This window comes from Arvicola amphibius, chromosome 5 (genome assembly GCF_903992535.2).
Source record: "Arvicola amphibius chromosome 5, mArvAmp1.2, whole genome shotgun sequence".
NCBI classification, from domain to species: Eukaryota; Metazoa; Chordata; class Mammalia; order Rodentia; family Cricetidae; genus Arvicola; species Arvicola amphibius.
Window position 1 is genome coordinate 45,639,119 of NC_052051.1, and position 72,089 is coordinate 45,711,207.

At 44.8% G+C, this 72,089-nt stretch overlaps 1 protein-coding gene across 1 annotated transcript; it reads right to left on the reverse strand.

The window, feature by feature from the left end:
• Positions 1 to 6,392: 6,392 nt before the first annotated feature.
• Positions 6,393 to 35,724, reverse strand: Tgm6 (transglutaminase 6). The gene is made up of 14 exons (XM_042055136.1): positions 35,546 to 35,724; positions 30,957 to 31,177; positions 22,731 to 22,904; positions 21,958 to 22,200; positions 21,111 to 21,229; positions 19,615 to 19,743; positions 17,089 to 17,266; positions 16,520 to 16,658; positions 14,964 to 15,067; positions 14,654 to 14,896; positions 12,999 to 13,340; positions 8,091 to 8,245; positions 7,711 to 7,844; positions 6,393 to 6,546 (listed from the first exon to the last, which is right to left on the reverse strand). Exons 1-14 carry the CDS (start codon positions 35,722 to 35,724, stop codon positions 6,393 to 6,395), a joined length of 2,514 nt encoding a protein of 837 aa, XP_041911070.1.
• Positions 35,725 to 72,089: the final 36,365 nt, after the last annotated feature.

Genomic DNA, 72,089 nt, shown 5'->3' on the forward strand with positions numbered 1-72,089 from the left:
TGTAAAACAGAAGCAGGAGGACGGCCTGTCTACTTGACATATGATAAGTATGAAGTGTTGTTGTTACACTGTTGAACTCCTAATCCCCTAGGCTTCTGCTGCTTTAAACCAACTTTCCAAAGCCCAAGAGTCTGTTTAGGAAAAACACCCCTTCTACAGGTCCATGCATCAGACAGTTGCTGTGGGATGATCCTTCTCTGCACTGTGAATACGTATTCCTCTCATCGGCTAATAAGAAAGCTGAACTGGACAGAGTTGGGGAAGATGTGAGCCAGTCGCCAGAGGAACAAGATGCGCTAGAGAACAGGTAAAGCCACAAAGTCATGGGACAAAATGTAGCTGAATAAAAATGGGTTAATTTAAGTTGTAAGAGCTAGTTAGTAATAAGCCTGAGTCATAGGCTAAACATTCTGTAATTAATATAAGCTTTTGTGTGTTTAGTTGGGACTGGGTGGTAGGGACAAAAAAAAAGCTGTGGCTCTGTTGACAGCCAGTCAACTCAGCACTGTGATCAACTTGACTCAGGGTCAACTTGACTAGGTCTTGGAGTGCTAGAAATTTGACCAAACATTCTGGATGCTTCCGGCTGAGATTTGAGTCAGTAGGCTAAATAAAATAGATAGCACTCCTCATGTGGGTGGGTTTTATGTAATCAGTTAAAGGCATGGGTAGGATACAAGGAATGAATGAATAAGAGGGTATCTTCTTGAAAGAGTGCCTTTGGGCAGACAGATGCCATGTGGTGAGGAAGCCCAGGACAGGTAGAGGGATTGTGGGTGTGTGTTCAGCCCAGGTGTTCAATCTGGGGAGTCTGACCTGCTCCTGGTTGCTGAGAGCAGCTCCCCCCTCCAAACTCCATCCAGACTGCAGACGTGTGAGCAATTTGTCATCATCTTAAGCTTTAAATTCTGGGCTGGCTTGTTACACAGCAGTTGGTACCTGAACACAGCAAATGGTCGTGGTAGAAGTCAACTAGCCAGGTCATTACTGAGGGTTCTGCCATCACCAGAAACACCTTTACACATTTCCTCCGTCCTAATCTCTACAGGGAAAGTTCCAGGACATGGCTGTCTGGGGCAGGGTACTCAGCTTGGCCTGTGCTGGGGGATACTACAGAAGGTTTAGTGTTTCCAAGAGGAAGAGGCTGTTGAGCTGGAAGCCAAGAGTCACTTTGGGAAAGATGTCCTTGCTATCCAGGGAACCCTGCTATACTTTAGATAGGTATCCCATGGGCCCGTGTGGTCCCTGCTGTGGTACCCTCAGTGGGTACTGGAGCTTTTAAGAGGCCTTGCTGGAAATCTGGTCACATAAGGGCAGATATTTGAAGTGGGTAAAACCCTGGTCTCTCCTCTTAGCTCTTTTCATTTCTTGGTTTCCATGGATAAGGAATTTTGCTCCACCATGGGCTCCTTCCCATGATGCACTGCCATGGTGCTTCCCATGATGCTACATGGACCCAAAAGTAGCAAGGCCAAATAACCACAAAATGAATCTCCAAAACCACAAGCCAAGGTGTACATTTCCTTTCCTTATTTTTATTTATTTTCTTTATGTGTATGGGGGTCTTGACTGCACATATGCCTGTTTACCATGTGTGTGCATCTTCCCTGTGGAGGCCAGAAGAGGGCACTGATCCTCTGGAACTGGAGTTACAGATATTTGTGAGCCACTGTGTGGATGCTGGGAATTGAACCTAGCCAGTGCTTAACCACTGGGCTATCTATCCAGCTCCTAAACATTTCCATATTCATATATTGATTATCTCTGGTATTTTGTTACGGTTTCCTAGACCTTTGTACAGCTGGCTTTTCACATGAAACAAACTTCAGATACCACAGACCACCACTTAGGGGTGTTAAGAGTCTGGGATTGCTCAGAGATTCACCAGTCTGACAATTAAGATTTTTTTCCTCAGGTTTTATTAAATACTGGCTAGGACTATGAAAACTAGCTGGGTCTATACCTGAGACTCAAGCTCATGCTCTGAATATGGTGCCAAATGACATTAAGTCAGGGACTTATAAAGGCAAAACCACAAGGCTACGTCCTTCCTGCCTTTGTGCAATCAGAGACAAGCACACATCCTGACTATGTATGATCAAGCACACATCCTGTGCCTTTGGGGCAACCAGACTTGTTTACAGATGCAAAAATACTGGCTTGTTATCTCACATGAACAACAGCCCCCAGCATTCCAGTTCTCTGTCCTTGGGCAAGTGGGGCTCACAGGTTAGAGGCATTTTTGTTTTATAGCTCTCTTAAGCACAGTTATTTAAACTTAAAACATAATGTAAGCCATCACAGGTGCTGTGTGATTGTGTGCAAGTGACCCTGTGTTTCTTTCTCAGTTGCAGTGTGGGGACATGAGAGAGCCTTCTTGTGGAGTTGCTGTGAAGGAAAGATGAACATTTGTAAGGGTTCTGAAGTAGCTCCCAACATGCACACTAGTTTGAGCACTATTTTTATTGTAATTAAAACCCCAGCCTTCTTCTCAGAGAGTGTTTCTCTCTAAAAATAGGGCCATCACTTTTAGGGAGGGGTTGTCACTTCTGTTTTCTTTTTGGCACTCAACTCTGAATTCAATTAGTTGATGTATTCAATAATCCACTTGTGTTTACTTTTGCTTCTCCCTCTGTGTGTCATGCTAGAAAATGTCCCAATGGACACCTGTCTTCACTGACTAGAGAGTGTATGAGGGACATTTGGCACAGTCTTGTCTCGGACATACATAGCATTCAGTGTGGGGACCGGACACAGCCCTTCGGTGGTGGTAACTGCTCACTGGTAGAGGCATTGCCAGTAGATGCTATTGTCCATCCAGCGACGTCCCAGCTGTAGAACCCTCTCCTAACCAGCATCGTGTTCCTAGGCAAATCAGCAATGGCTTCCATCAGAGAAACACAGCCCAGCCCATCATCCTGGACACTCTGACAGGCCATTCAAGCTCTGGAGCTACCTGAGGTGAGCAGAGAGGGACACATTGCCCAAGGCTGTCCCTGGGCCTCCACCATGGCTCAACTCCTCCCTCTGCTCACACCAGCTCTCTGAAGCTTGACCATGGGTGCTGGACCCCAGGTTCTACTCAGTCAATAGCTTGTACTCTGAATGCCACCTTCAAGGGGCTTCCCGGGGAGCCCAGCCCTGAACTTGGGGATGATGTGTTGGAGGATCTAGGAGTCCCTTTCCACTACTCTGCAATGACTCCTGCTGTGGAGAGGAGTGTCCCTTTCAGTAGCAACAGCAGGTGACTTTCTGTCCTGAGCTGGTATTGTCAATCTCTCTCTTTGGGGGACAAGCATCAGAAGAGGGGACCTGATCAGATGTTCTGTGAGCTGGTTGGATTTTTGTCAACTTGATACAAACCCAAACAAACCTGGGAAGAGAGGTGTTTTTTTTTTTTCCTTTTTCTTTTTGATTTTTCAAGACAGGGCTTCTCTGTGTAACAGCTCTCACTGTCCTGGAACTCTCTATGTAGACCAGGCTGGCCTCGAACTCACAGGATTTGTAGACCAGGCTGCCTCTGCCTCTAGAGTGCTGAAATTAAAGTCATGCACCATTGCCTGGAAGGGAGACTCTTGAGGAGTTGCCTCCATCAGATTGTTCTGTGAGAAGTCTGTGGGGGCATTTTCATGATAATGACAGATGTGGAAGATCCCAGCTCACTGTGGACAGTTCCACTTTTAGGTCAGTGGTCTTGGGCTAAGCAAGCCATGGAGAACAGCCCTCCATATTCTCCTTCAGTTTCGGCCTTGACTTCCCTCAGCGACGGACTATGATGTAGAATTGTAAGCTGAAATAAATCCTTTCTTCACCATGATGCTTTGGTCATGGTGTTTATTACAGCAGTGGAAATCCTGACTAAGACACTGTGGGGACCACACTGGATATGGCTTCTTTCAGTGAGGGCTGGGGCGGGTGGGGTGGGGGCACGCCACACATCAGTATTTCTGCCCCATATCCTTGAAGAGAATGAAGGGTGATGTTTAGAGACCTGGCCCAGGCAGACAGTCATTTGCGCTCAGTGACTGGGACAGCAGATTTGGGTCCCATTTTGGAAGCCCAGCCTTGGAGAGAACAGCTGAAGCCAAGGCCTAGAGCCAGGTCTCACCGAGGCCAGGGGTCGGTCTAGGGTCAGGAGTCAACAAAGAGGTTAGAGTCAGATCCTTGTGTCAGGTGGGAACCACAGTCTGGCATCAGAGTTGCTGTGGAGTTGGTCCAGGGGCAGTGCTAGTATGGATTCTGTTTGGTACTAGCCAGGTCTTGATTTGAGGACAAGGATTCGGATCTGGTTTAGTGTCGGAGTTAACGATTCAGCCCCGATCTGAATCACAACTCCGTCTAGAATCGCTGTCCCAAGCTGAGAGTCTGTCTCGTTTCACTCCGGAGATCCTCAGAGCTTGCCTTAGCCCTGGTTTGAGCGGGATGCTAGCATTTGAGTTAGCCTGCTGTTCTGTGGAAAGGTTGGACAACTCCAACCCAGGGTGGGCTTGGCCCGCAGCCTGTTCTAAATAATGTTTACTATGCCACATATTCGGTTGTGCGCCATCTGTGCTAACTTCAGTGCTGTAGAATCAAAGTTGAGCAGTTACAACAAAGGTCTCCTGGTTTGCAAAGCCTGAAAAACTTATGCTGGGCCTTAACTGCCTTACAAACCCTTGGGAAGGGAGGGACTTGACTGTAGAAGACCAAATCCCTCACCTCTCAGTGTTCAGAACTTTCTAGAAAGAGGTGGTCTTTCCTGAAAGCTGGAGCAGCTTACAGGAAACAGAAAATCCGAGTCTCACATAAAGCCTCAGTGTTGCCAGTCAGGGCGAGAACATCGCGTGAGGTCAGTTTGGTTCTATTAAAGTCTTGTCTTAGGTCAGCCGGGATGCACCATGGGAAACAGCTGCCTGGCAGGCTATCCTTGTCCCCCAAACACAAACACTGTCCCCCTGAGTTTAGTTGCAGAACTGTGCAAGTCCCCACCCTCCTAGCTGTCACGGGGCCTTCAGCAGGGAGAGGCTGCTCCCCCTGTTTACTTCTGCTCCCTTGACCTCTACCAGTGCTGATCCTAGGTTCCTTGTTGTCAATATACTGTGGCTCAGGCTCGCCTGAACTCACTATGTAGCCCAGGTTGGCCTTGAACTCATGGCAATCCTCCTGCTTCACATCTACTTATCTGGCCACCACATCTCACATTTTGTAGACTTGTCAGTACTTGTGTGGGGGCGCCTCAGGAATCATCTAGCAAATACTGTATATTTGCCTGGCTTTCACACAAATTATTCTCATCTGTATTTTAAAAAGGGTTTTATTTTATTGTAGTTGCAGGTGTTTGGGAGGAGGGTGTATGTACATATAAGTGCAGTTGCCCACAGAGACCAGAAGTATTCGACCCCTGGAGCCGGAGCTACAGGAGGTTGTGAGCTGTCTGACATGGCACCTGGGAACCACACTCAGACCCTCTAGAAGAGCAGAAAGTGCTCTTAACCACTGAGCCATCTCTTGAGCTCCCTCATCTTCATCTGTATCCAGGAGGCACCACATTGCTGATGCACCTGCTGTGTTCTTTAAAGTTCTTAAACTGTAGCTTGATTTTAATTTCCTGGGCTGTCCAGGAAATTTCAGTGCTAAATTTCATATCCAGTGTCATATTCTTCATGGCCCCGTGGTGACTCTGGTTCTTACCCCGGGTATCCAGGTCCCGCATCGATTCCAAGTGTAGGGTCTGCACAGTTGGCAGCCATCCTGGTTCCAAGAAAGGGTGACTAACTGATCCAGGGTGATTCTGTGAACTCCAGGACTGCCAAATCCAGAGCATATCCGTGCTGCCAAGTTTAGGGGAGAGCACCTTTATCTTCTTCAAATGCTCCCAGGCAGCTTTAGCCCCTCAAATCCAGAGCCGGTGTCTCCACTGAGGGGAAAACCTGTTGCTGAAGGTCCAATGCTTTTTCTTAAGACCATGAGTTTGGGGTAACAGTTGGGTGAATGGCATGGTTCTCAGTCCTGCTTCTACTTTGCTTTATGCCTTCAGGAGGATTCCTCTATCACGGCAGTGTTTTGGCCTGGAGAATTCTTGGGCCCAAATGTGTCCAGGACATTTGAAAAAATGAAAGAAAAGCAAGGAGCAGTGAGTTGCCTGGGCTGAGCTGGCAGAAGTAACGAGGCCAGGGCTCTCAGGAGGCTGGGACATGCCATTCTCCCAGCAGAAAGGTCACGAGTGTTGGAGGATCCCTCAGCGCTTACATCACCCACTTGTCCTGAAGGAGTCCAGCACCTCAATGCACTGGGGAGGACCTTGCCTAAACTTGTGAAGTAGAGCAAAGACAGAAGCTAACCCAGGACTCCTGGATCGTATATGGGAGAAACAGGCAAAGGGACAGAGTCCTCCCAAAGTCACTCATGCTCCCTCACTTGGCTGTAGCCACGTGGATGACCACAAAGCCCTTGATGTCTGGGAACTGTGGGCTGACAAGGTCCACCTGCAGCTGCCTTGGGCCACTCTTGGAGGGGGTGATGTTGAACTGGATCAAGGCCCTCTCTTGAGGCTGCAAGCTGGGCACCCTGGGGGCAAGAGCAGGGAAAAGGCAGATAGTTAATCCTCTCTCCTTGAGTCTAGCTCGCCTGGCTTGTCTCGACCCTCGGAGTCAACAGCTTTACCCTCATCTATGGCTCACATTTCTCCGCTTTGGCCATGTTAGTCCCCTCCCTTGCCGGTTCTGACCGTGAACATGCCTTGTGCTTCCCACCTTGGCTCTGGATCTAGAATTCCTTCCACCTTACTGCCCCCTTTTTCCCCTAACACACCAGGAACCCAGAACCAGAGTCTCTCCCTAAAGAGACCTTCCTTTTGCATCAGAGCCTCTGCCTGGGAACCCTGTCTTCCTTCTCTATGCTGGAAAAGTGCCTCATGTCATCGTTATCATTTAGGGACCAGCCCAGATGCCAGTGGGACCAACGCTTCTCCCTAACCCCACCCCACCTTCTCTCAAGGACTGCCTCTGGTCCCCTAGAGTGTGAGGATTCATCTCTCATGCTTTTCTCATGGCAAGAGCCATTTTAATATCCCTAATAACATCCATGTGGCTCAGAGCACAGATTAGTATGGCCAAGGACTGAATGAGCAGAGAGTAAATGAATGCATGAATGAAGGTGGGCAAATGAGAGAGCAAATCAAACAACGGAGGGCTAGGTGTGTGAACCGGTCCAAACTGAGCTGAGCGGTTGAATAACCGAGGCGCGAACTATGAGTTAAACAGTGGATAATGAATGAATTAAAGACAGACAATGAGGCTGGGGAGGTGGCTCATAGGTGAAGAGCACTGGCTGCTCTCTAGAGGACCTGGGTTTGATTCCCAGCACCCTCATGGTGGCTCATAGCCAAGTGTAACTCCACATCCATGGGATCCTAATGTCTTCCTGTGGACTCAGCGGGGACCAGGGTCACACATGGCACACAGGCATGCGGGTAGCACAACACGCTTACATATAAATATGAAAAATTCGATGGCAAGTGCATGTTAAGTAAGTGGGGAATTGAATGAAAATGAGTGATATGTGTGAACTGTCCCGAAGGCTCTGCTAGGCGAATGAAGTAATTGTGATTAAATGGATAAAGGCTGATGTCATGGGCAGTAGGTGTGTCCCCGAAGCACAGAGTCTCTCCTGCTGCCTTCTCAGTACCTTCTTCTTGGCCCTGTCCCTGTCAATCAACAGTTTGTCACTTACTCAATACTGAGCTGCCCTTGGAGAAGGCCACTGCCCTCTACCATCAGCGTACAGTCCTTTACGCTCTCCGAGAGGGGGTTGATCACCGTCACTTCCACAGCGACCGCCACTCCTACCACCGCTGGGCCCAGCACCTGGAGAGGCAGCATCCATGAGTCACCCAGCATCCTCTGCATCCCCATTTTCCTGAAGCCCATGGTTCTGACTGGGCCAAAGAATGTGGTACTAGTCATCCACCTCTGCCTCCACATACCCTGTTAGAATAGCACAGGCTTCCCTACTCTTGAGAGATGGACTGGTGCCCGAGGCTCAGACCCCAGTTTTGGATCCCCTGCATCAGCCCTGACAGAGACAGGGTGGTAGATGTGGACAGGAGTCACCTTGATGGTGATGAAGTCCTCCAGAGTAATGTCCTTCTCCACCAGGAGCTTCTCCCCTTTAATGACAAGACACATGGCAGCCAACAGGATCTTCTTGTCCTCCGTCAGATCTTCTTTGTACTGAGAGTAAGATATTGTGACTGGGATCTTCTTCTCTGAAAGGCGGAGCACACAAGAAGCTAAACCCAAGGCTCAGGGAGGGCATTTTCCTACCCAAAGTCACCCAGCAAGTACACTGAAGAATCCACGTACATCTGGGTTCAAATCTAGACCAGTGAGTACCAGGGTACCAGGCTGTTTCTCCAAGGATGCCCAGACATCTGCACAAACTCCTCATAATTATGCAAGATGGAAATGTTTGCTAGACCATCTGTCCATACCACCTGAAATTTGTTTACTGCTTACTGAGTGCTTATTATATTTCAGGTCCAGAAGAGCGAGAACAAACAATGGCCTTCAACTTCCAAGCTCATGGGGGCAACTTCCTTGTAATCCCTCCAAATATCGCTTGGCCATGAAGGGTTGGCTTTAGTCAGCTCCACCAACTGTGGGCAGGCTTTACTGCTATTCCTTGCCTACACTCTTCTACTCAAATTCCCATGCTCCAGATCTTCTGTGTCTCTCTCTCACCAGCTACACACACGTCACCTAGGCTACACACACATCACCTAGGCAACACACACGTCACCTAGGCTACACCCACATCACCTAGTCTACACACACGTCACCTAGGCTACACACATTACCTAGGCTACACTCACGTCACCTAGGCTACACTCACGTCACCTAGGCTACACCCACATCACCTAGGCTACACACACATCACCTAGGCTACACACGTTACCTAGGCTACACACAGGACACCTAGGCTACACACAGGACACCTAGGCTACACATACAGTCACCTGGTACACCCACTTCATCTAGACTACACCCACATCACCTAGGCTACACACACATCACCTAGGCAACACACACGTCACCTAGGCTACACCCACGTCACCTAGGCTACACATGACACCTAGGCACTCTCTTCTTATGTAGCTCCCTACAAGCCATAGCTAGATCTTGGTTCTGTTTGGATACATCTTATGTGTATAACCACACACATATGCAAGGAGTCCTCTTTTGCCTGGCCCAGGCTCTATCATAATTCTATTGTTCTGCCATTTTATTTCCCTTTATTTCTGACCCCAGAAGCATTTGGGTTTTTACTTAGGGAAGATCCTTAAATGTCCCCATTGGCTTAGAGCTTTGCACATAGCATGCTGTTCCTATACACCAGGAGGTTGGTCTCTGGGCTAGACGCTATAAGGCACATCACTGGCAAAGTGTTGTGTGTTGTTCAGCTCACTGGAAGCTGACTCTAGAAATGTGGTTGTCCCCGTCCCCATTTCAGACACAAACAGGTTTGTTTCAAAGTGTCCTCCAAGGTCTGGGTATAGACTGTCCTACCCCAATCTGTGACAGGGAGGGGAGAGAACAGCAAAATATCCGCAGAGTAAGACACTCTGTCCTCGAGAAGAGCTGGAAGGCAAAGAAACCGTTTTCAGCAGACATTACCAGTGTTCATCACACATTCTGAAGGAGCCTGGAGTGGGAAGAGGCTCCACAAGCTCAGCCACAGTGCACTCAACCGCGGAAAGAAAACTCAACTGGGAGTTCCAGCTGTCAGCCTCAACTTCCCCTTTAGTTTCTGTTGGATGTTGTGAACACCAGAATTGGCAATGGTATCGCTCTAGCTGTTGCTATGTGTTAGAAACCTCACCAGAGGGAACATCACTCTGTCCTGACTCTCTTGATCGGGAATTCCAGCTGGCTGCCTTAAAGGGGCTTCCCTCTAGTGCTGGGATTAAAGGCATGACTCCCTTGTACTGGAGTTAAAGGAGAAGGCCACCACCACTTGTGGATTTGTTTCTGCATTGTTCTTGTGTAGCTCAGGGTAGCCTTGAACTCACAGAGATCCATCTGACTCTGTCTCCCAAATCCTGGGATTAAGGGTGTGTGTCACTATTACCCGACCTCTAGTAGCTTTAGCTTTGCCTGGTCTTCAGGCAAGATTTATTTATTAAAATACAAATAATATACCACTATAGTATATTCATTAGATGTTAGGCATTATGCCAAATACTTTATATTTATCCTTTACTTCCTTCATGGTCATAGGCCATGGTTCTCCAAGAGTGGCCCTGGGAAACTCACTGGAATGCAAATTCCCGAGTTCCATCTTGGAGAACCAGAGTATGCTACCAGTGATACGCTTGGGCAGAGCGTTGGCACCAGTTCAGAGCCCTGAGAAAGGTGGCCCCTCATAAAGTGCAGATCCTGAGTCATGGATCTCGTTCTCCATTAAGAACTCCGAGCCCCTTCCCCCCAGGCAGTGATTCTCCACAGCACCTCAGTCAGATGGGAGAGTTAGACAATGACTGACTATCCATCCAACACAGCAGACACACTTTCTTCTCAAGCTCACATGGAACATTCACCAAGACATTATTTCTGTGCCACAAATAACATATTAATAACTGTAAAATATAGACCTAACGCAGTGTGTGCCCTCAGACCACGGGGAATCGAACAGAAAACAGTAACAAAGAAAACTGGAAAATCCAAAATGCTGGCGATGAAAGGGTATAATGCTTTAAATAAAAAGATAGACCTGCTACTTAACTCAGGCTGGCCTTGAACTCTGGCTCTGCCCTCTTAATCCTCCTGACCACTAGGATTAGATGTTCTACTGTGCCTAGCTCAATACACGTGTAAAAGCCTACGAGCCAAAGCAGAAATGTCAAGATAAAATTTTAAATAATTTGAACAAAATGAAAATAAAAATACTTTGTGAGGAATGTCATAAATAGGGCTTAGAAGTAAATTTTATTATATATACATAAATAAATAATTATATATAAATAATTATATATATAATGGCAGGTTTAAAATTATTAATCTAGGTGTCCACAGGAAATAGAAAAAATTAAAGCCACCATATACCAGAGAAGAGAAATAATAAGAGCTGGGCCTGGTAGCATATAATCATAGCTACTTGGGAGACTGAAGTAGAAGGATCACAAATTCAAAGCCTGCTGAGTCTACAGGGTGAGTCAAGGCTAGCCTGGGCAAACTGGAGAGATTGTCTCAAAATAAAAGAAAACATGGAGGGGCAGGGATGGCACTGTATAGGGAAGAGTCTTCAGACATAAAGCTCCACACTCGTTCTACAGCATAACAGCAACCACCAACCAGAAAAAGAAAAGAAGGAAGGACTCATACAAAAGGCACAACACAAAAGAAAGACAAAGGGAATAGCACTAATTAGAATGGAAATCAATAAAAGCTAAAGCAAAAAAGGAAAAAAAAATCAGTATTGAGGATCCACCAAATCTAAAGTTGGTCTTTGGGGAAAAAAATTACCTTGAATTTATTTAAAAATTTAAACCAAGTAAAAGGATACCTAAGAAGAGCTTTTAAAATGATCTGTAATATGCTATGTATGATGGGTGCGCAGCGTGGCAATATTTAATTAGGGCTCTGCTTTTCAAAAGGCAAACAGGCAGCGCACATTGAGAGGGAAAACCTGTCAACAGTTTGTAGGTAGGTGGTGAGATAAGAGGCGAGTTTTCTCTTTTGCTTTTTGAGTTCTTTAATGAATATGCATTATTTTGAACATGAAAAAAATGCTGCGAGCCGGGAGATGTTAATTTATTCTATTACAAAGTGTCACTCTGTGATTTAGAGTCTGTGACAGGAAAATGACAAAGAGCTAAAATTGCGCGGTGCCTCCTTCGTGCGTTTCTCTGCCTAAGTCCTCAAGGAACTGTGCAAGGAACTGGTCCAAAGGGATGACGGTGGTTAAGCTTCGTCCAGCTGTATCCTTAGAATTCAGACAGCGTGGGAGAAGTGACAGAGACAGACAGATGCCACACACAGACGTACACGACGCACACATGTGTTTAGAGCATTAGGGAAAGACAGAAACGGGAGACAGACAGAGACGGAGAGAACAGGGACACGCAGCTAGGGAGACAGGAAGAGGGACGATACGTGTGAAGAGTGAGGTAGAGATAGAACCAGAGGGAGAGAGACAGATTAGGAAAAGGAAGGAAGAACAAACAAATAGGGTCCGTCTGGGAATTCACACATGAAGTGTGACGTGTTCAAGGCTCATGAAAAACATCCCTGACTGATTAAAAGAAAACCAACAAGGGCAGTTAAAATTATTAAAAAAAATTTCTACAGGGTATTTCACAGTGAAGTGCCAAGGATGGATTTTGGGCACATGCCCCACATGGGATGAGCATCCACTGTGCAGCCTGGAGATGAACGACTGAGTGCCGAGGTGCTGGGCGCTGGCAGTGTTCTGGGTGTGGAGCCCTAGCCCCTCTCCACCCCGGGTAAGCAGTTCCTCTAAGCCTGGCTGCCTGGGTTTGGGTCCTGCCTCCACATGCACCAGGTGTGAATCTGAACTCTGGGCATGGGTCTCCTTCCCTGAAGGATGGAGCCATTGCTGGCATCTAGGATGTCTGTGGACTTTCGGAGAGTGACACAGAGCGTGTCCTGTGTCTGGTGACATGCTCCCAGCAAGTGCTCATTTGGTCTGTAAATAATGACATAGTTTGTGATGGCTGGATGCTAAGTCACCTCACCCTCAAGGCCAGTTTACAACCAGATGAGTGTGGACTTGAATTGCCATTCTAGTAAAGTGAACCACAGGGTCATGATTTCCTCCCCTGACCTTCAATTTTCTTATCTGTAGAGTGGGGACAAGAGGCGGGGCACTGACATCAGAGCTTAGAGCTATCCTTTCTGGGGGTGAATGTCAATCTGGGAATCTCCCTCCCTGCTGCTCATCCCCAGTCAACCTGGAAAAGGAGGCTATTGGCCAGATCCCACGAGGCCACCTGATCTTACCTTCTTGTGGCCCCAGCTTCACTGTATGAGATTCACGCAGGATCTCTGCCACTGGCTTGCGGGTATAGAGGATGGTGGCGCCACTCAGATTGACTCGGACCCGCTGTGCCCTGGTGGTGAGGCTGGTCAAGCACAGAGCTAGCTTCAGATCCTGGCCAAGCACTGGTGGTTCCAGCACTTTGAACTTGCCAGTGATACTGGGTTTGGTGGCTGGTTCCAGGAGGTCATCGCGCCAGACAGCACGCACACCGGCCCTGCGGATCCGCCTCCTCCTCCCCCAGGGTTCGATGCTGAGCAGTTTCTTTATAGCTTTGCTGTACACCTGCCTCTCCTTCCGGGACCCTGCAGGGCATCCTTACATCAGACACAAGCAGTATGAGTTCCCTCAACCCAGGTCCAGACTCTGCTGCTCTGGGCAAACCAACCGCTTGTTGCCCGAGAATCATAGGGAGCCCTTTGCCAAATGCCGGTGTTCGCTTCTCTCTTTTAATATCCTCTACAACAGTTGATAACACATTAGGTCAGGAAATTTCACATAAAAATGCAGGTTTTCAGCATCTCTGACAACTGGGGGAAAAGAAACTCATTATTGCCATCATTTTTGGCTGACTTCTTCTCGGGCCAAAAAACATCCCAAGACTCCACATTCTGAATTCCAGAAGTCTCTGCAAATGGCAGATCAGCTCTTCCCCACCCCCAACCCAACAGCCTACCCTGATGCATCAAGAAGTGGACAAAGGGCTGGTGATCCCCAGCAGAGAGGGGAACCAAGGCAATGCTGGTGCCTCTGAGGTATGGATGCTTGAGAGAGTTGAGGTGAGATTTGGGGTGTGAACATGGAACACCCTACCACAAGAGGGCAGTCTCACCAGTTTTATGGAGCCTGAGATTATCTGGGCAATACCTGAAAGACGCGCTGTGGTGAGCACACCAGTCCTGGCAGGGACTTCCAGAACAGACTCAGAGGCAACTCCTGTACCGGCTAGCTTCCCTGGTTTGTGTTCAGGGAGCAGCAGGGATAAAGTGTGATTCCAGTTTGAACCAGATCTTAATCACTTGGTAGCATTTCTTAACAAGCATAAATGGCTGGCCTTATGGGGTAAATTGCCACCCACCCCATCCAGGGATCAACTTCCCTATGGGAAAAGGAGACCTTTAGAGTAGAGTGTTGGAGGTGGCAATGAGAATAACATCCACCTGTCTTGTTTTTGTACCCCGACAAGTGCAGGTTCTTTCATAAACCAGGGACTGGGGCTGTGGCAGAGGTCTGGGAGGTGACAGACTCCAGTGACTGCTACTGCTGCTTTGCACTGTGCCCAATCCACGTTTCCTGCTTGCGCTATTGCTACCACCTGCTACTGCTCCCGTGATCACTTCCCGTACAATTACTATCCCATTTGCATAGCTCCGCAGTCCTTGGCATATGGCTAATGCGTGAGGAAACAGCACCATCATTACTGTATATGGGAAAGCTAGCCCAGGAGAGGTGGGAGCAAGCAGAGAAGGCAGATGCCGGCAGCACAGCCAACGCAGAACTGCGGTTACGGTTGCCATGCTCACATTTGGAGAGGCTCTGGCTGCAGATTTTCCGTGGGCCTTCTGCAGCCCACAGACCATCGTGAGGAGGCGGATAAAGTCTACTCCGTGGCCCTCACCTTCTGGATACTTGTAGAGGCCCGTGATGTCCACACGAGAGTCACTGCCCACTGCCTTGGTACTGATGCACCTGCCAATCTTCTTCGTGTCTGAGTACACGCGCTCCCGCCTCTGGTCCTCATGCCATAGCCACGTGATGTAGTCTGCATTGACCTCAGCAAAGACGAAGGGGCCATCGTGGGCTAGGTGGACATCACCCTCGCGGATGGCGGTGACTGAGGCAGGGCCGCACTGGAACATGCCTGGGCAGGAGGAGGAGCATGAGCAGCGTGCTACCAAGGGGGTCTGGGTCCACCCAACCATCCCTACCTTCACTCTCCTCTTGGGGTGTGGCATCCAAAACCTGCCAGCCATCATAGGATGGGCCCAGGTCCTGTCGTGCAAACCAGCTTTCATTCCAGACATGGAAATTCCTGCCAGAGACACGAGCGTAAGGCAGCTGTGTGGATGCAGAGGCCCAGAGGAGGGAAGTCCCTACTGCAGACCAGCCAGGGCTTTAGCTCATAGACCACTCATCTGCTCCGATGGACACATATCACATTTGTGTATGCATGATTGTGTATGCATGCTTGTGTGCACACATACCACAACCTGCTTCCAAGATACCAGAACTCTAACTGTAGGTAAGACCAAAGACCTTGCCCTCACGCAGCTCATGCTGTCTCTGGTTAGTGTAGTCAGGCTGGTCTGTAATTCCCTACATACACCAGGCTGAACTCAGACTCCAGATCTTCCTTCCTGAGACCCCTGAGCGCTAGAATGACAAACATGTGTTGCCGTGCCAGGTAAAAAGTCAGGGCATCATAGTAGCAATTGGTGTGTGTGTGTCTTTATGTATATGTATGTGTGAGTGTCGTTTATGTGTACATGTGTGTAGTTGTGTGTATGTATAAAGTGTGTGTTTATATGTGTGTATGTGTGTGTTTCTGTGTTCCTATATCTGCATGCTTGCACATTTGTGTGTGTTTATGCCCTTGTGTGTATGAGGGCTTGTATGTTGGTGTATATTTGTATGTATATCTGTGTGCTTCCATGTTTGTGGGGTTTTTTGGGGGTGTGCTTATGTATCTTCTTACTCGTATGTTGGTGTATGTTTCTGTGTGATTGCATGATGTATGTATATGTGTGTCTGAGTGTATTTATGTGCATGTGTGTCTCCGTGTGCAAATGTATGTAAGATGTGCATATGTGTGTATATCCTTGCGTACATATGTATGTGTTTTATGTTGATGAAGGGGACAGAGAGGAAGACAGGGAGCCTGAAATACTATAATAAATAGTGTGTAGAAAATGAGGGGCTTGCACCAGAGAATGGCTGCTAGAAATCTACTCTAGCTAGGTAAATGACATCTAGGATGAGGCCTATGTTCTAATGAATTAACCAGAGAAAGACCGAAGGGAATAGTATTCTGGATAGGAGGAACAGTATATACAAAGGTCAGGAGGCAGGAAATTGTGCTCAGGAAATGTGTAAGTGTGTTGGGTATGAGGAACAGGAGGGTAGGTAGGTTGCAGGCTGTGCAGACACTGTGCAGGCCCTGGCGAGGAAGTCTTGACTATTTTCAACTTCCTGTGCTCACAGTGAGAATACGAGATTAGGAACCGTGGTGTTACTTGCGCAAGGCTACATAGGAAGTAAGCAGCGGAGGGAAACCAGATTCCTGCTTTAACTGAGCTGGTGTAAGGGGGCAGTAAAATCCTTTGGGGAGGTCACTCTCATTGAAAGATGCACCAATAAACACCTGGGGCTGGAGGGAGGTGACCGCATCAGGAAGAAAGGTTTGTATGAGGAGAGGAGAGAAGGATCCAGTATTCAGGACTGGACCGGGCAGCTCCTGACCCCGATCTAGTGGCCCAGGACCTACCACATACTGTCTTCTGTCAGGTCCTCCAAGGTCCGGCCAAAGGTGTCCACATATTTGTCCACACTCAGATTGCCATCAGTGTCATGGGCTGAGTTGAAGTTGGACACCACCCTGGTGGCGATCCCCAGGCACCTGAGGACTGTGGAGCAGAAGGTCAGAGGGAGGTGCCCAGCTTGCTGCAGGCTGCTCTGCCTCTCTTGCCTCGGCCCCTAGTCTCTCCGCCGTGGCTCCCCTGTCTCAGAACCACCAAGCCCTCTGGGGTCTCTCAGAGGACTTTTCTGGAGATACTCCTGTCACCCTCATCTGGGTTGGCAGGCTCGGATCCACGCAGCAATGCCATGTACCTTTCTGAGAGGATTCCAGGACCACAGCACTGACCCATGACACCCCATGAGATGGAGGCAGAAGGAGGAGTTATACCAAATAAACGAACTGTTAGTTTTCTCTCTTCTTTAACCAGGTTTCCATGTCTTCTTCATTAATGAGAACCGATTGAGGCATATGTAAATCTATGCAAACACATGAAGATCAAGGGGCATATGTGCTGATGAGCGCTTTCCTCTCCATACCTGTGCACATGACTCCAGCAAAGACCCAGCACTGGCCGTATTTGACTGGCTTGTATCTGCTCTTGAACCACTTCTGCAGGATGGCCACACTGCCACGCCAGTTCAGTGGGCTGGTGCCACCGCCATATTTGCCCTGCCACTGGCCTTGTACCACACCTCGGTCATTGTTGCTGTTCACCTGAGCAGAGAAGGCATGAGTCAATCACTGGGCGGCCATGCCCACTTTCACTGTAAAATTATTTTCAAATGTTGGGATCCCAAGTCAATGAGTCACTCTTTGCCTTTAAGTTGACTGAAAATGAGGATACTCTCTCTGCTTTCTTAAAATACCTTTGTGTGTGTGTGTGTGGTGTGTGTGTGTGTGTGTGTGTGTGTGTGTGTGTGTGTCTAGAATGTAGAGCACATGATTAGCATGCAAGAGGCCCGGGATTTGATCTCAAACACCTCCCCAAACTAAATAAATCCCATTTTTGTACTACTTATAACTTCCAATTATCTTCAATTTGGACAGTCTGTTGTCAAAAGTCATCTACGATTTGGGAGCATTTCTTGCTTTAAATAGCCATTTGTTAGTTAAATTTGGGACTATCAGTGATACTGTAATCACAGTGGCAGTCTGGAGCCTGTTGAACGCTACTGTGTGTCAGGCGCTGTCCCAAGGAGTTTACGTCTAGAGGGCTAACTTGTTTTAAGTCTACAGCGTAAAGTCTTTTATCCTCCTGCCTCCTCCACCAGAGAAAAGTGAAATGCCAAGGGATTAGGGGACCTGCCCAGCTCGATTAGCAAAGGGGTGATCCACGAATTCGGGACTTGGACTTGCAGCCAGAGTGGCTGTCACTGGACTGCAGTGTGCCAGGTCTGGGATCCTCTACTGGTGTTGACTCTCTGACCTCCATCATCGCTCTGAGGTCTTGGGGGGGGGAACTGAGGGCATCGGAGAAATACACCTTTACTTTTAGAATCTCATGACATTGACACCTGCACAGGGTCGAGGCTGCCATTAATAACAGACCAGAGGACCAGGAAAGCTGCGGTGAGATTGTGTCTACTAGAAAGGACAGGGAAGCTACACCCATGATACCGCAATAGTATGGTGGCCTAAACAGGACCCGAACTAGTATAACCCCCATAGATATGCTAACATAGAAGGGGGAAATCTCACGGGGCCCCACCTTTAGACAAAGAACTCTAGACAACTAGGGAATGATGAGACTGGGAGAAATGGTTTCCCCAGGGAGGAGCGCCCTAATCTGTTATACAGTACCAAGTGGTCAGTCCTAAAATCACACACACAAGACACACTAAACAGACTAAGCAGGTTGAGTAGTGATATCTAATAAAGATTGCCTGAAGATCAGAGTGCAGAGCTAAGTCACTGGTTATCCATAGAGGCCAGGGAATGGTGGTGCACACCTTTAATCCCAGCGCTTGGGAGACGGAGGCAGACTGATCTCTATGAATTCAAGGCCACCCTGGGCTACACAAGATTGAATCTGTCTAAAAAAGAAACAGAGCTCACACAAAGGTGATCCCAGTACTTGGGATTTCATGCCTGGGCAGAGAGAGGAATATAAGGCCGGAGGAGACAGGAGCTCAGAGCAGTGTGAGGTTTCATAGACGGAGCTTTCAGTCTGAGGTTTTGTGGAGACAGGATCGCTCCCTTTCGGTCTAATGATTCGGTAGAGGTGAAAGGTCTCTCTAGTGCCTGGCTCCTTTATTTCTCTGATCTTCAGCATTTACCCTGATATCTGACTCCAGGTTTTTTTTTTATTAATAAGACCAATTAGAATTCATGCAACAAGGTTGTCTTTTGTATATTTAAATATTATACATTTTAGCTTTACATACACACAAACACACACACTAACAGTGGAAGAAAAAGAGGTCATGCTTTTGAGGGACAGAAAGGGTAATGTTACATCGGATGGATTGGAGGGCAGAAAGGGAAGGGGTATAATAATATAATTGTATTTTAATTAAAGAAGTGAAAAATAGTAGGCTCTCTTCCAGCCTTCTGAGGCATGTGGTTTCTCGCTTATGACCAGTTAAAGTAGGCACTCCTTCCCTAGAGCAGTGGGGTTTGGGCCTGTACCTTTTGCCTGAAATGTCCTGAGACTGCTTTGATCACAGAAGTGAGACCACTGGCCAGACCCACCAGCCTGGAGGCCTGACTGGGAAGTTCAGGAGCATGGCATGGGCAGGAAACAGAGAGCTACCAGCTACCAGAGCTAAAGGCCCGAGATAGATGACTCTAGCCAACAGCCTTGGGGATCCACAGCCATTCAAGAATCCCCAGCAGAAGCATCCAGGAGCTGGGCAAGCCAGTCTCAGGGTGTCCTGCCAAATCCTTGACCTACAGAATTGAATGTAACACAGGGTTTGATAGTGTGGACTTTGGGTGCGGTTCATCATGCAGCAATACGGAAACCTAGAAGTGACTTGGTGAGATTCTTAAGGTTCGGTGCTGGGGCTAGTTTGGGGTATCCTTGAAGGAAAGCTATATAAGGATGGTAGTGGCCTCCTTACCATAGCACTGATGATCCTGGTGACATAGACTGGGTCATGGCGGCGGGAAACATCGGTGGCCGGGTCATCCTGGTGGCTAGGACTTCGGTCCAGGATGGAGAGGCAGATGTTCAGGATGTCCTCTTCAAACTACTCCCAGAGAAGCTACACTCAGAGGCCAGAGTCTTATCCACCCTCCAGACCCTCCCACAGCCCCACCTGATCTGCTGCTGGTGTTTGCGTCAGTTGGCATCAGCTGCCGCTGGGGACATTAAAATCCTTCTGCAAAGGGTCATCTGGGTACCAGGAGTTCACTTTCCCATGATTCCCCGTGATGGTCCTTGAGCCACATACCTACCTGACACACTCCTTTACCTCACATGTTTCATGTATGTTTGGATCAGCTGATAACATTTAAGAGCTAGGACTTTTTATTCAAATTTTCCCTGACAGTCTGAAAGTTTTAACAATGCTGGGCTCCCGTGCAGGAAGAGGCTGTGGCTAAGGGCAGTAACTCTCTAGATGGACCCTAAACTGGGTGTCATAAGTGACCAGTCCCTGAGCCCAGCTTTTGACCCCCAGCCTGTCCTTAGTCAGGCAGTCAAGTCCCATGTGGCACCTGGAGCCTACACAGGAAGAGTCCTTTAGTAGACTCTACACTCCCTTGATTTCTACCCCTAGTTGCTTGGGATGCTCCCCGCCCTGCCCATCTGGGTCTTGCCTACCTATGAGGACCCTAACCTAACCCGTATGTGGTTCCTTTTACCTTCTGAGCTGCCCCCATTTCCTTCCCCCATTGTCACTGGCCTTGTAGCTATAGTCAGCCCTGTGTGGGTAGGTTCTGTATCCTTGTATCTGAATCGGATATATGTATGTTTTTTTCCCCTTGCCATTCCTTGAACAACGCAGCATAACTATTTAGCATTTCCACTGGTTTGGCATTAGGAGTGACTTAGAGAGAGACAGAACACACACAGCTCAGGCCCCACACAAATCTGTCTCTTAGAGAAGGGACTTGAGCATCTGTGGGTTGTGGTGTCTGCAGTGGGTACCAGCACCCGTTCTCTAAGGACGTGGACGGGCTCTCAGAGCACAGACCCACACCAACAGTGGCAGCATGACTTGGGAACTTGTTTAAAATGCAGATTCCTAGTCCTGGCCCTACAGCTGCTGAAGTCAGATTCTCCAGGAACCCAGCTACTGCGGTTTTAGGAGCTCTCCTATGACGCTGATACACGGTCTTGCTTGAGAACCACTGATTTAAGCTACTTGTCTCTCCACACAGAGCTGGCTTCTAATTCTAAACTGTATCCAAAGCAACTTCCACCTTTCCAAGGGTCCAGGACAGGCCTTGGCACAGGGGCGGTATCTGAGTGAACGAATGAATGAATGGATTCACCTGCTGTAAGAGTCAGCTGGGCTTGCCCTTCCTAAGGAAGAGGTGGGGAGACAGAAGTCTCCCAGGCTGCCTTACCACCCAGCCCTGGTCCACCCCCTCTGGTTGTGCCCCTGAAGACCTGCCCGTAGTTCCAGCCCTGGGCCCGGATGTGCTTCTCCACGCCTCGGAAGATGATGCCACTGTCGTTAAGCACGTACTCCTGCCTCTCCTCCTCTGAGTCCAGAAACACGTGGTCCTCTGAAAAGCAATCAGCAGGCCCCAGGTGGGTGGAGCTTCGTCCCTATTGGCCCGGGAAGGGCTTAGCAAGATAGGAGAGCCTGGAGGCGGACTAGTCAGGGAAAGTTGCTCGCTGGCTCCATTCATCTCTCTGATAAGACATCTTTTCTGAGTGTTCCCGCCCCTCCTGCCCTTCCCCCTCCCCCCAAAGCAGGACCTAATCCCTTGAATCCTGATACGGTAGATATCCCACCTTGATGCCAACGGCAGCCTTATATTTTCTAAAAATTAATAAGGTCCTGATCCTAGCTACCCCTGCCGAGGCCTTGTCTTGTGACTATATGTTGCAGGACTAGCCGGATGAATTCCCAGCACATCTACAGGAGTCAAGCACTGTTATTATTCCCACCGTGCAGGTATGGAACCGGCCTCATGGAGGGATGCAGCTTAGAATTGCGCCTTCCCCTCACCCCCCGCACATGCATGTTCTTACCCACTTTTGAGCGTCTCCTACTTTTCTCAGGCCTCCTTTGACCTCCTGGCCTCTCACATGAGAAGCCTCTGTCTTCCGGCCCTTCCTACAGGTTCTGTTGTCACGCCTGATAGTGTGTGTCTACTACCTGGTCCCAGCTCTTGGTTTTTGTCTTCCTATCCCTTATCTTGCTTCCAAGGCTCCCGACCCCACAGATAGACCTGCCTCTGAGGATGGCTTCCAGGGGACCCTTGGTCTCAGTTACAGCAGTTCCTACCTGGACACCAGGGATTGAACAGGAGAATAAACTGGCCCAGCTTGCGGTCACTGTGTTTCCGGCGGGAAGAGGCTCTGGCACTCAGCGTGTATCGGCCAATGACTGCATTGGAAGGGCTCGCGAGGGTGACGGTGACAGTATTCTCCGTCTGTTCCTCTTTTGCAGCTGTCCAGGTGTCACCCATTTCTATCTCTGCAGTCTGGAATATGGCTTTGGTGTGGAGAGCCTCAGACGCTTGGGGTCCTGGCAGGGAGGAGAAGGGATCTAGAGACCCAGCCTCTTAAAAATGTTGCTTTAGAGAAACAGAACGCGATCGGCCTAGAAGCCCAGAGTTTATACCCCAAATGCTGGAATGCTTTAAAGGGAAGGACGGGGCAAGTCCCCCGCTACGGGAGAGAGGGCAGGGGGACAGTGGACCGCTCTCAGCTTCCCTCACTCCCAACTATCCCGTGGGCAAAGAGAAAGTGACAGCTGACCTCTTATCTGCTTGGAAAAAGGAAGAAGAATTTGGGCTCTGAAAGTCACTGAGTATTTTCCACGTCCTTTACATATAGAGAACTCTGGAAAGGTCACCTCTCCCAGCTGGCTGCTGTGTGTCTGTGGTGTTTTTCACCTTTCCCTTGGGAACTGCGGTTAGAAGCCCTTGGGACTCAGCCCACTTCCCAGGCTTTTGTTTCCTTCCAAACCCCGGGCGACTCACTGAAGAATCTCAGATGACTGGTCATAAAATCAGTAGTCTGTGAACCACTAGGGGTACCAGCAAGACCAGTTACCTGTCTCCACAGTGAAGATGAGGGCCTCCTCGCTGTCCAGGGCTCTGCTTAGACCCAGGGTGAGGCAGAATAGCTGGCCTCTTCGAACCACCAGCTCTGGGCAAGGGTAATCTTGGGTGTGGTGGGCAGCACCATTTTCTGAATGCTGCCAGTCCACCTTGGTGACTCGGACCCCTGAGCAGGGAGAGGAGAGAAGTGAGGCCAAGCTTCTGAGGCTACTTCATCCATCCCCGGTTCTGTCTCCCATCAGTGCTGGTCCATTTATTTATGACATACCATTGGTTCTTGTTATCAACATGATTTAAATTCTGTAAAGTTCTTAGGCCTCGAGTCCCAGTAGAGGCAGGCAGATCTCTACGAGTTTGAACCAGCCAGAGCTGTATGATGAGGCCTTGCCTCAAAAAACAACAAAAACAAAAAAACCAGAAAACAAAAAACAAAACCCCTAGCCCCAAATGAACTAAAAACAAACAAAAAACTCATATAAACAAAATGCAAAACTATGAAAGTTGAAACTAGAAAGCAGTTTCTTGTTCAGATTCACCTGAGAATATGGATGTACTACCTCAGCCTTTTTCCCCCTATTTTCTGGAGGTTTGTGAATAGCTAAGAAAGTGCCAAGAAAATTGATTATAGAGTTAAAATGAATTTGAGCAAGTAGGCTAATTCCTATCTACAGAGTAGACCAATGCCGAGGATTGGTGACATATTCTTTGCATCAGCTTGGTGTCTGGGTGCCGAAATAGATTGGTGAACAAGAAAGACATGGTGTGGTCTTTGGTGATGGCATGGTGAAGCTCAATGCTCACTCATGGGCAGGGCCTCTGAGTCAGCTACAATGGCCAGAGCTTGACTTGACTATCTATTGGATGAGCTACTTTCTTTTCGAACTGTCTATATCTTAGATTCCAGTAGAATGGGAAAAATGATGCCATCGGGGAGGTTGTGAGGACACCTTCTTGTCATTTAAGTCACTCAAAACACGAGAAATAAATATTCATCATTATGTTCCAAATGAGCAGGTGCATCACCTGAAGAGCTGAGTCCACACTGGGCTAATTACTGTTTAGATACCCTCTGTCAGGAGCACAAGGGCTGAAAGGACAATGGCAGAAGGACCTGGTGAAGTCTACAGAGTGACAAACAAGATCTCCTTGGGAAGGGTGGCACTAGGGCTAAGTCTTCAATTGGTGGGCCTGTCCAGGGGAGAGAAGAAGGATGAATCTGACCTTAATCCCAGAATCCTCACGCTTTGTCTATTTGAGGTCCTGTAGTTTCGGTGTTGCCTGTCATACTGGGTACTGGGGACCCTACAGTCTACAGTGCTTCTGACATTTAAGGAAGCTGCTGTGAGGGTAGATTGTCACCAGCAACAGGCCACCGAAACTTGGAGGGAGACAAGGAATGGACTGTGGTACTCAGAAATCCACGGGTGCTGTTGTACTAGTACATTGCTTCTTGTATCTCCCGACCTTCTTCTTGCCTACCACAAGGGGAACAGTCCTCTTCTGCCAAACATACTTGTCACCAAGTTGTTATGGTCAGGCACAGGTAGGGCCAAACTGAATCTTCTGAAACACGCACTAAAAATAAACCCTCCCTCCTTTAGGTCAGATATTTGGTTAATAATACACACATTGTTGGAGCTTTCCAAAATGTTCTGCTATGGATAAGTGACATTGCTTGAGTTGAATTCGGCCTCCACCACACCCCACAGGAGTAAGTCCACATTTGTAGCTAATAACTCCATGGTACTTTACATGTTGCCTGACCAGAATGCCTTGTATTCTGATAAAGCTGTGATAAGCATTCATATAATGAACTATGTTGAACTAAAATCTGCTGCGGAATGATCCTTTTGTACACTGTGAAGATGTGTTGCTCTCATTGTTAATAAAAAAAAAAACCTGGCCAATGGCTAGGCAGGATTTTCAGGGAAGAGAGAATGCTGGGAAGAAGGGCGGAGTCTTAGGAGTTATGAGGAGATGCCACGAAACACAGAGCGAGCAGGATGGGGAGTATGTACATGGAGTTCCTTATGGGCGTGATCACACATCAGCTGGGCTGTACTTGTCTGAAAACCTGTTTGGGGCTGGAGGACCCGCTTCCAGGGGTGCTTGACTCACAAGGTTGGAGAAGTGGATCTAAGTCGAGAACTTCAGTTCTCCACGTGGGACTCTCCCTGTGCCTACCTGTCCCAAGACTGGGGACACCTGGTTTCCCTCCAGGAAAGTGATCTAAGAGACCAAGGAGGAAGCTGCAAAACCTTTTATGTTGTGACCTAAGAGGCCTCACTCTGCTGTCACCACATGTTCTATTAGTTATGGCAGTTACAAAGGTCTGCCCAGATTCAAAGAGAGGAAACATTCTCCCTCTTGAAGAAAATGTGTCACTCATATTTTTGAAAAGACCATAGAAAGTAAGAAAGGCAATGATATATGAAACTCAAATAATATTGTTATGGGTTAGATATAAAATGCCCACTCCCAAATGTGCTGGGGCTTTGTCCCCAGGTGCTGGTGCTATTTTGGAAGATCCTTGAAGCCTTAGGAAGTGAGTTTTAGGTAGAGGACATAGGCCACTCACTGGGTGAGGTGTGAGTCCTTGAGAAATATTGTCCTTCTTGTGTCTGTTTCCTGTCTTCATGGGGATAAAATCCTCCTCTGCCACATGCTTGGCACCATGATTTTTTTGCCCAAATGAATGTAGCTAAGTGACCATGCCCTAAAACTGCTAAAGCTGTCAATCCAGATGAATCTTTATCCCTTTACGTTACTCTCCCTAGCATTTTGTCATGGCAACAAGAAATGTACTGATACGAATATCTTTAAATAGTTATTTTCTGCCTAAAGGTACCTGGGATCTCACCTCTATTTTATTTGGTGTATACATCAGACACAGTAATTGTGGGCGGAGACACAGAATAGGTTTTATTTAGAAAGACTTCCTATAAAAAAGTAGTTTTCTAAGTCCTTTATAAATGTTGTCTTCTTTGATCTCCATTAACCATTTGAGGGATGTTTGTCTCAACTTTACGAATGGAAACAGGAAGAAAGTCACAGAACTTTGCAAGCAGTGGAGCTTGGGCACTTGCACTTGAGTCTGTACTTGCATGGAGCCCCTAAACTCTGCTACCTTTACTTCCACCGGCCCAGAAGTCCCAGACTCTAAAATACAAGAGGAATCTGCATCATGGTCATTATAGCAGGTTTGGCAAGGGTCATGATTGGAAGAAGACAGGAGTGGTGATTTGGGCGAGAAATGCCCCTCATGGTTTCATTTAAGCTCTTGGTGGCCAGTTGGTGGCACTGCTTAGGAAGTATTAGGTAGTCCAGTTGTGCTGGAATAATATGTCACTGGGGACAGACTTTGAGATTAAAAGCCTTGATCCACTTCGTGATCACTGTCTCTGATTCAGGCTTGTGTTTGAAGACGTGAGCTCTCGGCTTCCTGCTCTGGCTGCCATGCTTGCTGCTTGCTGCCGTGCTCCCCTGGCATGACAGACTTAGTTCCTTCTGGAACTAAGAGTCACATAAACTCGTCTATAAGGTGTTTTTGGCAATGGTGTCTTTTATCACAGCCACAGGAAAGTAACGAACACAAAGTAACTAAAGCAGAAGTCGGCACCAGAGAGTGGGCTGCCGCTGTGAAGAGAGTGTGGAAGTCTTTGGAACTTTAGGCTAGAAAAGCAGCAGAATGTGGCAAGCAGAGCTTCCTCTGTTCTAGCAGGAGCCCTGAAGACAGTGGACTGTGGAGGCTTAGCTCAGGAGCTTTCAGAAGAAAGTGAAGGTTTTTAGCAGTAGTTGGGCTAGAGGCCGTTCTTGGGATAGAGTCTGGCTGCCTTCTGTCTATAACCTGAGAACTTGCCTGAAGCTAAATTAAAAGCAAAGGACTAATTTCATCGCTGGAGGAAATTTTAAGACTGCCGGATGTTGCATCTGTGGTATGGTGATCGTTGATAACCATTATGCAAATCGATAACCATTAAGCAAATCTACAATGAAAAGAGCAGGTGGGCCAAAGCGAAATACAAAATGCACAGTGGGGAGAGTAGAAGACCACTAGGAGGCTTAACGTGACAGCCAAGGTGTGCGCCAGAAGAGAGGCTGTGATTGGTAGGAGAGCCGCACAGTTAAGGAGAGGTCTGCTCTGCGCTGGAATAAAGGGAAGGGTGCCCTCAGGGAAGGACCCCACTCAGCTAAGCTTCCAGCTCGTGGAGGAGCACAAGCAGTCCTCTTTGCCCAGAAAGGAACCAGACAAAAAAGGTTGGTGCTGATGTGACCCGAGGGGATCAGGGTTGATCCCATACTGGAGCCAGACTTGGCAGTGTTGTCCGCATGGTGCTGGGTTTATGGGCATAAAGGATGGAAAAGTAGAGAGGTTGTGGATTATTCTTCTGTAGTTTCAGAGAGCTGCTAAGGCCGACGGCATACGGCAGGGGAGTCCCTGCATGTGAGTGGAAGAGGCCCTCAGAGGTCACCGTGTGAAGCTGTGAAAATGAAGCTTGGATTGCACTGGAGAGCAAAGGTTTTGGGGATGTCAGATCCATGGGGTATCTCTCTGTAAGAGCTGCATACAGGAAGTGGAACCAGCTCGAGAGAGAGAGAGAGAGAGAGAGAGAGAGAGAGAGAGAGAGAGAGAGAGAGAGAGAGAGAGAGAGAGAGAGAGAGAGGTGTTCTCTGCAGAAAAGCCAGAAGGGTGGAGTCATACAAGCCCTTTGATGATGGCATGGAGCTCCTGGAGTTGATGTTTTCCTCGCTGGGTTCTGATCTTGCTTTGGTCCAGTGTTTCTGTACTGTGTACCCATTCTACCCTGTTGGAATGGTAATGTATATCCTATGCTATTATATGTTGGAAGTATGTAATTTGCTTTTTTTATTTTACAGGAGGTTACAATTAAAAGATTGCCTGAGTCTCAGAAAGAGACTTTGGGCCTTTAAACAGGCTCGAGACTGTGGAAGACTGTGGGGGAATTTTAAAGTTAGATCAAACACATTTTGCATTCTGATGTGGCCACAAACCTCTGGGGACCAGGGAGTGGAGTGTGGTTGTCTGAATGAGAAATGTCCTCCAAGATCGAGGTATTTGAGCACTTGGTCCCTAGCTGGTGGCACTGTTGAAGAGGTTTAGGAGGTGTGGCCTTGTTTGTAAAAGTGTGTCACTGGGGATGGGCTTTGCTATGCTCTCGGAAGCCTCACACACTTTTAGTTTCCTCTCTTCCTTGTGCTCTGGTTTGAGATGAGCTCTCGGCTGGCTCCCTGCTCTGGGTGCCATGCCTCTGCTTGCTGCCATGCCTGGTCTCTGGAACAGTAAGTCAAGTAAACTCTTCCTTGTATACATTGCTTTTGGTCATGGCATTTATAATAGCAGCAGAGAAATAACCAGCACAGCAGGTAATGATGCTTTCCTTTTTAAAGAGTCTAGTTTCTTTTTTTCTTAGCTCAAGGTCCATTTTATTAGAGTTTTAAAGAAAAATAACAGGACAGGCGAGTTATAAATCTCGGCAGTGCTGGGAAGACAGAGTTGGAGAGGAGGAGGAGGAGGGAAGCCATGCTTCCTCAGTTAGGGTCCTAGGAAGCAGGCACATTAGGCAATGGACATTGAAAGCCACTGTAGAAAGAGGCAGGGTTCTTCAGAGAAACAGAAAGAAGGTCCAAAGGAGACTCTGATCCCCCAAATTTCAAAAGGCAGCCCGAATCTCTAGAAGTGAGCTCAGCCTGGACTATAGGAGGATTTCTGGGGGTTAGACAGAAGCCAGCATTTCTCAGGAACTTGTGAAGCTGGTTCCCCTCTACCGAAAGGAAGGGACAATGGCTACCTATGTGTACCAACATATACAAAGTGCATGCTGGCCTCCAGCCTCACAAGTACCTGTTACACATTGCTGAGCCCTCATCAGTCTCCTGGTCCTTTTTACCTCCCCTCACCTGAACTCCCTCCAGCTCATGGACTTCTGTCCTCCAGCTGCTCATTCTCCTTATAACCCTGCTATTTTCAACATCTGACCACACCCCCCTCTGCTTGCTTTCCCCTCCCCCTTTTCTCCCTCATCCTGCTCTCTCCTGCCTATCTGTGAGAAGGATGCAGATGCCTCAGAAGGTGACAAGAGCTGGTGTGATCTGGGACAAAGAAAGAGGAACCCAGCCCAGATTCCCATGACCCTCACCAAATCTCACCCCCTTTTACCCACCCTGGGCCATGACAGGGCTGAGATAATTACCTCCCAATAACCTTATCTCCCACTCCTGGGATGAGTCAGGACCACTGTATCATTACACTTGAATCTCAGAACCATCTCTCTCGTGGCTTCCTAGACTAGGGTCAAGCTTCTGCAGCTGACCTACCACCTACTTTTCTTCCTTCCTTCCCTCCTCCTATTCTCCCTTTCTCTCTGAGTGTTTCATGCCATCCAGGATTCCCTCAAATTCACCATGTAGCTCAGGATGATCTTGAATTTTTTTTAAAATTATAGTTTTTAAATTTTTTTGAGATTATAATATTATAGCATTTTCCCCAATTTCCATCCTCCATGTTCATATACCCCTTGCTCTTTTAAATTCATGGCCTCTGTCTTTAATTGTTACACACACACACACACACACACACACACACACACACACACACGCACACATGCATGCACGCACACACACTCCTAAATACATAAATATATAACCAGCTCAGTCTACATAACATTATTTGTAGGCAAACTTTGTTTTTTTTTAAACAATTATTTATTTATTATGTATACAATATTCTGTCTGTGTGTATGCCTGCAGGCCAGAAGAGGGCACCAGACCCTGTTATAGATGGTTGTGAGCCACCATGTGGTTGCTGGGAATTGAACTCAGGACCTTTGGAAGAGCAGGCAATGCTCTTAACCTCTGAGCCATCTCTCCAGCCCCTGTAGGCAAACTTTGAACTTTATTCTTACTTCTGCATCCTAAGTGCCAGCAAAGGCACCTGTCATTAATCCTAGCTCCCTCAGCTGAATTTCTTTAAAAAATATTTTATTATGCATGTTTCTATACTTGCATGATGTGTGTAGGCATATATGTGCATGCATAATGAATGTATGTGTGTGTGTGCACTCATACACACATGGGAGCGTAGTATACGTGTAGAGATCAGAGGACAATTTTGTGGAGTTAGTTCTCTCCTTGCACCTTTACACGGGTTCTGGGAATTGAACTCAGTTTTCCAGGCTTGCACAGTAAGCACCTTCATTGCCTGCACCCGTTGAGCTATCTCACTGGTCTTCTGCGAATTCTTGCAGCTCTTGAAGAGGTAGCTTACCCACCTAGACACACCAGCAAGCTCCTCTTGCTAAGCTAATGTTGTCATTCTTTCAGCTTCTCTCCATTCCCTCTCCAATGCGGCTCTTTCTTTTATGCCTTGGTGGTTCTGCAGGGATATTAGCCTAGAAACCGTGACCTGCCATCTCGTTCCAGCTTTATCCCTCTGTACAGTCCAGGAGGTCCCGGTCCCCATCTCTCTATGATCTGCCCTTGGAGATGCCCCTGAGGTGACCCAAGTCATCCAGACCCATTGGCATCATACCCTCCTGCCTTGCCATCTGTGAACTGATGGTCAGGACTCTGTGAGCTGGGAGGTGGGGGGAAAGCCACCGTTACGGTGATTACATCCAATTCTATCCCAACTGGTGTCTCCCTAGTTGAGGGAACAGTAAGACCAAAAGCACGGAGGAAGGAATCTTACACACAGAGCAGCGTAAAGGAGGAAGCAGATACATACGTAGGTCACAGTTGTCAAGAAACTCAGTGACACTTCCCCTGTACCCCAGCTCAGATCCTGCTCTCTGAAATGAACGCTTCTGTTCCTAACCTATGTTCAAGGGTGTTTCACACTTGTTTGCTCTATGTTTCTCTCCTCTGTACTACAAGCTCCACGAAGCTCAGCCCTGGTTCCTATCCTCTCTGGCCCCCGAGAGTTTGAGTTAGGGCTTGGGACCTCACAGACGCTCAATGAATTTTAGGTAAGGGGTGAACCTCTCTCTCTGCCCCTTGGATGGGGTATGATAAGGAATATAATGCTTACCAGCCATCTGGGGCTACCCTTGGTGGACCAGACCCCCCCATCATGCTTATCCGGTACCCTCCACTCAAGCAGTCCTCTGCTGATCCTGTCATTCTGCCTAACTTCTTACTTTTGCAAAACCAAGGAACAAGCAGCAGGGTATCTATGTAGGCCCTGATAAGATTAGCAGACCTGCTGCTGAGTCCTGGTGGGACTTGGGCAAGCTGTTCCCTCTGTTCTGAGCTTCAATGATTCTATCTGTGAAATGACCCAGAAGGACCTTATGGTTTGGGAAGTCTGTGGCTAGCTGCTGAAACAAGTACCTCTGGTCCCCAACTGTTCCTTTTGGTCTTCTAATCAGCGTGCAGATATGAAAATGGCTACCCAGCTCCTTGCCAGGTTCCAGGGAGGGGCTAGGGCAGGTAATACCTAATCTGGAACTTCTCTGGTTGACAGAACTTAACGCCTGAGGACAGCGTGGAGGGCATATTACCAGTTCCTAAGCCTTCTCCCTTAGGGAAATGCAGGGTGAGCCTTCAATCCTAGGCTCAGAACCCACAGAGGCTCTGGGCCAAAGGCTGTGCCCATCAGGCAGAGAGAAAGGAGGGCCTAGTGTATGTACCATGTGAACCCCATAGATACCCGTCCTCCCCAAGGCTCTCCTACTTCCTCTTTCTCACTCACTGTCTCTTCCTGGTCTTCCTTTGCGTTTTTGTCAGGCACTAACATAAGCTCAGATGTACACAGCTGAGTTCCAATATAGGTTGTGCTCCTTGTGGACCGTGGGAACTGGAGCAAGTGAGTGAACTCCGTCTCCTGGTGGGAACAGTTCGCTGATGATTCCTGCTGTGGAGTATTAGAGGATTAAATAAAATGATCCACAGTAGTCAGAACATGACCTGACACATACTAGGAACTCAGCAAATACATTGTTAATCACGTTACTACCATCAGTATGTACACACTAGCTCCTGGCTGCCACTCCAGTGTTCTGTCAGTTAATGCCATTCTGACTCATGTGCTCACTGTCTCCGTGGCCCTGTGAAAATCGTTGGGCCCCTCTGAGGTTCAGATGCCCTTCCCTGGGAAGTGGAGGTTATAATGCCTTCCTCCTATGGTTTTCAGAAGCACTGAGTAAGGTAGACAATGACCAACTGTACCAGTTAGACAAGGAGATTTTGAGGGTGGAAGGGGAAGCATTAACAAACACTGTAGAACAGCAGGCTCCCACCAGAGGGGATGACGTCCCTGTGAATGGGGCACTTAGTTCCAGAGCCACAGTTAGGGGCTCATGGGGGTGGGGGGGTTAAAATTGTCATCTCCTTTCCGAAACCGCTCCCCCTCTCTCTGCCCCCCCCTCCTCTGTGTGCACACTCTGCTCTTCATTTCATTCTCTCTTCTTCAGCTCTGGCTGAGGCTACTGCCCCGCCAGCCTTGGAACAATTTGTAGCTCATCCTATTCGATCCGTTCTGTTGCTATGGAGACACCGAGGCTCACGGTGAGCAAGGGACTTCTCTGTTTGAGCGAGTGTCAACATGCCATTCCTCCAGCTCCAGGGACAAGAGTTCTAGACACAGTCCATTGCACTCCAGGTTACTCTCAGTTTGGCCCTCGCCCACTCCTGGTCCTGCCAGCCTCACTCCCTCCTCTTCTGGCTTACGTATTTATCAGCTGCCCCTGAAGATCAGCGTAACAAGAAGCCCAGCGTATAGAAGGTTATGTCCCACTCGCTCCCTTGCTCCCTGCCATGATCTCCACACCTACCCTTGATTCTCACACTTTTCTTCCACATCTCAGTGACATCACAGAGCTATGTGACAATTCTCTGTCCCAGCCTGACATGGCACCTAGTGAGACTGAGCATAAAAACCCTACTGAAGCTGGTCATGTCATCCAGACTTGGGCCTCGGTATAATTGTTTTTTAATGGGCCCCATTATGGCTCTGCCCTGAGCATGCATCATGAGCACCTGAGCTCCATCACTAAATGATTAATGGGGAGTTGTCCAAGGCCTTCCTGGAGCTGCTGCTTCATCTCCCTTTCCTTCCTGGTCCTTTGGAAGCCAGCGTCTCTCATTCAAGTCGATAGTGACCCATCAGCTTCAACCAATGGTTTCTAAGAGCCAGTCCCACAGGGAGTATGTCACCATCTCTTAGAAGTTCTGAACTGAAATTATTGTCATTCATTGATGGCAAAAGGGTCTCGTTGCATTTGCTAATACCGATCAACTGCTAGTAACACTGAAGAGCCATGCTGAAGAGAATTCTGGGACCATATCCAGGCTCTGTCAGAAAGAGCTCTGGGACCGACCAGTGATATCTGTCTGAACAGGACAGGAGGGAGGGTCCTTTTTGTAATGGACAGATTCTCTATCAGGCTCTGGTGTCCCATTTACCTAGGATCCAAGGAGGAAGAAGCTAGGAGAACCCAGAAAGCATGGGAAATTGAATCCAATGCAACATTCACTTTGTATGCTGGGCATATTGGCTCCGGCATTTCATTTTATTTGTGGGTATGTGTATGACGTGTGCCTGTATGTTTGCGCTTGTTGTATGAATCCCGGCACATACATTGGAGGACAAAGTGCATCTTCAGATGTCAGTCCTCACCGTCTGCATTGTTGGGGACAGGGTCCACTTGTCTGCTGCTGTACACACCGGGCTGGCTGGCCCACGAGCCTCTGGGGATTCTCCTGTCCTCACCTCCATCTCATTGTAGACGGTTGGGATTACAAATGTGTGCCACTCTCCCTGGCTTCACACACCTACTGGGGATTTGAACTCAGATGCTTACGCTTGCACAGCAGGCCTTTACTTGCTAAGCCATCTTCCCAGATCCTGACCCCAATATTTTACAGATGGAGACTAGTGGTCCCGCAACAAAATAGTCACAGATCTGACACTGGTGTTCCACACATTGGCTTTGTTCTTCCTCGGCAATAAAGTTTGGCTTTGCTAAATCAATGCTTACAGAAACAATGTGAAGGTCGTGAAAAAAAAAATCTAACCCAGAGAGAAACAAAGCCAGCTCTCTCTACATCAGCACTGGATGGGGAAGCAGCCTCAACTTAGGAAACAGCACCTTCTAGGAGCCAGGCAGGCATGACTGTCCACTAATGCTGTCTTCTACCATGAAGAAATATGAAGTTAAAATATGACAGGGAGCTGGGCGGTGGTGGCGCACGCCTTTAGTCTCAGCACTCAGGAGGCAAAGGTAGACAGATCTCTGTGAGTTTGAGGCCAGTCTGGTCGACAAGAGCTAGTTCCAGGACAGGCTCCAAAGCTACAGAGAAACCCTGTCTCCAAAAGCAGAAACCAAACCAAACCAAAACGACAAAGAAAAGTCACCTGCATTTGAAAGAATAAAACTAAATAAGAGTTGATTGACACATTTTTTTCTATGATGCTGAAGAGTGGGAAATAGCAGGTGTAAAACTGAGAACATCCCTTAGAGACCTCCGACTGCAGGTTCCTGGTTCTGCTGGCTGGATTCTCACTGGATTTCAACACCTAACAGGGTTTGCTGTTTTTATTCCCTGTGTTGGAGCTGTGCTGTGGGGAGCTGTGGGAACCCATTTCCTGAGTCTACTGTCTTTTAGGCCCAGGCCAGCTATTGTGTGTCAGCACAAAGTTCCCTGGGTCCCTTCCTAGCAGGCCTGTGAAGTTGTTTGCATTATAACTCCCATGGTTCAGATGAGGCACCAAGGGGAAATCTCCTTGCAGAGGCCATACAATTCTTTTCACCTCAGAGATAATTGCTCTTGCCCTCAAGTACATGGGTTCAAATTGGGAGAGGATGTGGCTCATGAGGTTCCTCATGAGGCTTCTTTCTATGTCCCAACTATGTCCAGGAATGTCTCTGAATCTGCATAGTGTGTGTGTGTGTGTGTGTGTGTGTGTGTGTGTGTGTGTGTGTAGATGTGAGTCCTTCCCTCTAGTTTCAGTTCCTGCCTCCTCCATCAAAGCATATGGAGCAGGTCTTACCCTAGCTGAGCCTTGGCAGTGATTCACAGGGTGGTTTGGGTCTAGCTATTCCATCTCGTGATGACTATGAGAGAGTACCTTGTGGACTAACCAAATCCAAAATCTTAACAAGAAATGATCAAAGCTTGATCCCAATCAGCACCCCTCCCGCCCCACATGTGTAAAAGCTCCTCTGGGGGACACCCATCGCCTGGGGTCCCCAGCCACTGCTCACTCACCTGCCATGCAGCAGCCAGATGTACGCCTCGTCTCTGTGCAGCAGTGTGTCGAGTGTCAGGATTGTGTGCCAGAATCTCCAGTCAGATCCACGTTAATGAAGAACATCACAGGGCACTCCTAGGCAGCGAAGTCAGAGCTCAGAAGAGGCGTGGCCTCCTCACCCCAGCAATGACATCCCTGAGACACATAATCACCCCATAATTGCTTTGGTTTGCACCTAGAAGGTGTCCTGCGTGGGAGTGGCTCCAACCAAGATGCCTTTGAAACATGGAGGTGAAGGCTGCACTACAGGAGGAACAGGCCCAGGAAGGTCACAAGATGAACGAGGAGTGAACCGGGAGAACGGGAGGGAGGTAATGGTTACCATAGTCAGCCATTCTTACCACTCACGGCCCTCAGAAGAACCCGGGAGCTCAGAGTCACTCAAAGGCACGTGATAGTAAAGCTGCAGGGTCCAGACCAGAGTCCAGGAGTCATGGTGTCCGGTCCAGGCTTTCTCTTCTTTTTCAGGCAAGATGAGAAGAGACCTGGGACCACAGCTACCCTCTAGGTCCAGAGGCACGAGCCTGAAATTTTACAGGGACAGCATCCAGCGCTCTGCACTCTCCGCGGCACCTGCGCACGCACCGGGTACAGGGTCTCGCTTCTGCTGAGGAGCCCTGAGCTCTGGAGGGACAGCCTTGAACCCACACAGCCTGGCCTGAAGCTCAGGTCCTCTCCATCCTTGAGTCTTAGCCAAGGGAGTACACTCTTCCATTGTTAGTAGGGCTCCTTGTTAGTAAGGGGTTATTAAGATAACCAGCAGGCAGAGACAAATGCTTTGGAAGCTGGACTCAACTGTTCCTCCCCAGCACAAACTATGTGCTTTCCCCACCATCGGGAATCTGGGAGTTGGGGGTGTTCCTCTAGTGAGTCTATCTAATATTCGTTCTCTAGGAGAGGTCTGAGCTTTGAGGGAGAAGACAGAGTCGCGAACATCTGGAATACCTACCTGTGAAGAGTCTTGCATGGTTTTGGACTTCTTGTAAGGCTTCCCTAACACAGCTCACCTGCTGGGAGAAGGGGGCAGTGACCTGGATTCTTGGGAGGATGTAAATATGAAGGGAAAAGTTTATTACTTGCTTAAAAGCCAAGGCTGATCTGCTGATTCTCTGAGATGACCCCAGCCTGAGTCTTGCACGGCTGTGGCTTCTGGCAAACTTCCTCCCCTCCCGGAACCTTAGGGGGATCTCTAGCTGTAAACAGAATGGACAGTATTAGTTTTAGGGCCGTTCTAGCTCAAAGGTTCTGAACCCCCAGAACCCCGCCATTCTAGCCCTCTGGATTTTTATGTGCAATTAAATAGAGGAATTTTATTTTTATAGAAGCTGGTCGGGAAGTTTCTCTTTGTAGGGGAAATGCTTTGATGGGTGACTTGAACTCGGAGAGCCCTGATGTGGGCTGAGCCAAGGCAGGAGGGGCGGGATCTGTGAGAGATGCTCAAGGAGGGGTGAGCGACAGTGTGTGGACAGTGGGTGCCTGTGCTAGGTGACACGGCTGTGCCAGGGACCACCGGAACGTTCAAGAAAGCGTATAAAATGTCAAAAGCACTTATTTATTTATTTATTTATTCATTCATTCATTTATTTATTTATTATTTTTAGAAAGTGACAGAGTGCTTGAGCTCTGCTTGGTGCAACGCAAACACGTTTAATGGGCCATTTCCAGGCCCACATTGCCTTATAATTAACTGACTCCTGGCGCTAGCTCAGGGAAGCGCCTCTGCTAATGCCCTGGAGCCTGCTGCCTGGGCAGGGTCCGAGCTCTAATGAAGCTCCTTTTCAGCCTGGCAGGGTCAGGCTCCTCCCCACTAATGACAGTCTATCTCAGGTCCCTTTTATGTTTCATCCCAGGTTTGCCCAGACAAGGTCTCCCAGGGGATGGTCCATTTAAGATGACTAACCCGCTCAGAAGGGATCCACATTCAGATTTGGGGGCCAGCAGCAGTCTGGTTGAGTGCCTGCCTTTTGGAGATGAACAGCTGTGCAATCCTTTTCTGGAGTTTGGTGCCCTCACCTGTCATATAAGGGTCCAAGCTATAGTTTACAGTCTCAACATTTTCTGATTCTAAGCACTCAGGCTATAGGTGAGAAACAGCAGCCAAAGGCTAGTATCAGTTCAGAGTACCCCAGTGCCAACACCTGGATCAGATCCAGCCTACAGCAGGTGCATGCCTTGCTAAAGACCCATGCCTGTGGAGTAGCCAGACACTTAAAGAGAGCAGTTTAATCGTTCTTGCTGCCCTGAAGAAACACACACTCATGTAGAAAACTCAAGCAACATGGAAAGAGAAGAAACATGCATATGCATCACCACAAACATATAAATGGGTTTATAGAAACCTCATTGCACAAAGAAGCTATTTGTAAGATGACCTTTTTAGTTAATCACACACTGTGCTCCTCATTGTGAAAGCACAGACTGGAGACAGGCATCGTCAATGTAGGCATCTGTTTGTGTTCATTTGTGTGATTTAGCTAGCCACTCCCTAGTTGTGGGAATTTAGGTTGTTTTCGGTTTTCAGTCCTTATGAAGAAATGAAATATTTTCCTTTGTGTTTTGTGTATTTTTAAGACAAGGATATATTTTTATTTATGTGTAGTTTATCTCCCTGTGTGTGTGTGTGCTTATACCACACGAATGCAGGTGCCTTTGGAGGATAGGAGAAGGCCTCAGATCCCTTGGAGCTGGAGTTATAGGCAGTTATGAGCTGCCCAAAAATGGATTCTGGAAACTGAACTCAGGTCCTCTGGAAGAGCAGCAAGCTCTCTTAATTGCTGAACTTTCTCTCTAGAGGTTTCATTAGTGCAATAACTTGCAGGAAGTAAAATTACTGAAGTGCACCTATTCTTCAAGTAGCAATTTCCCACATAGGAATTTGTCTGACAGATATATACTTTTGCTCAGACACTTATATATACAAGGTATCTAATGCAACATTAATCATGATGGAAAGAGAAAATACCTTTGTTGACCAAGGTTTTCTGTCCTTCCCGGTCCTGCAGCCATTAAGTCTCAAAGAATCACACAGAGGTCTACATTAGTTATAAACTGATTGGCCCATTAGCTCAGGCTTCTTATTAACTAATTCTTACAAATTACATTAGCACATAATTCTTATCTGAGTTAGCCACGTGGTTTGGTACCTTTTTCGGTGAGGCAGTCACATCTTGCTTCCTTTGCAGCTGGGTCACGACTCCAGAATATGCTTCCCTCTTCCCAGAATTCTTGTTGCCCTGCCTCTGCTTCCTGCCTGGTTGCCCCACCTATACTTCCTTCCTGGCTACTGGCCAATCAGCACTTTGTTAAAAATAATACAAATGACAGGATAAAAGACTACTGCCCCACAGCATACCTTTGTCTTGCATCAGATGTTTGCATGCGTGAAAATGTGATGCAGCCCTTCAGTAAAAGGAGGCTTTAGTGGATAAATGCTGATATGAAATAGCATCTTCGATACACTGCAAAACTAAAAACAGAAAGTTAGGTGGTAAGCAAAGGGGGAAAAATGAAGGCCAGAAGTAGGTAGAAATGATTTTTGAACTCTTAGTAATATTTTACTGTGTGTCTGTACTATCTTCTCTAAAAGACTATTTAAAGGAATAGTAACACCACGGTGTGCTTAGCTTTCTCTCTTGTTCTGTGCACACTTACTTTCACGGTGCCTTGTCTCATATAGCACTCCTGTCCTGAGTGCTCCATGGCGCGTCATCCTCTGTAGAGCCTACTTCTAAGCCTTGCTCTTGGCCTTCCATACCTTCTGCCGCACGATTCTAATGTTTGCTAAGTAGTTTTCTTTCTCTGTATGAAAAGTCTGCCTCACACAGGGTCAGAGCAGCTACCACATCATCCCAACAGCACCAGGGCAAGAAGATGCTGAAAGAGCTGTTTTCCAAAACTAATACTTAGTCTTAAGGGCTGTAGTGGAGTCAGGCATGGTGGCTTACGTCTGCAATCCCAGCACCCAGGAGGCTGTGAAACAAGAGGATCGTTGAGTTCAAAGCCAGCCTGGGGCCACAGTGTAAGACCCAATCTTCAAAAGAGAAAGGATGAAATACTATATACTACCAAGTGAGTTTTGAGGCAGGATACCACAGTCAACAGTGCGGTATCAGAACCTGAGCTATCTCGTACCCGGCAGAGGTCATGTGTTTAGAGAGGCTTGTGCTGTGGCATTTGCTTGAGATCTTTGTTCTAGAGTCAGACTACCTGACTCGAATTTCAGCTCCACCACCCTGTTGGTAAATAACTTAACCTTTGGTGCCTCAGTTTCCTCGTGCGTCAGATGGAGGAAGAAAACATCTGTCACTCACAGTGTTGCTCTGAGAATTAAGTTCCTGTAACATCAAGCACGGAGAGGCGTGCCCAGAATAGAACCGATAGCTGCAGGCATCCTTTCTGGACTGTTAGGGTTTGGGGTTTTCTGTGCTGGGGATTGAGTCTAGGGACATCCCAGGCCAGGTGTGGAGCTTGCTGCTGCTGTTGCTTTCTTCTCGCATCTGAGCTTGGCTTTTCTGCGTGGGTTTGTTCTATCTTTAAAGTCAGAGGAAGAGAGACCAGCAAAGAAACTGTGTGCACCTTTGTTCTGCTCTTTTTATCAGCACACCTTGGGTTGGACTGGTCCTTCTGCCCCATGTCTGTCCTTGTGTTTGTGCAAAACACAAACAGCTGAGCTCCCAGCCCGGAAGCCTGACCTGGCTGCAGCAACTTGAGGGATCTCAGCTCTTGGAAGCTCCCTTCACCCATCTGTCTGTCCACAAGCCTCATATTGCAGTGGGTTGTTTTGCTCCACCTGAATCTCATCGACAGAGGTTGGTATGAGGACTTGGCACTCTGGTCCTCCCAACATTAAACTTTACATTCTACAGATAGCAGATTGTGCCAAAAATCCTCCACTGTGTTGAGGAGAGTAGAGAGGAACAAAGACTTCTTAATGGAAGATGAGAGAGGTAGGGACATCTCCATGGAGCCTTGCGGGTCCTCCCCTTGGATTAGTGATGAGGGCTTCGTGTGCTTACTCAAAGCAATCACTTTAGAGAAACTAAGGATTTTCTTGAGTTTACTTACTTCTGAGTTTACTGTTGTTTTGATTATTATTGACTGGACCCTATAGTATTTTCAGGGCCTATGATATCTATCCATCCCTGACTCAGGGTGTCACAGGCTTGGTTATGACTCTGGTAAGTATATGGTCCTTGAGCTAACAGTCTCTATGTCTCTGGATTGCTGAGTAGAAATGCAGGCTATGTCTTAGAACCCTTCCTGTCTCTTGGATCTTGTCCTCGAAAGACCCATGTATTAAAGACCTAGTATCCAGCCCATCCCCACTACTGGGAGTTGGTGAAGAGGGGGCCTAGTGGAGGGTGTTTAGATCAGGGAGTAATGGGACCCAGCCCCTCTTCTTTCCTTTTCTTGTCCTCACCAGTCCTAGTCATGAGGTGAGTGGTTTTCTCCAGCCATGTGCTTCTGCCATGATGTAAGCCTTACAGCAGGCTTACAGCAGTGGAAGCAACTGATCATAGATGGAAAATGCCAAGCATAAGCCAGAATGCCCCTTTCTTTCTAAAAAGTTCATCATCTTAAGTACTTGTTATAGTCACGGAAAGCTGCCTGATACAACTGCTAAACCAGAATCTTCATTTGAGTAATCCATAGGGTGAGACACACACACACACACACACACACACCCACACACACACAATTTTGGGAAGTTCTAGTCCTCAGAGAAAGATTGAAATTCCTAAGACTTTTAATAAAATTCTGTAAAAAAGTATTTGGTTGTTGTCTTTAATTTTTTTATCATGAGTAAAGTTTTCTGGTGGCTATGTGAAATGCGTATGTATATGTATATGTATATGTATATGTGTATATATATATATATATATATATATATGAATGGAGACTTCTCTTATGGGAATATAGCTGCTCTCAATTAAGCCTTTCATTTAATGAGCTATGTAAAAAAGCCAAAATGTTCTCCCCAATACAATAAAAAAAAACAAAGTAAGCAAATTGCGGAGCCATCTCCCTAGCCCTTCAACACATTTTTAGAGCTGCGGCTGGAACCCGGTTCCCTTGTGGGACTCCAGAGTCATCTGTTTAGAGAAAATGACACACTGACCCAACTCACAAGGGATAGGAAGTAAGGCTAAATATGAAAACACCCCCCCCCAGAAAAATTCAAGGCATTATTCCCTGAAGAGGCACCCCATGCCCCCATGGTGTTAGGAACCCCACTTCCAAATTCCAAGGTTCTAGCAGCCATAGGCACATTGCTGCCCATGAGAAGACTCCAAAGCCTGTGCAGCCAGCTGCTGTGTCCTCCAGCCAGGCGTCACCTACATGTCTTGGGGACTCATCGTCACAAGACAGTGAGTCAGAGGACACATCTGAACTGCTGTTAGCAGGCCATCCTCTCAATGGGTCTTTGCTAATTCAGCTATAAAACGCAGGTGATACTACTCTCTCCAGCTCTGAATGAAGTCATCGGATAGCTAATAAAAGTCTATGAAGCCTTAACTCATTTCTTCATCGCCTTGTCCTGAGAGCTATGGTCTTGTTGGGTGATTGAGACAGCCAGAGTTCAGCCCTTGGGGAGGGAGGTGCTCATCTGCAGGAAGCCAAGGCATCCTTGTATCATGTTCAAAAGACCTGTGTGTGGGTTGGTGCTCATGAAGAAGTTAGGAGAAGAAAGGTGGCTTTGCCCCATTCCCAGTGTCTAGACATTGCCGGATTACCTCTATCTCCATCTATGAAACGTCATTATAAACCCCAAGCTGCCATAGTAGCTACAAAAATCTCATGCTTTCATCACTTCATCCATTTTCTATTTATTCATTCTTGCCCAAATCCATTGCCTATGGCCACGAAGGGGTCAATCATTGGAACGTAAAATGCCTGTGTCATCTTTTCTGTTACTATCCAATGTCATTTGATTCTAAATCTTCTCCTTAGCTCATGTTGGTTCATACATTCCATGACAGAAACAGTGTTTTTGAGGTAATTTTAGCTGACCCCATGGAAGCCAAAGGCTCAGTAACTTGGGAAGAGGGATGAGGAATCAAACACATCCATCTGGAATGGACCGCTTTGTTAGGTGTTTTGGTTTCATGTTTTTGTTTGGTGTGGTCTCTCCTAAGCCGATGTTGTCTTTAAAAGTAGGCTCTGTCAAGAGAGGCTTTAGTAGACCCTGCACTTGCATCAACAGCGAGAGAGATGCCTACTAGCCTTGATGATGAATGTAACTATAAAGCTACAGTCAGAGACCTTTGGACACACCATTCACAAATGTTCTTTCCACCGACCATAGATGAGAAGTCCATCTCTGATTGTGGTGGGAAGGGAAAAGGAGACCAAGAAGAGAAACAGACAAGTTATTTGCCTGATTTCATTTCTCTGGGCCAAATTCCCAGAGACAGGAAAATAGCAGTAGCTACAGAGTTTCAGAGCAAAGCAAAATTAAGAGGGTTTTTGTTTAGTAACTAGAGTGGGAGAAATAGAGGAGCCGATGCCTTCTTTGGGGTTGGTGATGGGGTAGAGGTTGATGGGGGAAAAGGCTGAAGGAAGTTGCTGTAATAATTTACTTAGCAAATATACTTAGAATATGTGTATTTGAGCTGGTGGGATGACTCAGCAGGTGAAGGTGCAGGCTGTTAAGCCTGACATTTGATTTTGATCCCCGAATCCACTTGGTGGAAGGAGAGAAACCAATTCCTGCAAGTTGTCTTCTTACCTCCACACATGTACTATGGCATATGCATGTACCACCGTCCCCCCAAAATAACTACGTGTACAAAAGAATCCATGTTTCATTTAATGTGAACTTAACAACCAAGAATATTGTCTGCAATTTATTTTGAAATCCACCCCAAAATAAGGTGGTTGGATGGCTGGATGGGCAGAAGACGAAACACGTGTAGGAAGGATGTTAATGGTAGGACCTTAGGTGGTGGGCAAACGATATTCCCTAGTGAATCCTCTAACTTTACTCCTTGAAAAGTTTATTTATTTGAAAAAACCTATCTTTTCTCATTTTACATACTAATCCCAGTTCCCACTCCCTCCTCTCCTCTCATCCTCTCCACTCTTCCTCCCACCGAACCTCCCATCCACTCCTCAGAGAGGGTAAGACTTCCCATGGGGAGTCAACAAAGTCTAGCACATGGCTTTGAGGCAGTACCAAGGCCCTCCCTACAATATCTAGGCTGAGCAAGGTATCTTACCAAAGAGAATGGGCTCCAAAAAGCCATATAAGCAGTAGGGATAAATCCTGGTCTCACTGTCAGTGGTCCCACAGTCTGCCCCAGCCATACAACTGTCACCCACATTTAGAGGATCTAGCTTGGTCCTATACTGATTCCTTCCCTGTCAGGCTGGAGTTGGTGAGCTTCCATTAACTCAAGTAAGCTGTTTCAGTAGGTGTCTCCATCATGGTCTTGACCTCTTCATTCATATTCTCATTCTTCAACTGGATTTTGGGATCTCAGCCCAGTGCTCCACTGCAGGTCTCTGCCTCTGTTTCCATCAGTTGCTGGATGAAGGTTCTATGGTGACATTTAAGATATTCATCAATCTGACTACAGGGCAAGGCCATTTCAGGCATCCTCTCCACTATTGCTTAGAGTCATAGCTGGGGTCATCCTTATGAATTCCTGGAAATTTCTCTAGACAAAATCTCCTGAGAAAATTGGAAACATGGCAGGGGGTGGAGGAGGGCAGACAGAAGGGGAAGAGGAGGGGTGAAGGGGAGGTGGGAGAACTTGAGGGAACGGAATGGTCGAGATGGGGGAAGGACAGAGACTGAGGGCAGGGAAAGAAATATTTTGATTGAGGGAGAGCCATTATGGGGCTAGCAAGAAACCTGGTACTAGAGAAAAGTTTTATAATTAAACAAAAAAAGGGATTGGGCTCCATGGAGTATCATGTTGGTGAGCTGCCTAATCTTTTTTGGTAAAATTAAAAAAATTGTATTTGTGTGTGGTGGGTAGTGTATAGTATGTGGATGTGGTGTGTGTGTGTGTTTGTGTGGTGGGTTGTGATGTGATGTGTTAGTATGTGGATGTGGTATGTGTGTGAGAGAAGGAGAGAGAGGGAGACAGACAGACAGACAGGCAGACAGACAGACATCTGGTATCCTGCTCTATCACTTTGGTCTTTGCCTTGAGACAGGCTCTTTCTCATTGAACTTGATGCTCACCATTTAGGCTAGGCTGGTTGATCAGTGAGCTCCCAGGATCTGCCTGTCTTTGTCCCCTTCCCATGCTGGGTTACAAGCATGCATGGCCATGTCCTTCTATTTTTTTTTTTATGTGGCTGTTGGGGAGTCACACTCAGCTTCCCATACTCAAAGAGCAAGCACTCTTACCCAATGAGACATCTCCCAGACTCTGCCCAGCCCTTTTGAATGCTCTTGCTGGATGTTATGAATTTCTATTTTTAGACTCACTACTCAATGTTGTTAGAACACTGAAGCTCAGGTCCCAGCTTCTCTTGTGTGTAGAATCACTGAACTTTGAGTTGTACTTGTCAAATCAGGCCCAGGCAAGCAGGATTCTGTGCAGAAGCCCACAATTAGAAGATACCGAAACCAGTATTGCTGGCATCGATGGAACAGGTATCAGAAGGCTAGTTGTGGCTATTAATTTCTTCTTTCTCAGACCATTTCTGAGGTTCTGAACATCACTTAGAGACTGTGAGCTGTGGCTGATTCTGTGGTCTGTGAGTCCTCTTCATCCTCTTGAGACAAGTCTTGCTATGCCTCTAGGCTGACCTCAGCTCAAGCTCCTCCTTGCTGGACCCCCCAGGGGTTGAGATTCCAGATATGTACTTGCACAACTGGACCCCCTCATCCTCTCAATAGACAACACATCCACATAGGACTGGTACAAGTCTCATGTCCATAACAGGTAGGAGTTCAGAAATTCTCACATAACAAGGAAGGGAAAGCAGAGATGCTATATAAGCATCTGCCGACTAGGAAAGGTCTGGGTTTGGTGCAGAAACCATGCAGCCTGAGAACCTCTCAACTGGAGGCCCATGGGAGGAACTGCAGCCTCCAGGCCTAGGAGCTAACATTATGACCTGAAGGCCGGGTGGAATGAGGCATTCATCAAATGCCACCAGTCACGGATCAGAGCAGATAAATATCTCTGTAAACAGATCACATGAATCTTAACTCAATCACGTGAACTCTCCAGATATAATTATAGAGAAGAACAAGTCTGATAACCTGAGGTACCCATGTTGTCAGCCAAGTTTTCTCTAAGACCTTATGGAAGGGTCAAAGGTGCAATTGATACAGGTTGAAAAATATTTCTCTGGTACTCCACAGGACCAGGGCTCATAAATATTAGATTAGTGGTTTAAAATAATGTTCTTCACCCCTTTGAGGAACTATGCCACCATTTGCTGTGTGTTGTGTGGCAGAGGCTGCTGGGATCTGCTTCTCCTGGAATCCTGGACATCTGAGTCGTTTCTACTTGTCAGCCCTCAAAGTTGCAGAGCTACTAATGGAAGCAGTGAAAACTGGAACTCAGGGAGCTTGAGCTTAGAACACATTCCTTTCACTAGTGCTTATGAATTAATTGTCTTTATTCTTAATCATGCTATAACAAAAGTGAATTAGCTTTCTAGTCCAGCAATTTTTTTCAAAGTGCCTTTATTTCTTTGATGTATAGATTCTGCTGCTGTGGCTAAGGACAAGTCTAGCAGAAGTACCCAGAGGTGGCTATGCTCTGTCTTCGCTGGTCTAGATACTGCTTTCATTAAGATTCCACAGTTCATCTTCTCACCGCCCCATTCCACCCCCGCACATACGCACACACACACACAAGCACACACACCCACACACATACACACACATGCACACAGACACAACGCACATGTGCACACACGTGCATACACACGCACACATGCACACACAAATATGCACACGCATGCATACATGCACACAGACACATGCACACAAACATGCATACATGCACACAGATACCACATACATGTACACACATGCACACACACAGACACATACACACACATGTACACACACACACACACACACACACACACACACACACGATGTCAGTGCAGGGTAAGGCACTACAGAGCAGTGGGATGTTAGACACAGCCCTGAAGTTTCCTTGTTTGGTAACGTGCCATTCTTGCACGCATCCTTTCATAAAAGGTTTGTTAGGACCAGCTTTTGTCAAGATGGTAATGGGTAGGGGAAGATAAAAATGAGAATATACAATCCCTAGCCTAAAGAAACTCAGTGTTATAAGAAAGAAAAACAAAGACATAATAGATATGACAACACAGCAGAAATTGACCATTTCTAAGGGATTCATAAACATCTCAGAATTGGGAGAGAAAATTTCTTTTTTATCAAAGGTTTCCTAGGAAACAGAATAAAAGTAACTTAATTCTGCTGGGAGAGTGATGTTCTTCCTCTGAGTCCTAAAGTCATAAGTGCTTTTTTTATATTGTTATTATTGCATCCCAAATTAAATTGGCTGGGAAAATATTCTTACAATCAAACTCCCATTATTTCTTGTCCTTAGAGAAAACTCCAAGCATTTAAGGAAGACGAGAATGAAGAAAAGAAGAAGCATTTGGGCTTGAGAGTCCAGGAAAATGCAAAGCTGTGCACAGCCTCACACCCCAGTCAGACAAGGGTGCTGCTTATCCAGACACAAAATGTTGATCCTGAGAGCTTTTTTGGACAGATTAGTAAAGGGGGGTGGGCACCAGAAACCGAAACAGATATTTGTAGCCATTTTTTGAAGTCTCACCAAATGACAGGACAGTTCTAGTGTTCCGAAAATAAATAGTACAGTGTATGGGGGCTGTGATTAAAGAGAACCTACTGCCTGCTGTGGTGCATCCAGAAGAGGGACTTTGTGTCTTCCCAATACAAAGAAATGGTAACTACTTGCAGTAATGAATTTACTTTTTTACCCGATTCAATCACCCCATACTGCGCATGTGTATCGAAATGCCACATCATACCCTAGAAATAGTTCATGAACAATTATTGTGTGTTGGTTAAAAAGAAAAATGGATTTCTTCCATAAAGGGCATAAATGCACAAAGTTAGGCAAGCCTAGAAGAAGGTAAAAATAGCAAACATTTATAGCTGGCAATTCAAGGGAAGTTCAGGAAGTGATTTAGCATATATGTAAAATGATTCTTAACCTGGTAATGGGGGGTCCAGGCAATGATGCAATCCTACCCAGAATTCACTGCAGAATCCTCTTAAGATCTCTGGAATTTAACAGAGGATTCTGTAGATGGAGGTTGGAGTCGGGCTGGGCTTATGTTAATAAAATAAAAAGAAATTGTCTGAAGGTTTGCTTATGAAATAGTTAATCCCAGGTCTTTTCACTCTGTGGGATGAATGCCCTCTTCTTTCTCATATTAACAGAAGTCTACAACTTAATATTTTTAGAATGGGTAAAGCAGAGCTGAGGGTTTCTGCCTGAAACACAGCAAGAGCTGCTTCAAGCTGGGCGGTCACACTGAAAACGGAGGGGCACATTCACAGTGACTGCTGGCACTGAATCTCCACGTTCTGCCTGTAGGTTACAGCCACAAAGCTGCGGTCAGGTGTTTACCTACCAGACACCTCTTGGGAGGTAAAAAGAAAGACTGAAGAACAGCGAGAGTGTTCCCAGCTGAAGGGCTCTCGGCAGTCACCCCACAAAGATGCTCTGGTTCAGCGAGTACACCCTGAGAATGTCTAGTGGTCTTTGTGGTCCCCACTCTGAAATATGAATAGGCAACAACTGCTAGTCATCAGAAGAAACCAGACACGGAAGAGGAAGGAAGAAAGAGGGACAGTAAAATAGAAAATGGAGGAACAGCCCTATTTGATGAGAAGAAGCTTCATAAAATAATTACTATTTTTGGTATCCAGTTTAGAGTGTGAAAAATTACTGCTAGCATAAAGCAAGAACTGGGTTTGCTATGTAAGCATCTAAACAAATGTCCTTAGGAAACTGTGAGCATGACAACAGGAACACCTCAGTACACAGATAATGCACAGGAAGAGGAGGTAGTACTTAGTACATACACACACACACACATACACACACATGCACACACGCACACACACACACACGCACACACATACTGTACTCTACAAGGTTCAAACGTGTGTGTGTGTGTGTGTGTGTGTGTGTGTGGTGTATGTAGGTGGGGGTGGGGAGCAGAAGGAAAATTATCAACAAATCTCTCTCTCTCCCTCTCCCTCTCTCTTAATGCTGGAGATTGAACTCCACCCTCTCATATGCTTAGGCAAATATTCTACCACTGGGCTGTGTCCCTATCCCCCATTTAACCTTTAATTTCAAGACATAGTCTCACTGGGCTGACCTGGAACTTGTACCCCTCCTGCTTTAGACTCTCTAGTAGTTGGGATTACAGGCTTATGCCATTGGGTCTGGTTTTAATAAAGTACCTTAGGAAAAAAAATAGCCAAAGGGTATGATGTTTATTTTTGAACATGGCACATGCTCATGTCTTCACACACACACACACACACACACACACACACACACACACACACACACACACCCTGTACTCTACAAGGTTCAAACATGTGTGTGTGTGTGTGTGTGTGTGTGGTGTATGTAGGTGGGGTGGGAAGCAGAAGGAAGATGTGTTTCTTGGAGGCAGCAAAAAGATGGATTCTGTTTTCTAATCCAGCCTGCTAGTCTATGTTTTTTTTTGCTTGTTTGTTTTTTGTTTGTTTATTTTTGAGACAGGGGTTCTCTGTGTAACCCTGGCTGTCCTGGAACTCACAGATATCTGCCTGCCTCTGCCTCCTGAGTGTTGGGATTAATGGCGTGCACCACCACTGCCCAGACAGTCTGTCTTTTTCCTGGGGGAATTGAGACCACTGATGTTCAGAGTTACCACTGAAAGGTGTGTATTGACTGCTGGAGCTAGGAAAGAAGTACACAAGGGAGCTCCAGCTTCTAGGGATGTAGGAACATTTCAAAGCCTCAGAGCACGCCAGTCTGTGATTTGAAACAGTACAAAGGCATCCACTCTCTGCACTCCTATTTGGTACAGTGTTTGAAGACCAGGGCCAAACAAGAAAAGCAACTGGGAGGAAAAAAAAGAATCCACGGCATCCCTTTTTGCAGATGACATGATTTTATATGTAAGAAGCCCTAAAGTTTCTATAGATAAGCAAATGACCTCTTAGAGCTGATAAATATGTTCAGCAAAGAGACAGGATACAAAGTTAACACGCAAAAATGAGTATCTTTCCTATATACCAATGGCAAATACGTTAGTAAAGAAATCAGAGAAATAATCCCATTCACCACAGTTACACACAAACAATTAAACATCTGGAAATAGACATAACCAAGCAAATAAAAGACCTCTACAATGAAAGTTTTAAGAGACTGAAGAAAGAAATTAAGGAAGACATTAGAAAACTGAAAGAAATCCTAGGCTTATGCATTGAAAATATTAGTATGAAAACAATCTTCTTGCCAAAAGCAATCTGCAGAGTCAGTGCAATCTCAATAAAATTACAAATCCATTTTCATAAACATAGAAAAAACAATCCAAAAATTTTTATGGAGGCACTAAAGGCCACGGATAGCCAGAACGATCCTGAGGAAAAAGATCCTGCAGGAGGCATCACCATGCCTGGGTTAAAGTTAGACTACTGATTTTTGCGTATTAATTTTCTACCCTGTCACTTTGCTGAAAGTGCCAATCAGTTCTAAGGGTTTTCAGGTGGAGTCTTTACAGTCTCCTGTGTGTAATTATGTGATCTACAAAGGGGGCTATTTTGATTTCTTCCTTCCCTCTTTTATTTGCCTCTCTCCTGAGCTTTGTTTGGAAATGTTTTGAAAATTTCCCCCCAATTTAATATAATGTTGACTGTAGTTTGTCAGATGTCACCTTTATTATATTGAGATATGTTCTATCTCTTCTGAGTTTCTTCAGATTTTATTATAAAGGAATATTGGATTTTGTCGAAAGCTTTTGTGTGCAGGAAGTCCTTCTGTATATGTGTTGCTTTATTGATTGATGAATAAAGCTGTTTTGGCCAATGGCTTAGCAGAGTAAATTCAGGCAGGAAATGTGAACAGAGATAGGTAGAGAGAGAGAAAGAAAGGGAGAGAGAGAGAGAGAGAGAGAGAGAGAGAGAGAGAGAGAGAGTAGGCAGAGTCAAGGAGACACTATGTGGCTGCTGAAGGAGAAAGACACCAGAATCTTACTGGTAGACTACAGCCTCATGGTGATTAATTTAAGGTGTAAGAGCCTAGCTAGGAATATGCCTAAGTCATTGGTGAAATAGTGCTGTAATTAATTTTTTCTGTGTGATTATTTGAGTCTGGGTGGCTGGGAAACTAAAGTGCAGTTATGCGATTTATAGTATTTATTGATTTATATGTATGGAACCATTACCTGTGTTTCTGAAAATTAAGCCTTCTTGATTATGGTGAACGATCAATAGGAGAAATTTTTGAATTCTATTTGTGTGTGTGTGTGTGTGTGTGTGTGTGTGGTGTGTATGTGTCTACATTAACCATGGAAGTTGATATGCATTTTTTTTTCATCGTGTCTTTCTATGGTCATGGTATTAAGGTAATACTGGAATTACAAAGTGAATTTTGATGGTTCCTTCATTTTCTATTTCATAATATATTTTTGAGAAACATTGGTATTCGTTTCTTTTTGAAGCTCTGGTAAAACTTCAGAGAAACATCTAGACCTGGGCTGGGAGATGCTTTAAAACTTGTTAGAGATCTGTTTAATTGTTTGTCTCATTTTGGTTTAGTTTTGGTAGGTAATATTCTGTTTCTAATGTACTTTTTTTGTCTTGTGTCTCTCGTGTTTTGATATAATAGGACGGGTGCAGGTTCTTCTCTGGGTCCAGCTGTTTGATGTCATAAATGTCTTCAATATCTGGACTAGTAGCTCTTTTGCTAACTCAGGGAAACTTTCCTTTATGAGCCTTTTTAGGAGGTTTCCTGTGTGTATTCATCTGTAGATTTTGTCTGTTTCAAGCGTCACACATATCTAGGAATTCCCACTGGGAATGCCTATGTGCCTCTTACTGCCTTGCTTGGTTGTCCCAATCCCTCTACCCTGTCTTTGTTCTCAGATACTTTGTCCTTTACTTGGCCCATTCTGTTGGTGGGACTTTCCACAGAGCTTTTTTCTTTGACTTACTGTGTTTTTTATTTCTAGATTTCAGACCAGTTTGTCTGTGGTATTTCTATCTTTTTGACAAATCTTCTTTTATACCTCACATCTCTTTCTTTATTTCACTTATTTTTTTTATTTCATATGTTCTCAATAATGAGCTTAACTCTGATTTCCTTGAATGTACTTACAACCTTTCTTTTGAGCATTCTGTCTGGGATGTTGTATAACTCACTCTTGTGAGATGCTATTATTGTAGGATTAGTAATTTTGGGAGCAGTTATGTCTTGGTTCTTTGTGTTTCTTATGTTAATGTCTTGGGATTTATGCATCTGGTGTTATTTCTTTGCTTTTAAAAAAATCAGCAATACTCTTTCAGCTGAAGTCTTTGCAATGTTCACATCACATTCTCTTTTTGTTTTCTCATTTTTATTGGTTCTTTGAGAACTTCCTACAGTGTATTTTCTCTCACACCCCCACTCCTCTCAGACCCATCCCTCCTTCTCAAACAATTTAGTGTCCTTTTTCTTTTGCTAACCTATCAAGTACAGTTTATGCTATCCGTCTACCCTAGGATGTATGAATTTCACTGGAGGGCAGTCTACCCACCACCAGATTTACCCCTAAAGAAAACCGACTCTCTCTTCCAGCAGCTGTTCATTGCCTATGGCTCCTTAGCTAGGAGTCGGACTTTGGCCCACTTCTCTCCATGCAGAAACTTTGGCCTGATCCTGCACAGAAATTGTGTATACTATCTTAACTGCTGTGAATTCAATATATACTAATAACCTTCTGTGTCCAGAAGACAGTGTTTCCTTGTAAGCATAAACTAGCTATGGCTTTTACAGTCTACCACCTCTCACTCTGCATAATTCCTGAGCCTTGGGTACAGGGGAATAATACAGATGTTCTGTGTTGTTTTACCTTCGTTAAAGCGGCAGCACTTTAAACTGCTGGAGTCCCAGCTGCTAAGGCCGTAGCCTGGGGGATTCTGTTACCCCAGGTGGGCTCTGTTGCTGCCACTAAAGGTAATTCTAACTAGATTCCTATTGTTCTAATAAAACTCAAGATTCAAAGGCTAGGGTGAAAACCTGTGAGCTCAGAGAGTTAGAACAGCAACTGGCTACTTTCTTTGTTGGCCTCCCAGAAGCCACTCCCTTCTATACCACCCCTACTAAAAAACAAACAAACAAACAAACAAAACCAGGCCAAGCTCCTCCCTGCTACTTCCTGTCAACCAGTTGCTAACCCCACCTCTCTGAACCCAGGTTAGTTTTATTTAATTAATGCAAATGCAACATATCTTTACATAGTTAACAAATGCAGCATGAACAAAGGCAACACATCTTTGCCTGGCTAAACAAATATTCCACAACAGTCCTGTTTAGGCCTGAGCATTCTACAGTCTCTTATTCCATGTACCTTGGTCAGTTGTGGGTTGTTCCTATGTTAATTAACATTTACTACATGAAAAAGCTCTGATGAAGGATGACTGATGCAGTAATTTATGGGTATAATGATAAGTCATTAAGAGTTGGTTTAATACTATGTCAATTTAACAGAGTAACTATATTAAGTAATTATATTAATTATATTGTCTCCCTTAGGGCCTATGACCTGTCTAGCCACAGGTTATTGGCCATAATAACACTGCCAGGTAAGGGTTTCAACTTGTGTAGCAGGCCGTAGGTGCAAGAAGAAAATGATTGGTTGCTCCTGTAACATTCCTGCCACTATTGCACCAGTGGCCATGCCTTGCCAGGCCGGTTCATTGGTGTAACTCACAGAGATCACAACTGGGTAAGATTTGTGATTCCCTTTCTCTTCTGGTAGTGTGAGTAACATCTTACAGCACCACGAAAGCTAGCCAGTAGGATGAAACGTCCAGGTGAGTGTCAACTTGATTTCTCCATGTTATATGAATCTAGTGTATGGTGTCCTCAACAACAGAGTCTTACTGCCAAGTTCTGAAGGGTTAACCAAAAGCATTGGTGATATCCCGTGAAGTTTGGGGGGGGGGGTTCATGGGCTCTCACTTGCCAATGAATTCAAAAAAGATAACCCATTCTTGGAGCTGATCTTTTTATTTGTTATTCTGTGATGTCTTGTGGAGGCACTGTTGCCCTGTTATGGGGGAATGCCCTTTAAACTCTTTATATATGTACCTGGTTTCTGAAATGTCTTCAGTGTTAGTTATACCACACCCAATATTTCCTCATCTTCCCGCAGCCCTCTCTGTATTAAACTCTTCTTCGACCATTTTATCAAGTCTTTAAGGCACTCCGTTCTATCCCTCACCACTTGAGATGCCTCACATGCTCCCTTTCTAACTTTCTTGACCTCTGTGGGTATTTTTTTTCAATGCAGTTTTTTTTTGTTGTTGTTGATTTTTTTTTCGAGACAGGGTTTCCCTGTAGTTTCTAGAGCCTGTCCTGGAACTAGCTCTTGTAGACCAGGCTGGCCTCGATTGTTGTTGATTTTTATTGAGCTCTACAATTTGCTCACCTCCCTGCCTCTCCCTTCCCCTTCAACCCTCTCCCCTCCCCTTTTACCCTCTCCCAAGGTCCCTATGCTCCCAATTTACTCAGGAGATCTTGTCTTTTTCTACTTCCCTCTGTGGGTATTTTCAATGAAACATATGTATCTGAAGATTTAAAGCTAGCATCTACAAACAGGAGAAAACATAACATTTATCTTTCTGGATCTTGATTACCTCACTCAGAATGATTGTTTTAAGTTCTATCCATTTATCTGTGAATTTCATAATTTTATTTCTCCTAATAGCTGAATAATATTCTATTGTGTAAATGTACCACATTTTCATTATCCATTGATAATTGAAGGACATTTAGACTATTTACATTTCTTTCCTATTATGAATAGAGCATCAGTGAGCATGGGTGGTTAAGTATCTCTATAGGAGAATACAGAGACTTTGGATATATGCTCAAGAGAGATATAATTGGACCATGTGATAAATCTAATTTTAGCTTTTTGAGGAACTTCCACACTGATTTCTATGGTGAGTGCACTGGTTCACATTCCCACCAGCAGTGAATAATGTTTTTCTTTCCCCATATTCACACCAGCATTTTAATCTATCTATCATCTATCTATCTATCTGTCTGTCTGTCTGTCTGTCTGTCTGTCTGTCTGTCTATCTATCTATCATCTATCTATATATCATCTATCTATATATATATCATCTATCTAACTATATATCATCTATCTATTTATTTATTTGATCTTAGCCATTCTAATTTGGATAAGATGAAATCTGAAAATAGTTTTAATTTGCATTTGCCTGATGGCTAAGGATGTTGAATACTTTAAAAAAATTTCTCAGTCATTTATATTTTGTTATTTTGAGAACTCTGTCTTATTCTACTACTACTCCCTCTTTTTTGAGGCAAGGTATCTCTATACAATCTCAAATGTTCTAGAACTCCCTGTGTAGAACAGGCTTATCTAGAACTCTCAGAGATCTACATCTATCTCTGCCTCCTGAGCACTGGGATTAAAGTCATGTTCCACCACACCCATCCTTCCTTCACCCTCCATTTTAAAATTAGGTTTGTTTACTTGATGTTTATTTATTTTTTGAGTTATTTATATATTTGAGATACCAATACTCTGTCCAACATATATAGCTGGTAAGGATTTTTTTTCCCATGTAGACTACCTCTTGATTCAAATGATGGTGTCCTTTGATATATGGGTGATTCTTAGTTTGAACAGTCCCACATATTGCTTGTTGATCTTAATGCTTGTGTTCTTAGAGTCCTGTTCAGAAAGTTCCTTCCTGTGCCAATGAGCTCAAACATATTCTCTACTTTCTTCTCATCTATCAGATCTTTTGTTGAAGCTTGACCCATTTCATGCCAAATTTTATTTCAAAGTAATACTGGCTTCTTAAAAAAAGAATTTGGGCTGGGCGATGGTGGCACACACCTTTAATCCCAGCATTTGGGGGGCAGAGGCAGGCAGAGCTTCTTGAGTTCGATGCCATCTTGTCTACAGAGCAAGTTCCAGGACAGCCAGAACTTATATAGAGAAACCCTACTTTGAAAAAAAAAAAGAAAGAAAAAGGAATTTGGAAATGTTCCTTCATTTTCTATTTTGTGGACTAATTTGAAGAGTATTGCCATCAAGTCTTCTGGTAGGATTCTGTGCTGAATCCATCTTCCCTGGGCTTTTGTAGTTGGGAGATTTTTAATTACCATTTCCATCTCACTGGATGCTATGGTTCTTTTTTTTCTTTTTTTTCTTTTTTTTGGTTTTTCGAGACAGGGTTTCTCTGTGGCTTTTTTAGAGCCTGTCCTGGAACTAGCTCTTGTAGACCAGGCTGGTCTCGAACTCACAGAGATCCGCCTGCCTCTGCCTCCCGAGTGCTGGGATTAAAGGCGTGCAATGCTATGATTCTTTAAAAATGTTTTTGTCATATAGATTTAGCTTTTGCAGGACAATATATAGAGAAAGTCATATATTTCTTTTAGATTATCCAGCTTGGTGAAATATTGATTGTAAAATATATCCCTATGATTCTCTGTCTGTTGTAATCTCTCCCTTTTCGTCCCTAATTTTCTTAATTTGGATCCAGTAGCAGACTTTCATTTGCGCCACCAATCAGCTCCCAAATCATGAAGTGGAGATAGTTGTTAGTTATGAATGCTAGACTTTATTTGAGCTAATCTTATCTAATCTTATTTTAATGTGTTTCTCTTTACCTATATTTTGTCTTGGGGCTTTTTACCTTTCTCTCTCTCTCTCTCTCTCTCTCTCTCTCTCTCTCTCTGTCTCTCTCTCTCTCTCTCTCTTTCTTTCTTTCTTTCTTTCTTTCTTTCGACTGTAGTGAGGAGGCCACTAGTTAGTTCCCGGCTGCTCAGTTCCAAAATAATCACACAGAAACTGTATTATTTAAATCACTGCTTGGCCCATTAGCTCTAGCTTCTTATTGGCTAACTCTTACATCTTCATTTAACCCATCTCCATTAATCTGTGCATCACCACGAGGTCATGGCCTACCAGCAAAGTTTCAGTGCGTCTGTCACTGATGGGGCTCCGTGGCTTCTCTCTGACTCTGCCTCCTTTCTCCCAACATTCTGTTTAGTTTTCCCCACCTAGCTCTGTTGCTCTATAGCTCTGCTATAAGCCCAAAGCAGTTTTTTTTATTAACCAATGATATTCACAGCATACAGAGTGGAATCCCACATCATATGACCTATTTTCACTGCTTCTTGTGTCTGTCTGGCTTCTGGCCCTGGGTGAATCCCTCTCTTTTTCCCTTGATCTCTTCTCCTTCTTCTCTCTCATTCTTCTCAAGCCTAGATATCTCCTATTTATTCTCTCTGCCCACCTGCCCTGCCTATCCCTCTCTACCTAGCTGTCAGCCATTCAACTCTTTATTAGACTAATCAGGTGCCTTAGGCAGGCAAGGTGAAACAATTGTATATCTTTATATAATTAACAAATGTAACATAAACAAATGTAACATATCTTTCATCATTAACAAAGACAGCATAAAAAAATGTAACACACCTTCACATAGTTAAATATTCCACAACAGGATACCCTTCTCTTTTCATTGGTTAATTTGCCTAAAGGTTTGTTGATGTTGTTAATCTTTTCAAAGAACTAGTTGTTCGTTTCATTAGATTCTTTGTAATTTTTGGTTGTTTCTATTTCACTGATTTTAGCACTTATTTTGATTATTTCTTTTTGTCTATGTTTTTTGGGGGGTGGCAGAGAGAGTGTGTGGATTGTTCTTGTTTTTCCAAGGTGTGGAGGTGTTGATTTCTTTCTTTACTAAATTATCATTCAGCAGTGTATTATTTAGTTTCCATGAGTTTATGTACTTGCCATTGTTTCTATTACTGTTGATATCTATATGTATTCTATTGTGGTGAAATAGAATGCATGATATGATTTGATTTTCCTGTATTTGTTGAGTCTTTTTCGTGTCCCAATATGTGGTCTGTTTTGGAGAAAGTTCCATAGACTACTGAGAAGAACAGTTTCTTTGGTATTTTAAGTAGAATATTCTGGATATTAGGTCCATTTGATTTATGATGTTATTTAATTTCATAATTTGTCTATTTAGTTTCCCCCCTAGATTACATGTCTATTTGTGAAACTGGGGTATTGGGATCACCCACTGTCATGTGTTGGGATCCATCTGTAATTTTGTTGGGGACAATTTATAGCAGGATTGGGATTTCAGTTTCCTGTCTGTCTGGTATTTGGGGATTCAGTTTCTGTCTATGTCTTCTGTTTCTTTGCTGCAGTCCTCTGTCTTCAGCAGTTTGGTCTAAGAGTCTAGAACAAGTTTACTCTGCCAGTGTGATGATAGCCTGGCTCTCCCACCTGGGTAGGACAAGTGGAGATTCCAGTTAGGCAGCTGGCAGGACTGTGGGACTCTGGGTCCCAGGTGATGACTGAAGGGTCCCTGATGGGAATAGAGCTGGAGTCTGGTGAGGGTGGGGGACATGCTGAGGAAAGAATGCTATCCCTGGCAAACAGCCACGGGACTAGGGTGACTAGAAGGGAATCTTGGAAGGAAAGCCAACGTAGGCTCCCTGGGTCTCAACCACGGGCAGCCACAGGGTCTCTGGTACCAAGCAGGGCTGGCATTAGGATAACCCCCAAATAAGGAAAATAGAATAGGGTTATCCCTAGAAAACATCCACCTGACCAGGGAACTGAGAATGGAGGAGGGGGAGGGAGAGTCCAGGTGGACTGGGTGTGAGCCTCATGTGTAGAGTCCCTGGTCGCGAGGCAGAGATTCTAATTTCTGGACCAGAAGTTTTGTTGTTTGTGCTCCTCTTACGGAAGTACCCCTTTCTTGGAAGCCAGACATGAGGGTGTGACTGAAACCGACAGGCACCTGGACTCTTAGAATGGAAACCGAGCTGACCAGATCATCCCTCCCTTCATCCAATAAAACCTTATCAACTCAGAGACAGTAATCTTCAAAGGTGGCTCACTCCTGAAACCCGCGCTTGCTAGACAGGGGCTCTGCCTTCTTTCTTTCTTTTAGCCTCCTGTAAAAAACAAAACAAAAGTACTTATTTATGAAGTTCAGCCTCCATAAATTTCATTCTCTGACTTTCCAAGATGAGAACTTGAAGGTCGTTGATTCAATGAAAGTTTTGTGTGACTGTCTGATACCTTTGTTCCTGAGTTAAAAACCATCCAGTATCTGATAAAAAGCTCTGCTGCTCTCAGAGAGATCCCTAGACTTCATAGAAATCTTGTCTCTTCCAAAATGTGTGTTGGGATGCCCTCCAGAAGCGGATCTGCATGCCTCTTTTAAACTGTGTGTAAGTGGGAACGTTTGGGGAGTGATTTTTGAATCACACCAAAGTAGAGGAGCTATTGTCCTTTCTTTTTCTTTCTTTCTTTGAAAAACAAATGAACTAAAATGCGGGAATTTAACAATGAACTGTAGAATTTTGAACTGAAGAAATACATGTACCCCAGGCATGACTAACTAAAACAGTAACTCATTGAAATGTTGATTTTTTTTCTTCCCAATTTTTTTTCCCAGTGGAGTGGTTTGGGTCTGGTGTGCTTCCCGATGTTAATTCTGGAAACTGAGGCTGAGTTACAGCACTTACAAGATAATTTTCTAGAACAAATTACTTCAAGAGACAAGAAACACATAAACTATGGAAAGCAGAGCATTTATTTTCATTTTAAAATGATGTCCTTGGGGCTGGAAAGATGGCTCAGCGGTTAAGAGCATTGCCTGCTCTTCCAAAGGTCCTGAGTTCAATTCCCAGCAACCACATGGTGGCTCACAACCATCTGTAATGAGGTCTGTCTGGTGCCCTCTTCTGGCCTGCAGGCACACACGCAGACAGAATATTGTATACATAATAATAAATAAATATTTTTAAAAAATAAAATAGGCCGGGCGGTGGTGGCGCACGCCTTTAATCCCAGCACTCGGGAGGCAGAGGCAGGCGGATCTCTGAGTTCGAGGCCAGCCTGGTCTACAAGAGCTAGCTCCAGGACAGGCTCTGGAAACTACAGGGAAACCCTGTCTCGAAAAACCAAAAAAAAAAAAAAATGATGTCCTTCTCCATCCATTTTATTTGTTTGTTTACTTCGTGTGTGTGCGCGCAGGTGTGTACATGTCCCAGTCCACACATGGAGGTTGGAGGACAGCTTTGGGAGTTGATTCTCTCCTGCTTCATTGTAGGATCCAGGGACTGAACTCAGATTATGAGACTTGCTGAGCCCTCCCAGTGGCCCTGGAAGTAGTTTATTTTTAAAAACAACATTCAGTGGAGAAATAAAGTTGTATTGTTATAAAAATTTTGTATTGACAACATAAATTTTGATAAGAATTTTCTATAAACAGATTCCAGAAAGAAATTGAATTATATTTTACTTTTCTAGTAGTCAAGGGTAATGAAAAATATAAAATGCTTTATATTAATATCTCAAAATGTGTATTAAAATTATTTTACTACAACATTGCTATGGTTTTGTTTCTCAGGAGTATGCAAGTGATAAATGTGAGGGTTTTTTAAGACTGTGATATATATGTATATACACATATATATGTATACATATATATATAAAATGATGGGTATATGTATATAACCATATCCACATATGTTCATGCTAACTTCCCTTTTCATAATAGGAAGCACAGGAGATATAACCTCAACAATGACATTCATGTCTATGTAAGCTAACTCTGTATGTAACAGAAAAAAAGGCTCTGCTTTTAAGTCTTACCAAAATAAAAGCTAAGTTAGTGTGTATAGCATTTTCAAGTTTTATGTTTTTAGTAAGATAATTGCTTGGGTCCAACTGATTTTTGTCAGGCTTTTGACTACTTAAAAACACTGTGTTTTAATGATTGCTGAGATAGGGAGAATCATTATTCCCCAGGGATGAGTCCCCTAATTCAATACCAAGTGACCAGCCATAAAAATATATACATGTGAGCAACACGGGGTGGATGCTGCAGATCGTGTTTATACACTTATGTGTATGTATACATGCAATAATGATAAAGAAAAAGGATGAAATAATAAGAGGATGCGGGCAATTTCTAGGCAGGGATTTTTGACGAGTCTTGCAGCTCTAAGCATGGAATGTTTTGCCGTTAGGCAGGCGTTACACCCAGAGTCATCAGTTAGCCCCTTAACAGCTGTGTCCGCATTGCACGTCTGGGCAATCTTGCTGAAAGGTTTCTTGTGTACTCTACCACTGAAGTCTTTTCTTTTCTTTTCTTCTTTTCTTTTTTCTTTTCTTTTCTTTCATTCTTTCTTTTTATAATTTCTTTTCTTTTCTTTTCTTTTTTTTTTTAAAGAAAACAAACTATCTTTTTTCATTTTATGGACAGTCCCAGTTCCCACTCCCTCCCCTCCTCCATTCCGTCTACCTACCCCCTCACCTCACCCCTCTACTCTATTGCTTAGGTTCTTAGCTAGCCGGGGTCATCCTTGTGGATTCCTGGGAATTTCTCTAGTGCCAGGTTTCTTGATAGCCCCATAATGGCTCCCTCAATCAAAATGTCTCTCTCCTTGCTCTCATCTCTGTCCTTCCTCCATCTCGACTATCCCGTTCCCTCAAGTTCTCCTCTCCACTCTCCTTCTCCGCTTGTCTTCTCTTTCCAGCCTCCTTTCTCCTCCCGCAGGCTCCCAATTTTGTCAGGCAATCTTGTCTATTTCTCTTTACCAGGTGTGCATGTTTTTCTTAGGGTTCACCTTGTTACTTAGCTTCTCTAGGATCATGAACTATAGGCTCAATATCCTTTGTTTATGGCTAGTATCCACTTGTGAACAAGTACATACCATGCTCACTTTTCTGGGTCTGGGTTACTTCACTCAGGATGCTTTTTTCTAGTTCCATTCATTTGCATGCAAATTTTAAGCTGTTATTGCTTTTTTTTCCACTGAGTAGTACTCCAACATGTAAATGTGCCACATTTTCTTTATCCATTCTTTGGTTGAGGGGCATCTAGGTTGTTTCCAGGTTCTGGCTATTAATAATGCTGCTATGAACATAGTTGGACAAATGTCCTTGTAATATAATTGAACACCTTTTGGGTATATGCCCAAGAGTGGTATTGCTGGGTCCTGAGGTAGGTTGATTACCAATTTTCTGAGAAACCACCATACTGATTTCCAGAGTGGTTGTACAAGCTTGTATTCCCACCAGCAAAGGAGGAGTGTTCCCCTTACTCCACATCCTCTCCAGCATAAGCTATCAGTGGTGTTTTTGATCTTAGCCATTCTGACTAGTGTAAGATAATTTGCATTTCCCTGATGGCTAAGGATTTTGAACATCTCCTTAAGTATCTTTCGGCCATTTGAGATTCTTTTATTGAGAATTCTCTGTTTAGTTCTGTACCCCATTTTTAAATTGGATTATTTAGAATTTTGATGTCTAATTTCTTGAGTTCTTTATATATTTTGGAGATCAGTCTTCTGTCTGATGTGGGGCTGGTAAAGATTTTTTCCCATTCAGCAGGTTGCCTTTTTGTCTTATTGACTGTGCCCTTTGTTTTACAGAAGCGTCTCAGTTTCAGGAGGTCCCATTTATTAATTGTTGCTCTCAGTGTCTGTGCTATGAATGACCAGTGATTGTTAATTCCTGTTATTTTTTTGTGGTAGTTTTTGTGTGTTTTCCATTTTTGGAGTTTGCTGGCATGAGGTTATTTGTTGCCTGTGTTTTTGTGGATGCAGTTAGCTTCCTTGGGTTGGCGTTTTCCTTCTGGTACTTTCTGTAGGGCTAGATTTGTGGATACATATTGTTTAAATCTGGTTTTGTCATGGAATATCTTGTTTTCTCCATTGATTGTGACTGAAAGCTTTGCTGGATATAGTAGTCTTGGCTTGCATTTGTGGTCTCTTAGTGTCTGCAGCACATCTGCCAAGGACCTTCTGGCTTTCATTGAGAAGTTGGGTGTAATTCTGATAGGTCTGCCTTTATATATTACTTGACTGTTTTCATTTGCAGCTCTTAATATTCTTTCTTTATTCTGTATGTTTTGCATTTTGATTATTATATGGTGAGGGGAAGGATTTTTTTTTGGTCCAGTCTATTTGGTGTTCTGTAAGTTTCTTGTACCTCTAAAGGGATATCCTTCTTTAGGTTGGGAAAGTTTTCTTCTATGATTTTGTCGAATATATTTTCTGTGCCTTTGAGCTGGAGTTCTTCTCCTTCTTCTGTCCCTTTTAGTCTTAGGTTTGGTCTTTTCATAGTGTCCCAGATTTCCTGAGTGTTTTGTGTTAAGAATTTGTTGGATTTAATGTTTTCTTTGACTAGTAAATCTATTTCCTCTATAGTATCTTCAACATCTGAGATTCTGTCTTTAATCTCTTGTATTCTGTTGGTTATACTTGCCTCTGTAGTTTCCATTCATCTACCAAGATTTTACATATTCAGAATTTTCTCGGTTTGTGTTGTCTTTATTGTCTCTATTTCAGTCTTCAAGTCTCGAACTGTTTGCTTTACCTGTTTGATTATTTTTTCTTTGTTTTCTTGGGTTTCTTTGAGAGATTTATTGAGTGCTTCCAAATTTTTGTTTGTCTTTTCCTCCATTTAAAGAGGGAATTTTTTATTTCCTCTTTAAAGGTCTCTGTGATCCTCATAAAGTTACATTTAAGATCATTTTCTTCTGCTTCTTCTGGGTTAGGATGATCAAGTCTTCCTGTTGTATGACCACTGGGTTCTGGTGTTGCCTTTTAGGTTGTTGGATGAACTCTTGCATTAGCACCTACCCCTCTCTTCCTTCAGTTGGTGTCAGCAGTGTCTTTGCCTCTCGACCCAGTCCTTGCAGTGCTGGCTGTGTCTTTGGGAACTGTTCTGCAACAGTCGAGTGCACTTATGGTGTGTGTGCCACATTTACTGATTTACATATACTGACCACCCCTGTATCTCTGGAGGAAAAACAAGTTGAGCACAGTGAATTATCTTTTTGAAGTGTTCTTTAATTCCGTTTTCAAGCATTTTCCTGAAAATATTTGTGTGTAACTAGGAAAATTGATCTAAAATTTTCTTCTCTGTTGTGTATTTTTCTGGTCTTGGTACCAGGGTAATACTAGCATTGTGAGGTTCTTTTAGAACTGTTTCTTCCTTTTCTGTTTTGTGGAACAGTTTGAGAAGGGTTGATTCTTTTTCAGGGCCTAGTAGAATTCTGCTGTGAATACATTTGGGCCTGGATACTTTTAAACTCTCTGCTTCAATGTCATGCTTGATATACATTTGTTTAAATACTTTGTGTCATCTTTGTTTAATTCTGGTGGGTCATTTAGAAATTTATCCATCTCATTTATAGTTTGCAACTTAATGGGTGTGAGTTTTTAAAGAATATGCCTATGATTATCTAAAGTTCACTGATATCACTATAATGTGTCCTGGTTCATTAGTGATTTTACTAATTTAGGTCTTTTATCTCTTGCTTTTGGTTAGTTAGGCTAAGGTTGTCAGTCTTTTCAAAGGATCAACTGCATCTCACTGATTCTTTGCATTGCTTTTAAAATTTATATTTAATTAGTTTCTCCACTAATCACAATTGCTTCTTTTTAATGCTTTTGAGTTTAGCTTGTTCTTGTTTTTTCAAGAGTGTAATTTAGGAATTTATTTAAGATATCTCTGATTTTTTAAATTTTTTATTAAATTTGCATATGTGTGCATGCATGTGTGTAGTTGGTCTTCTCTTTCTACCTACCATGTGGGGATCAAATTCAGGTTATTAGGCTTGGCAGCAAACACTTTTATTTCTGAGCGATCTCACTGTCTTTGTCTGAGTTTTAAATGTAAGAAACTGGCAAAAGACAAGCATAAAAGGTCCAAACATTAAAAGCTGAATTCTCCAGTATGGAAAGGTCAAACCTTAGCTGTTTGGAGCCTGACCCAGTGACTTGAAATGCTTTGTACAAATAACTAAAGCCTAATTCCTAATGACCCTTGACACATCATCCCAAAGGGTGAGTCTTAGAAAGGGTAGGTGGTATTATAAAATTAATTGCCTAACAAGATAGTGAGCTACCCTCTTGAACTCTATTTATATATGACTCTATAAAATGGTCCATGTGACCAGGCCAAGTAACTTCTCTTAATTGCTATGAAAGGGCCCCCTTCCTTTCCAATGAGGTGATTCACTGGGGACACCTGTGGTGTTTTTTGACCAAATGGCCTATTTTTTTTTTAAATTAAATAGAACTTCCAGATTCAGAATAAAAAGAAAGGTGTTCTGTATAAAGCCATCTAAACAATAAATGTTATATTTAAAAAGTGAAAAATATAAGAAAAATTAAGTAAAGCACTATTTGTGGTGTGTGTGTAAGGATGTGTGTTTTGCGCATGTGGATCTGAGGACAATCATGTAGAGTCAGCTCTCTCTTTTATATGGTTTCTGCGGACTGAACTCAGATTGCTGGGTTTGTGCTACAGGAGTCTTTAACCACCGCGCCATCTTGCTGGCAACAATATTTACTAAAACTTTTATATCAGTTCTTGTCTGGTAAATAATTTATACCCACAGTTGGGCTCTCTTCTTCTGGGACAACATTTTGGTTGCCTGGCTGGGACATTCTTCATGCCTCCTGACTGTTGTGGGTTGGGCTGATTCCAGGCTTTCCCTTGAGGTCCCAGAAGGAACACAGTTCCTTATGTAAAAGCAGGAACATGCTTGACAGAGCTAGTCATGGCCTGAGACTGGGGCCTAAGGGCAGAGCTTCTGTTTCAGATCCTGAGAACCCAGCTCTTCCCACCTTACATGACTATGGCTATTGGTCCCCAGGCCCTGTGTGTTCAACCTGATGCTCTTGAGATAACCTCTGTTCCCCTTGTACAACATTGTTGAGCCAGCTTCCTGCCGACTTTGTCCTATTATAGGATAGTCTCTGCCAACTTTGTTGTTTCATTTCTCCCCTGGAAATAGTATATAAGATGCTGTCCTTCTCAATAAGCTTGCTTGGCACAAGACATAGCTTGTACAAGACCTCCTGATCCCAAACTCACCTATTTCTTTATCTTCTGATCTGGTCTTCTCTTTCAGGACACTTGTCACCGAAGAATGACTTGTTGGTCCAGGTCACCTGACCTCTCCCTTCACTCCGATGCTTGTCATGACTGACTGAGAAGCCCTGTGAGCTTCCTTTAGGCTCCTTCCAAATGGTAAGGGATATTTTTATTTTTATAGACGCCCCCTCGTTGTTCACACTGTGGCCCAGGGAAAGAAAGAGAGCATCCAGGGCAAACCCACACACGTTCTGAGGACTCAATTGCTGCCTTCTCTCTTCATTTGCATCTTTCCTCAGCCTGGCCCTTGGTGAACATGTGATTGATGAAAATTGTGCTTGCTCATTTTCCTCCTAGCTGGACTTCTGGATCCAAGAGACCTATAACTAACTCGATTTCTGCTTTCTTTAGGACGGCAAGCTACCCAGCTACCCTTTCCTACACCACTGATTCAGTTTGTATCACTTGAAGGTTGGTCTAACCTGACCAACCAGATGGGTTTGGCTACAAATCGAAACTATGTTTCTGTGAGTCAGAAAACCTTTATTCTCGAACAATGAGAGCCTTGGTCCAGTACACACGGTGAGACTGGGTCTCACCCATGACTTGGATATCTGATACCTCAAAAGGATGCTCTTAGAATAATTGATGTACTTCTGGAAGGACTTATGATGAGTCTCGTTCTAGTTCACCCCTAAGACATAGTATGAAAAACAGACCTAAGTTTGATTCCCAGACTTGCAAAATGGGAAAAACCAAACAAACACAAACAAACCTCTTCCTTCATAACAAATGCTCCTGGACCGAGAAGCTGACTGCTTCCTGGCACACTGGGCTATAACCGGATCCTAGAACTAGCTCTCTTTTCTCACAGTCCAGGAAGGAAGTCTGAGATAATTTACACCTGAGCCTTCATGACCCATCATTGGACCCTCAGTTATGGAAGGAAGGTCACCATACATTACAGGATTTCCTTACACAAGCCCTTCACTCCTCAACTTGGTTCCAGCTGACACCCTTGGTGACCCGCTTTGTGTGCTCCCCCCAGCTTTGCCATCACTACCACCACACAGCTGCTTGACCACTGCACCTCCATTTTCTCCTCTGGCCTCTTTCTTCTCCTTCTACCCCTTCCTCATTTCCATACGTAGAACTGCCTTCACCTGGTCCACCTGCCTACCCAGGTGTGTTTCCTCCATCCCATACTTGAGAGGGACCAACAAGCACTCCAAGAGCTACTTCTTTCTATTTCCCCAGAGGAAATGTCCTTTTTTCTCCTCTGGGAGGTGACCAGTGAGGACCTTGGTGCTTCCTAAGGCCTGTTCCTTTCCATGTGTTTGACTTGTTCCAAATGTAATCCAAACTAGTGTTATTTAGCCAGGATCCTTCCATCTTCATTAAAGAATTCCAAACACTTACAATAGCTTTGCCCTAACCTGGCAGGATGCCTGTATCACCCTGATCACCTGACGCACTCATGAGGGAAGTTCCATGTCTTGCCTTTAGTATGTGCCTGGGGAAATATGCTTCTTGTTTATAAATCAACTACAACGTGGCCAGGCTCCATTGCCAGTCCGGACACAGAGCACAGCTAGTCGCCCCGGGCCACTGATGTAGGGAATGGTGTGGGAAGATTCAGAGACTACATGATTGCCTCTCTATTAGAGGTACTTTCAGTTATCAAACCAATTAACCATAATAAGTTGCAGGAAATATTGCAGAGAGCTTCTGAAAATCCATCATCCTCCCAGCCTGGGCCAGCTGAAAACCAAATGCAAGCACACAGATTTGAACCTTGAGTCTGGAGGATAGGACCAAGACATCCCGGATCCATACTTCCTAAGCCAAGTCTGTCTGGATATTAGACAAAAGCTTCCAAAAACTAGATGAGGGATTCCAGGCCCACCTGCTTTATTAGACATGGCCTTCAAGGCCTTTAATAGCCAGAACGACCAAACCAGAGAAAGAATGGCAACAGCGACCTCCTCCATGCCCACCTCAGGAATTCCTAGAGTGCTACCAGCAGCTGTCCAGTTCAGCGCACAGAAACTGACCCAGACTTGGGTAAAAGGACTAGGACATTTCGGCTGGAACTGTTCAAGGCCCCTGGGTTATAGACCATGTGTAGTTTTCAAAACACGAGAGGCCCACGAGAAGTGAAAATGTCCTGGCCACCCTCATGAGGGAGGATCATCCAAGGACCCCAAGCTCAGGTCAAACTTGAAAAAAAAAAAAGGATAAATACCTCCTGTCAGTTTCTTCCCAAATCACCAATACCAGAAGAAAGCAACTCAAGAAAAGAAGAGTTAATTTTGGCTCAGTGTTTGAAAGTACACCATCATGGTGAGGAAGACACACGAGGCAGCCACAGAGATGAAGGCTGGTGGCCCCTTTGTTCTGTCTAGAATCCCAGCCAACAGAATGGCGCCTCCCACAAATGGGGTCTCATATCTTCCCTCCTCAATCAAACTAGTCTAGAAAACCCTCACAGATGTGCCCAGAGGTTTGTTTCCATGGTGATTTTAGAACCTGTTATGTTGACAACCGCAACTAACCATTATACTCCTGGTTGTGTTTCTGGACTCTGAGAGACCTAATGAGGAATATGGCTCCCTCCCTTTTGAGATGCACAAGGTCCTGAGGTCATCCAAGCTCCCGTGCTCCCCATCTCTGTGAAGCGAAGAAGCCTTAGATGTGGCAGATAACAAAATTAACTTTCTCCTTAGAACTGGTATTAAATTTTGACCCCTGACCTTCTCTGGTCCCCAGTCCTCTTCACTGGTATTGGTGGAAAGCCTTATCACCTTGGTTTACGCCCCTTTCATCGGCATGATAGATATCTTTTTGCTCATTCTCTTCTGATCCCACTAGTTGCCCCATCCCCCTCTTATGGAGAGATACTATGAATCTCTGCCCATTCAAGTCCCTTTGAGACTCCAGAGATGGTGATGAGAAATGTCCCATTGGAGCTCTGTCTCCCCAGCTATTTGGCAATTTTGTTTAGAACACCTTCATGTTTTTATGTATTTTAGGAAGCTTCTACTGCACTAGGTTTCTATACAGCCCCTCCAACTACTCTTCCTTTTAGCTGTTCCTCCCTGTATTCCCTCCTTCTCCCTTCATCCTTTTCTTCCCTCGCTCTCTTCTTCCCTCCCCTTCCCTGTTTGTTCCTCCTTTTCTAGCACCTGCTATGTGGAAGCCCACAGAAGTGGATCCATCCCACCTTGACTAAAGATCAGAGACCTCAAACCTATTCTTGCTCCTTCAAGGTTATAAGACAGGAGGTTTGACCTAAGATGCGGCTACTGACGGGATTTTTTTTTTTTTTTTTTTGGTTTTTCGAGACAGGGTTTCCCTGTAGTTTCTAGAGCCTGTCCTGGAACTAGCTCTTGTAGACCAGGCTGGCCTCGAACTCAGAGATCCGCCTGCCTCTGCCTCCCGAGTGCTGGGATTAAAGGCGTGCGCCACCACTGCCCGGCTCTGACGGGATGTTTTGACCTAGGCTGTGGTTACTTGTCATTTTGGGGTATTAAGAAGGTGATTGTTTGTTCTTTGTGTCTTGGTAAAGAAGTCTTTTGCCTTCTCCTTTTTGGATTGGGGTACATAAAAGGCTACGGGAAATAAACATCAGGTGAATATCAGTATTTACTGGATGCCCTTCTGGCTCTATTTGCTGTCTCTTATCTATTTCTCAATCCTCACTCTTCCTCCCAATCGTGGACAAATATGTTGGGCTAGAGACCCAACACCCCTCATCCATCCATAACTTTCTTTTCTATTTCCCCTTCCTAGGGAGACCCCTTTCTCCCACCTCACTCCTTACTTTCTACCTAACCTCTGTGGTTATATGGATTGCTTATCAATGACCTAACAGCTAACATCCACATATAAGTGAGTACAATATTTGTCTTTCTGGTTCCGGGATACCTCACTTAAGATGTTTTTAGTTCCACCCATTTACCAGCAACTTTGATGATTTCATCTTTTAACAGCTGAGTAATACTCTGTTGTGTGAATGTACCATGTTTTCCTTTATCGCTTCGTATGTTGACAGGCATCTAGATTGTTTCCAGTTTCTGGCTGTTGTGAATAGAGCAAGAATGAACATGGCTCATCAAATGTCTCGCGGTAGAATGAAGTGACCTTTGGGTATATGTTCAAGAGTTGTATAGCTGGATCTTGAGGTAGATCGGTTCCCATATTTTTGAAGAACCACCACACTGATTTCCAAAGTGCCTGTAAAAGTTTGCACTCCCACCAGCAGTGAATGAGTGTTCTCTTCCTCCACATCCTTGATAGCATGAACTGTCAATATTTTTATTGGTCTTGGCCATCCTGAATGGTGTAAGATGAAATCTCAAAGTAGTTTTTATCTTCAATTCTCTGATGACTAAGGATGCTGAACATTTAAGTGCTTCTAAGCCATTTGAGTTCCCTCTTTTAAGAATTCTGCTTTGGTCTGTACCCATTTTTAAACTGAGTTATTTGTCTGTTTTTTTTTGATGTCCAGTTTTTTGAGTTCTTTGTATATTTTGGATATTAACCCTCTGTTGGATGTAGTTGGTAAGAATCTTTTCCCATTCTGTAGCCTGCTGCTTTGTCCAAATGACAGTGCCCTTTACCATGCAGAAGGTTTTCAGTTTCATGAGGCTCCATTTATGAATTATTGTTCTCAGTGCCAATGCTATTGGTGTTATGTTCAGAAAATATTTCTCTGGAAAGCACCTATTCTTTATAAAAAAATTTCTGTAGATTCTAGTCTGGTAAGCTGTGTGTGTGCACATGTATGTGTGTGTGTATGTGTGTATGTGTGTGTGTGTTGCATGTGCACTCATATGCATTAAGAGGTAGAATCTCAGGCTGACATCAATTTCCCTCCACTTTCTTTTTTCAGACAGTGTCTTTCACTGAGCTTGGGGCTCATCATTTTGCTAGGCTGGCCAGCCAGCAAGCGCCTGGGTCTGCCTATCTCCATCCCTCAAAGTTGAGCTTACAGATGGGTTCTGTCATGTAGTGGTACAATTTTATGAAAATATCTCTTTTATTAAGAAAGACTTAACTTTTGCCAGACCTCACAGTGAAGTTATTAATACCCCTTGAGATCATCTGAGACTATGGAATTAACCTGCTGTCCTGCTGTGTCCTCTAAGTGTAACCCGCCGTTAAGAGAGCAGTGTAACTGACCTTTGATTTCCCATGCAATCAGCTTTTACAGACTAAGTTAGTGCATAACTCTAATCTTAAATTATGATCTCTTCCACACTCTGATCTAGAGTGGTGAGCATGTGTGTGTGTGTGTTGTGTAACCATTTGCTGAAAGCAATCAACGTCTTGGAAAAAAAGCTTTTTTTTTTTTTTTTTTTTTTTTTTTTTTTTTTTTTTGGTTTTTCGAGACAGGGTTTCTCTGTAGCTTTGGAGCCTGTCCTGGAACTAGCTCTTGTAGACCAGGCTGGTCTCGAACTCACAGAGATCCGCCTGCCTCTGCCTCCCGAGTGCTGGGATTAAAGGCGTGCGCCACCGCCGCCCGGCTGAAAAAAAGCTTTTATAACAACTATCTACCATAAATCTTGCAAACAGTGTGTGGATATATCTTGATCATTGATATAGCTTGAAAATACCTGTCTGCAATGTTGTTTATTATTTGGAGTCTGTTGGGGGTCAGTAAAGTTATTTCTTACACTGTAAAACTTGGTTAAAGATTTCTGGCAATGAATCCTTCACTTCTTTCCCGTGCCATGTTTTTCTGTGCTGCTTAATAAATAGCTAAGCCTGGTATGGTGGCGCATACCTTTAATCCCAACACCCGGGAGACAGAGATAGATGGATTTCTATAAGTTTGAGGGCAGCTTGGTCTACATAGCTGAGTTCCAGCCCAGTCTGGGCTATATAGTAAGATCCTGTTTCAAAAAAACAAGAGAGAGAGAATAGAATTTTGCATATGTCAATCTACTAAAATGACAAGAAGTCAGATTTTAGTCTAGTTGAAGATCTCTTGAATGTGACAGTTCATTTCATCCTTCTAAATTATCTCATCATCTTCAAATAGTCTGAGTGATAGTTTAATAATGTAAGTGTGTATCTCCTTTAGTTAATGCTAAACTGGAATTCACTGAGTTTCTTGGACTTAGTTTTTTAAAAATCAAATCTGGATACTTTACATGTCTAGTTCCTCAAATATTTTTCCATCTATTTCTTTCTTTCTTCTTCATTATCTCTAATAAGTGTTTATATGCTTGATGGTGGCACAGTTACATCTTTCTTAGTTTTTCCCTCTATCTCTCTGATTGAGTAATCTCAGTCAACTCTCTCTAAGGCCCCTATAGTTCTTTTTTAGTCTTTGGAAATCCAAAGGTAAGTCCCTAAAGTCAACCTTTAGTTTTATTTTAAAAATTAAATAAAGTTACATTATTTATCCATCGCTTTGAAGGATCCAAGAATAAGAATATAAAAATGTAGATTCCAGAAATAGGAATGTAGAAATACAGAAATATAAAGTTGTAAGCCTAGGAGATTGAGAACAGACTGTCAGCAGCTTTCTCAGCAGCTTAAGGATTAACTATTAACAGTGGGTTTCTCTGCTTTACAGCCCAAGCACAAGGCCGAAGCATCTCTTTGCAAACTGAGAGCCTAACACCCCCTCGCCATCCTTGATTAAGGTATGAGCTGAGTTAACTTTCAGGAGATAGAAATATGACCTGCTATGTGAAACTGGCAGCATCAAAGGGGAGAGCACAGGGCTTCAGTAAACACTACCTGAAAGTACCAAGGAAGACAAAAATTTAAGTACAAACACTAGTTTAACTGAAAAGCTCTGTTAATGGAGATTGTAAAGTAAGGCAATCTGTATCTGAGTTTTACCCTGAGATTGTAAAAATTCCTTTGTTCAGACCTAATGCTTGGTGCCTCTACTATAAAAAGAAA

What these genes read in the sequence shown, in the direction of transcription:
- Tgm6 (XM_042055136.1), bottom strand. Translation starts at nt 35,724, where the DNA reads ATGGAAGAGTGTACTCCCTTGGCTAAGACTCAAGGATGGAGAGGACCT. An exon ending in CCAGGATCATCAGTGCTATG is followed by an intron (nt 17,267 to 19,614) that starts GTAAGGAGGCCA and finishes TTCTCTGCTCAG; the next exon opens with GTGAACAGCAACAATGACCG. An exon ending in ACCCCAAGAGGAGAGTGAAG is followed by an intron (nt 14,897 to 14,963) that starts GTAGGGATGGTT and finishes CCTCCTGCCCAG; the next exon opens with GCATGTTCCAGTGCGGCCCT.